Raw genomic sequence first — 72,089 nt, 5'->3', positions numbered from 1 at the left:
TCAGTTCTACTCTTTTTCCCTTTTCTTTTCCCAATGTCTGTCATTGTGTACATTTTCCCTTTCTGCTTTTTAAAAATTTGTTTTGTATTACTTTTCCTAGCTTCTTGAATAAATGCATCAGTCATTCATTTTAGGATTGCTCATTTATTAATAATCCATTGAAAGTTGGGCATTGTTCATCCAATACCAGCTTGGCAGCATTCTCCATGGTTGTTGAGGGCTTCATGGCCAAAGTCCCCTTAGGTAGAAAATCATCAGTTCCATACACATAAATTCTGGGGCCAACTAGGGCCTTGCAGGCCTCGTCATGCACCTGAAGTCCCTGGGCACTGGACTGCCCTCCTCCAGGGAGGTGTGTGGAGGGGTCATGAAACAGCTTTTCTGAGGCTTCTTTTTCTAATCCACACCCTTCTGATGAGTGTCACATGGAACAGAGATCAAATGATATGTTCCCTGTCCTTCCCAAAGCCTATCTATGTGTCTGCACTGTACCCAACAAATGCAGGAAAGTGACCAGGTCCTCTGGTAGTGTCAGGTTCCGTGGCGCTCAGAAGTGGGGTATATAGATTGTACCTGGCATTCCTTTCAACTTGGTTCAAACTGTCCAATATTTTTCAGAGTCTTGTGCTATGATGTTGAGGCCTTTTTCAAGTTCAACATAGATTGTAGGGGTTTTTTTCTATAAGGGAAACTTCTTTTGTTGCATATTCAGAAGGGTTTTCTGTTTGCTCATATTTCAGTTTTGAAACATATATTCTGTATTTGTGGGGTCTTTCAATATGGTACAAACCTGACTCAAACTGGCTTAAGCCAGAAAAGGTGAATTTACTGAAATTAATCAATATTCATGTTCATAGAGAATATTCACACTCATTTGCCAATGCCCTTGAAAACCATCTTCTGTCTCCATCTCCTGAATCTTTCCTGTGCATCAGCCTCTGGCCTTTGCTCCATGCTCTTTGCAGCTCTGGACCTGACTTGTTCATCTGCTTGGCCATTAGTCTACCCTGACTAATCTCTGTGACAGAAAAACCAGAACACTGGGTGGGGCAATGGGCTGGCTTGATAGGACACCTGGTGTCCAGTATATGGTTTTTATGGCTGCCCTCTTCCTAAACCACCTCTTGAATCATGGCTGGACTCATCTTGAAATTTTCACTGTCTCCTTAGCAAGGACAGAAAAGCTCTTCTCCACCTCATTAGCTCTTTACAACCTCAGCTCACAGCTTGTTTCCTTTCTCCCACGCCCTGTGTTCCAGCCACAGCAAACTACTCCCCATTTCCAAACAAATGTGTAATTTTGTTTTGCTTCCTCTGTACATGCTGTTCCATTTGCTAGGATACCCTCTCCCCACTTACTCATTCTTTAAGTTCCTAAGTCATGTCCAGGATCACTGGGCAGTCTGTAATCTCCTCCCTGCTCCCACCTGCCGCTCTGCTTGTGTTTCTCATCCTGTGCAGGACTGTGTCACATGTGATTTCAAGACATCAGGACCCCTGAGAGCTAAAGCATGCCTCCACAAGTTTCAGGCAGTGTCTATAATGTAATAGATGTTAAGTAAGTATCTGTTGAAAGAATGTGTAAATGTTCTTCCACACCCTTTTGATCATTTTACCATGTTTGTGCACTGTAGGCTCCTAGAAATTTTCAGTCCCCACAGTCGGTACTTTCATCTCTTTGGTGAAGGGTTGTTCTCAGGCTGCAAGGACCTGCTTTTCCTGCATGCTCAAGGGAACCAGAAATGCCTAAAAGTTTCCCTGCTTCAGGCATCCTTTAATCAATGACTAACAGGTGGATGTTGGGGGCTCCATTTCCTTTGTCCTAATGGGATACCTCTAAGTATGACCCACACTGTCCTCAAAGCTAACTAGAGGGTTGAGCCACCATTACCCTGTGTATGACTTGACTTGGTTACACACCCTTACTTGGCCTCCTTCCCCTTCCCACATCACATCCCCACTTCTCTGTCCGTTCTTTGTGGAAACACCTCCTAATAAATCACTTTCGTATGATTCCTAGTCTAGTACCCCAGACCTGCTTCTGAGAGACCCAGCCTAAAACAGATTTGACAACTTACTGAATAGAAGAAGAATAATGAATTCAGCAATCAAAACTACTCACTGATTACTAAATGCATGTAAGAAACAAGAACAGGAAAAGATTCCCTTCTGGGATGTATATTCTTAAGGAAACAAGATTTATACATATAGAAAAAGAGTTAATGTATGAAGTGAAATGTGATAAAGAGTAAGCAGGTATAAGTTTCAAGGAAGAAGGGATCAATATGGACCCTGGAGATGTCAAGAAACTGGTCAGATTTCACAGGCAAGAGTGAGACATGGTCTGCACCTTGTAGGAAGGCTGAGAGGTCATGGACAAAGGCCCAGTGAATGCAGCAGGGTGAGAAGGATAAAATACTGAGAATTTAGACTAGGATATGAATACTTGGAATCCATTCAAATGAGTTTGCACTTTATCTGATAAGGTGATGGGGTAATTAACATTAACTTATTCATTCAACAAACATTTATTGAGTACTTGTAACATGTGACACACCCAGACAGTAACAAAGTGTACTCGAGGAAGGGTGTTCCTTAATTGAATTGCCTGTTCTGGCCACCAGAATCATGACTGTAGTTATTAGCTGGATCCACCTCTAATTCTTGGGTAGTTCTTTTCCTCCTCACATAGTTTTATCCTGTATGTATATACAGGATATACAGCAAAATGTTATCTGATTATAAAGCAAAATATTATCATCATAAAAATTCAAATACTTGGAGAACCGTGCACTGTAGGAAAAGAGATATCTTCTATTCAAGGGAGAGAACTGGAAATTTTGAATGGGGTTGTGTTGAGCCTGAGTGATTAGAAGGGCTCAAGGTGGACTACCAAGTCTTTTCTTTTTTTTAATTTTCACCCGAGGACACTTTCATTGATTTTTAAATAGAGAGGAGAACAGAGGAGAGAAAAGAAGAAGAGCGGAGAGCAGAAGAGAAGAGAGAGAGAGGAGAGGAACACTGATTGGTTGCCTCCTGCATGTGCCCCAACTGGGAATCAAATCCGCAACCTGGGTATGTGCCCTGCCTCGGAATTGAACTCACAATCTTTTGCTTACAGGATGGTGCTCCAACCAACTGAGCCACACCAGCCAGAGTTATACAGCCAAGACTTGAGCAGTCATAATTCAGAGCAAGGCAAGCTGGTGGATGTGGCAAGTGACACAAGAACGAAACTTCTAAGCATTCCTTGGAGAGCCAAGAATTGTGGTAGAAACTACAGTTTCTGCTACCCAGGAGAGTTGGGGATTGTATTGTGCTACCCAGGAGAGTTAGTGTATTATGAACATTTAAAAATGGCAACTTCATTTGAGAGGAATTTTATGTAGACTATACAGAGATCTATAAATCAATAAGAAGAAGACAGACAGCCCTGGTTAGTGTGGCTCAGTTGGCTGGAGCATCATTCAGCAAATCAAAAGGTCACAAGTTTGATTCCCACTCAGAGCATATGCCTAGGTTTGTGGGTTGGGTCCCTAGTTAAGGCACAAACAAGAGGCAACTGATTGATGTTTCTCTTTCACATTGATCTCTCTCTCTCTCCCCCTGCCTCCCCAAGGGGGAAAAAAAAAGACAGCCCAAAAGGGGGACAAAGCTATCTCTCCATCCTGTCTATCTGTAATCCTTTCACAAAAGAGTATCCAGATGGCTTATAAACATTGAAAATGTACCCACCATCTTTAGTTATTAGAGAAATATCCATTAAAACCACCAATAACCATTAACCATTAGTAATATACATATCAGTGTGGCTTCAATAAAAAATGAAAATTACAAAGTGTTGATGAGAATGTGGACCTACTGGAACACTCAGACCCTGCTGGTTGGAATGGAAATTGTGTGATCACTTATATAATCACTTTAGTCTCCTGAAGCTAGACTTTCATGTACTCTGATCCAGCAATTTGGTTTTTCACACAATACCTAGCAAAGGAAAGAATATACATATAAATGCACATGTGTGTTTATTTCTTTATTGACATCACAGTGATTCAGCAATGACTATCCTTTTTATCACTGGGTCCCACAGTCAAATGCCAAGAGAGCCAGGTGTGTTATACGAATGAGTGAGACGGCTGATTCTCAAAGAAGTGGTAGGGATTTGGTAGGCTGGCTTCGAAAGGGGGCCATTACTTCAACTGATGTAGTTGTAGCTTCAACTGATGAATGCCATGCTGGAATACAAACCAAGGAAGTCAGATTTTCCAGTTTTTAAAAAAGAAGCCAGAAATCCAGGGTTTTCTAGGAAGGGTTTTCAGTTTTTACCTTTTGGCAATTCTTTCTAATGAAACGGGCCAATCAAAACATGTATGTGGGTCAGATTTAGCCTATAGGCCTCCTGTTTGCAATCTCTGGTTTACTGGTTGATTGAATTAAAGTGCTGTGTATGGACCTGCAAAAATTAAAAAAAAACAATAATTGCTCTTTTAAAAAATATTTTGTTTTTTGAAATTTCTGGCTAAAATGGAGTGAAAGCCAGCCAAGAGCTGAGCAATCGGCATTGTTTTCTCTTAGACTCTCCCCCGCACATACAGTGCCACAACACAGTGATGTGGGTTGCCCTGCCCTGGTGAATACCTAAGGCTCTACTTCTTGCAATGTAACAAGCACACCAAGACAAAAACATATGGCTCAAATAAAAGAACAGATAAAATCTCCAAAAATAGAACTAAGCAATGAAAAGACAAGAGATAGCCAACCTATCAGATGCAGAATTCAAAATACAATAATCAGGATGCTCGCAGAAATGGTTGAGTATGGTCACAAAGTAGAGAAAGGGGTGAAGGTTCAAAGTGAAATAAAGGAAAAATGTACAGGGAACCAGCAGTGATGAGAAGGAAACCAGGACTCAAAGCAATGATTTGGAGCAGAAGAAAGAAATAAACATTCAACCAGAACAGAACGAAGAAACGAGAATTCAAAAAAAAAAAAAAAAAAAAAAAAAAAAAAAAGAGGAAAAGCTTAGGAACCTCCGGGACAACTTTAAACATTCCAACATCCAAATCGTAGGGGTGCTAGAAGGAGAAGAAAAAGTGCAAGACATTGAAAACTTATCTGAAGAAAATAATGAAGGAGAACTTGCCAATCTGGGAAAGAAAATAGACTTCTAGGAAGTTTGGGAAGCTCGGAGAGTTCCAAAGAAGTTGGACTTAAGGAAGCACACACCAAGGCATATCATAATTACTTTCACCAAGATTAAAGATAAGGAGAGAATCTTAAAAGCATCAAGAGACAAGGAGACAGTTACCTACAAAGGAATGCCCTTCAGACTATCAGCTGATTTCTCAAAAGAAACCTTGCAGGCAAGAAGGGACTGGAAAGAAGTATTCAAAGTCATGCAAGGACCTACAACCTAGATTACTCTATCCAGCAAAGCTATCATTTAGAATGGAAGGGCTGATAAAGTGCTTCCCAGATAATGTCAAGTTAAAGGAGTTCATCATCACATAGTCCTTATTATATGAAATGTTAAAGGGACTTGTCTAAGAAAAAGAAGATCAAAATATGAATAGTAAAATGACAACAAACTCACAACTACCAACAACTGAACCTAAAAAAAAAACAACAAAAATGAACTAAACAAACAACTAGACCAGGAACAGAATCACAGGAATGGAAATCACATGGAGGGTTATGAGATGGGGGAGGGCAGGGGGAGAAGTGGGGGAATAGGTACAGGGAATAAGAAGCATAATAGGTAGGCACAGAATAGACAGGAGGACATTAAGAATACTATATAAAATAGAGAAGCTAAAGAACTTACATGTACAATTCATGGACATGAATTAAGCCAAGGCAGCAGGAAAATGCTGGAAGGAGGGGTGGTTCAGGGCAGAGTGGGGTAAAGGAGAGGAAAAAATGGTACAATTATAGTAGCATAATCAATAAGATATACATAAAATGTAAAACAAACAGAAACAAAACAAAGATATGTCTGAGAAATGAAGTAAATATAGGACACTTTTTAATTTAATTTTTATAAAATCATTATGTGGTAGGGTATGGTTGTTAGGTCCATACTATGGTGTGAGGCTCAGTAAAGTTAATTAATTGTTCCAGGTTTATACATTTAATAAGTGAAAGGACTGGAACTTAAACCCAGACTGTCCTACATCCAATGCCATACTATTACTCAGTGTGATACCTTGCTTCCCTTTGTGGAATGAACATCACTGAGAGCAAATGTAGGTTTTGGTTAGTGTTACAATAGGCTAAGCAGCTGTAACAAATAGACCAAGTTGTGTAATGGCACACAAAAATAAAAATGCATTTCTTGCTCATTTAATAGTCTTTGGTGGCTGTCAAGGGTGGGGGCAACTCTGACATGCAGTTCTTCTGAGGGATGAGTATGTCACCTTCAACATGTGGCTTCAAAGATGTCACCAGAAAGGTGACCTATAAAGAGAAACAGCTGAGAGAGGCATCTGCAGTCTTAGAAGTCTTCGAAGAGTGGCTTCCACTCACATTTTACTCAGAAGAACCCATATCGCACTAAACTACCAGCAGGGCTCAGACAGCCACTACCCCTCTTACTATGGAAGGTAAAAATGAATTTGGATCACCTTTTATTTTGATGGTATTCTACAGTTGCCTTCTCTTTTTGGCAACTGATGCCAAGTAGCAATATAAATTAATGTGTTTAAATCGGAAACTGCCAGTAGATATTTTAAAATGTTAACTAATTGTGTAGTGGCATGTGGATATAACAAAAATTGTGAAGGTACTTTGCATATGACTGAACCCTGATAAATATCATACAGAGGACATCAGGCCGTGTCCCTGAAGCTGGAAGGGACTCAGCATGGTGGGATGGCCAGTTGGTAGTTAATGCTATGTGATTTGGGCTGACAGCATAGCAGCCCTGTTGGATCCCTGGGCTGGTCCTGGGGCCCTGTGAGAGGAGCAAGTTCTGAGGGAAATCTGAGGCCAGTTTCTCTGTTCCCACTGGCCAAGTCCTCAGGGTGTAAGCAGGGGCTTGTGGGCCCAGCCGGGTGCGATGCTCATTCTGGGAATCTTGTCGATTCCTCCTGCTTCCCCCTTCCCCTTTGCCCCATTGGGCCACCCTCCAGAGGGCTGAATTCTTGGGCACTATTGATGGAAGACTCTGTGATCTGGCTCAGCACCTGGCTGGCCACTGCCCCTTGCTGGAGGTAGCCACACTTCCTGAGGGGAAGGAATGGGGTGGAGCAGGCCCCCAGTACTGGAATTGAGTGAGTCGAGACCACAGTCTGAAGCCCACATCCTTCCTGGAAATGGCTGGCCAGTGAGGAGTTTCTAGGTATTTCATCAGGCCAGTTACAAAGAGCTGAATTTGCCCACAGAACAGGAGATCATGGGAAATTCCTTGGGAGATGAAAGTCCCTGGGAGTCATCTGAGGAGGTTTATACCCAGTATTGTTGAGGACTTTGGCCTGAGTATGCTTCCTGATCCTGCAAAGGCATGTCCAGATAGTGTGAGGTTCTGAGTGGACCTGCTCACTGGTTAGAGAAAGTGAGATGTGAGTGAGAAACATCAATTTGTTGCCTCTTGTCTGTGCCCTGACAGTGGACCAAACCTGCAACCTAGGTATGTGCCCTGACCAGGAATTGAACCCACAGCACTTTGGTTCCTGTGACGATAGTCCAGCCAACTGAACGACCCCAACTAGGACTAAATATTTCTTCTCTGTCCTGTTCTTTTGGGGGCCCAATTGTATGCACATCTACCCTTTATCTCCAATTTGCTCATTAAAAAAAATTTCTCTTTGAGCTTTAGCACCTTTGAATCTGTTCTTCAGATTCACTGACTTGGCTTTAGGTGACATCTAATCTGTTAACTGCCTTTGTGCCCTATTCAATCTCAGTAAATATATCTTTAATTTCATGACTAGTTTTATGTTGTAGTGGCGTGTTCAACACATGGCCAACAGGCTGCATTCAGCTCAGGATGGCTATGAATGTGGCCCAACACAAAATTGTAAATTTACTTCAAACCTTTTTTTTGCTCATCAGTGTTTGTTAGTGTTTGTGTATTTAATATGTGGCCCAAGGCAATTCTTCTCCCAGGGCGATCCAGAGACACCAAAAGTTTGGACACCTCTGTTAGGGATATTTTCTTATTAAGAATTGTTTGACAGAGTCAACAGCCTCTAAATCCGAAGACTACAAATCAGCAACTCTTTTCCCTTAAATGTTGTCCTCTACACTTAAGTGTGACTTCTGCTGGGACATTTGCCCTTATTCCTCATGTCATTATGCTTTGACCTCTGTGATCTCTGTCTGTGTTGTCATTGTTCTCCATTTGCTCATTTCTATAGAAGGAGGCCTATGTTTGCTCAACCCTGGGTGTTAAGATGGGTTAAACAGTCTGTTTAAACATTTTCAGCCCAGACAAAGAGAGGAGGGGAGAGTGGATATTTACTGTACTTTTACTTTGCTCTATTAAAGAGTCAGCAACCTGTGGTGACAGGGAGGGGCTTCAGCCCCAGGAAGATGCCCACAGGGATTTTGCCTTTGTGCCAATAGTCTCATTTTATGTCAGGTGTGTGGTAGTAGTCAGATTTAACTGGGGAGATGACACCTTCTCTAACAGGCCCAGTTGGTCTCATTGGGAGCCATGCTTGGGAGAGATCTTTTTAACCTAATACATCTCTTGGATTGGACAGACATTGGTGGATGCTTTAGCAGAATCAAGTTTTTTTCTAATTATACTTTATTGATTATGCTATTAGAGTTGTTCTCATTTTTCTCCCTTTGCTCCCCTCCAGCTAGCACCCTCTACCCACTCAGGCAAACCCCCTACCCTTGATCATGTCCACGGGTCATGCATTTTTTGGCTACTCCATTTCCTATGCTGTACATCTCCTGGATATTCTGTAACTACATATTTGCACTTCTGAATCCTCTCATCTTCCACCCATTCTCCCACACCCCTCTCCCATCTCTTTATCTTTAACCTTTGGCATTTTGACTAGGATGTGTTTTAAAGTGGGCCTTTTTGTGTCCATCTTGTCTGGGACTCTCTGTGCATCCTGGACTTGCATGTCTATTTCTTTCACCAAATTAGGAAAGTTTGCTTTCATTATTTTTTCAAAAGCTTTCCAATGTTTTGCTCTTTCTCCTCCTCTTCTGGCACCCTTATGAGGCAAACATTGGAATACTTGGGCCAGTTCTCCCACTGGCTTCTTGGGCTATATTCATTTTTTTTTAGATTCTCTTTTCTTCTTCTTCTTCTGACTGGTTGTGTTTTGCTTCCTTATGTTCCAAATTGTTGATTTATTCTTGGCTTCATCCACTCTACTGTTGTTTCCCTGTAAATTGTTCTTTATTTCAATTAGTGCATCCTTCATTTCTGACTGGATCTTTTTTATGCTGTTCAGGTACTCATTAAGTTCCTTCAGCATCCTTATAACCAGTGTTTTGGACTCTGCACCTGATAGATTGCTTATCTCCATTTCCTTTAGCTCTTTTTCTGGAGTTTTGGTCTGTTTTTTCAGTTGGGCCATGTTTCTTCGTCTCCTCATGGTTTGGCAGCCTCCTTGTGTTTGTTTCTATGTGCTAGGTTGAGCTTCCTTGACTTTGTGTCTTGGTAGTGTTGCCTAATGTAGTAGGTGTCCTGTAGAGTCCAGTGTCACAGCCTTCCCTATCAGTCCAGCTGGGTACTTGAGGTGTACCCTTTGTGTGGGCTGGTTACACCCTCCTTTTGTAGTTGAGCCTTGGTTGCCATTGGCAGACCAATGGGAGGGATTTACCCAGGCCAGTCAGCTGCAATGACTGGCTGTGACTACTAAACACCAACCTCTGCCCTCCATGGAGGATCAGCTGTGCAGAGGCAAGGTGGTGGTGCTCCAATGTGGTCTATAGCTGCCCATTAGGTTCACTGGCCCTGGGTTTTCTGGATGGTGCAGGCCAAGGTCAGCCCCCACCTGTGTTTTGCCCGGGAACACCTGCCAGAGCTATAAAGCAATCTGCAATGGCTGTGATGGCTGCTCCAAGAGGCCTTGGAGATTTTCAGGCAAAGCTGTGAATCTAGGTGGTTAGTTCTGAGTTTGGGCTCACTGAGGCCAGCTGTTGCCTGTTTGATAGGGTTTAGGAATTTGTGAAGCATGCGCCAAGACCAGCCATTCCTATGGAAAAGCAGCTTGGGTGGGCCTATAAATTGGGTGGGGTGGAGTCTCTGGAGATCTCCAAGTTTGGTCAAACAGTTAGCCAGGTTGATGGAATCTTAGATAAGGCACCAGTCTGCTGGCTCTGTGGTAGGATAGCCCAGAAAAGGGACAATGGCCTCTGCTGGTCTTGATGCCAGACATCTCAGCCTCTCCCTATATGCCACTGGTGCCCCTTAAGTCAACTCTCCAGTGCTGAAGCTTAGAGGGAGTGAGTCCAAGTAGGCAAGTCTGAGTGTAGGTTCTTTAAGACGAACTGCTTGGGGCTCTGAAAGTTTCTTTCACAGACTCAATCTCCACTGATTTTTGTACCCAGAAGTTCTGGGTACTTATTTTTTTGGCACTGGAACCCTGGGCTGGGGTCCTGGTGTGGGGCTGGGACTCCTCACTCTTGAAATATCCCTCCTGAATTTTTATCCATTATTTTTAATGGATGTGGGACCAGCTCATTCCATGTTTGTGCTTCTCCTACCAGTCTAGATTGATGTGGTTTCTTTAATTCCATAGTGGTCAGACTTCCATTCAACTCGATTTCTGTCAGTTTTTTTAAAATTTTTTTTATTGATTATGCTGTTACAGTTGTTCTATTCCCCCCCTTCACTCCCCTCCACCCTACCCTCTCGTCCCCACCATTACCCCCCCTTTAGTTTATGACCATGTGTCTCAAGTCCTTTAGATTCTATATTTCCCATGCTATTCTTGCCCCCCCTTCTATTTTCTATCTACTGTCTATGCTACTTATTTTCTGTACCTTCTCACCCCTTCTCCTCCTCCACTCCCCTGTTGCTAACCCTCCTTGAGATCTTCATTTCTGTGTTTCCACTCCTGATCTAGCTGTCCTTTTAGTTTGCTTGTGTTTTAGGTGTGGTTGTTAATAACTGTGAGTTTGTTGTCCTTTCACTGTTCATGTTTCTTTAACTTCTTTTTCTTAGATAAGTTCCTTTAGCATTTTATATAATAAGGGCTTGGTGATGATGAACTCCTTAAATTTGATCTTATCTGAGCACTTTATCTGTCCTTCCATTCTAAATGAAAGTTTTGCTGGATAGAGCAATCTTGGTTGTAGGTCTTTGGATTTCATGACTTGGAATACCTCTTTCCAGCCCCTTCTTGCCTGTAAGGTCTCTTTTGAGAAATCAGCTGACAGTCTGATGGGGACTCCTTTGTAGGTGACTGTCCCCTTAGCTCTTGCTGCTTCTAGGATTCTCTCCTTCATTTTAATTTTGGCTAATATAATGATGATGTGCCTTGGTGTGTTCCTTCTTGGGTCCAACTTCTTTGGGATTCTCTGAGCTTCCTGGATTTCCTGGAAGTCTATTTCCTTTGCCAGATTGGGGAAATTCTCCTTTATTATTTGTTCAAATAAGTTTTCCACTGGTGGCTGTGCCTTTCCCCCTTCTGGCACCCCTATAATTCGGATGTTGGAGCGTTTAAAGATGTCCTGGAGGTTCCTAAGACTCTCCTCATTTCTTTGAATTCTTGCTTCTTGACTCTTTTCTGTTTGGCCATTATTTGCTTTCTTCTGGTCCACTCCATTGATTTGAGTCCCAGTTTCCTTTTCATTGCTATTGGTGTCCTGTGCAATTCCATTCATTTCAATTAGTTTCGCCTTCATATGTTTGTCTAATTTGTGGCTATAATCAACCAGTTCTGTGAGGATCCTGATCACCAGTGTTTTAAACTGTGCGTCTGAGAGTTTTGCTATTTCTTCATCGCTTAGATTTATAGGCTCTGGGGCTTTGAGATCTTCTTGAGCCATTTTTGATCTGTTCGTGCCCTTTAAGTGTGAGGAGCGGTGCCTTGGACTCCCAGGTCGCTGGGTTGTGATGCTGTATGTGGGGGCGTGGTCAGAGCGGGGAAATGGTGGCCCCCTCTGCTGTTTCTTGCCGCTGGGTGAGGAGCAGAGGCGTTGGTGGTCCTCCTGGGCTGGGCCACTCAGAGTCGCTGGGTTATGACGCTGTATGTGGAGGTGGGGTCAGAGCAGGGAAATGGTGGCGCCCTCCCTGTCACTGGCCGCAGGGACCAGCTGGGTCCCGGTCCAATTGCCCACTCCCTCGCCCGTCTATCCGTGCACAAATGCGTGACCCCAGTCAACCCGCAGCCCTGCTCCCTCACTGTCCCCCCCCCCACCCGTGGTCGCTCGCTTGGTCGCTCGCTCGGTAGCTCACTAGGTCCAACCCTGTGCCTGGATTCCGAGTGCCTGAGTCCGTTCCACCGAGTTTTCCTGTGCAACCCTGCTCCACCAGCTGCTGGTTTCGCCCCTTACAAGTCAGGCTGAAGCATTTGTTGTTAACAGACTTCCGAAAAGTTCAATTTTCTGTGTTCTGACTATGTTTTCTGTTGCTAATATTTAGTTGTCTCTAAACTTGGTTGTGTGAGAAGGCACAGCATATCCACCTATGCCTCCATCTTGGCGGAAGTCTCGATTTCTGTCAGTTTTGAATGATTGTTGTTCTATATTTTAGTTGTAATTTTGATGTGGTTGTGTGAAGAGATGAGTTATGTCTGCCTATGCTGCCATCTTGACTTGTTAGACTCAGAATCAAATTTTGTTCCCCTTTATACTCATAGACTGAACCACTGTTGTCCCAGCAGGTGTCCATGGAAATGGCAGGAGTCATGGGAATCTTTTAGTCTCTTCTATCTGCTCCTTGAATGGGCCTCTTTTTTCAACCTGGAATGAATCATGGCTTGGCAATACCTCCCCTCAATATGGTTTAAGCTCAGCATATTTTGCAGAAATTCTTTAATGTTTTTGGCCTGCCGCAGCAGCGCATTCCCCTGTTTTCCACTAGTGGGGTGAGGCTTTTCCTTTTATATAAACTGAATTCATTCTCCCTCTGCCTTGTGCTCTTTCACTTGTCTAACTAAACCGTGGTTCAGGCTTCAGCTTAAACCCCATTTCCTCCAGGAAGTGTTCTGGGAAGTTTCCCTAAGTAGGCAGCTTATGTTGTGCTCTTAGAAACTCTTGTATTCTGTCTATCATAGAACTTACTACCTGGACTTCTAACTCTGGTTACTAATCTGTCTTTCTCTGTAGTCTATAGAGCATGGGCAGTGCCTATTCACTCATTCAAAAATATTGGTGGAAATTATATTGATGGAGATTATATTATATGTGTGTATATATATATGTATGTATATGTGTGTATATATATATATATATGAAGCACAGAGTTAGGCACTGGTTTGTCTCCTGCCCACTGTCTATCAGAGATTATTTAATAAATATTTACCAAAAGAATTAATGCCAACTTCAAGTAAGCAGGCCTGAGATGGAGGCTGGTGAACAGAAAAAAAATGTTGGAACACTAATGGAACAACACAGGTATAGGGAACCAATCCATGTGGCAGGGGCAAATGTAGCCCAGTCCCTGATTCAGGAAACTGGTGGGAGCGAGTTAGCATACAGGAACTGGGCCCATGGATCTGTTTTCCTGTGGGGAACCAGGTCTGCATTGTACCTAAGCTGCTTTGAGGCTGCTTTTTGCTAAAACTCCCTCACCCTGAATTGAGGTAGAAAATGTTTACTGGATATCTTTAAAGTAACTTCCTAAAGCCTTTGCTAAACCTGCCAAGGATGGAGTGTAACCAGTTCAACCACTTTTCCCCTTGCATTTGCAAGTATCCTTTTCTTTGTAGTAATTAGCAACATCCTCTCCTTTGTTATCTTTAAAAGCTAATCACTTAAAGTGATTGAGTATAGTAAATGAGGATCATCTCCCATGTAATGTGCATAGAAAAGCAGTAAAAGCCTGGTCAGGCAGGGGTCAGGGCCCTCTCTCACTTAGAGAGTGGCTATGTCATCCCTTTTCTCCACAGGACTTCTGTAGTCCATGTGAATTTATTCGTCACAGCCACAACATTGGGACCCACTGGCTGGCGTCCACATCACACAGGTCCTAGAGTAGAGGAACCTAGAGCATGAGTATGAGGATGTCCCGAAAGTAGTGCCAGGAGGACTACTTTTGGTCCTGGCATCTATGCTGCAGAATTTGCTGTTGGAAATATCAAAGGAATTTAGAGCAACTGGAGCGGCAGTCACCTGGCCTCTCCTACAGGCAGTGCCATACACTATGGAGGAAGGGCTAACCACTCAGGCAGCTCTAGTCAAAGTCCAAGAAGAGGTCAAGCTGGAGAAGGACATTATGTTAAACTCTCTTTCTCTCCCAAGTCTAGAAGAGTGTATTCCACAGGTGGGAGTGCACCTAGAAGCACAAGGATGGGCAACAAACCCCAACAAAATACAAGGGCCTGGACTATCTATCAAGTTCTTGGGTGTTATCTGGTCTGGTAAGATGAAAGTATTACTTAATGCTGTTATAGATAAAATACAGATTTGTCCCTTACCCACTATGAGGAAAATGTTGCAAGAATTTGTTGGGTTACTAGGTTATTGGAGAGCCTTTAACCCTCATTTAGCCTGGATGCTGAAATCTTTGTATGCTCTTTATAAGGAAAGGGCAACATTGGGATTGGTAGGAGAAGCATCAGTGGGCTTTGGAGGAAGCCAGACAAGGAATTAAACAGGAACAGGTGCTTGGTATCTATGATCTAACCCTACCTGAAGAATTGGATGTACACATAACTCAGGAGGGCATGTCATGGGTTCTCTGGCAATGACATAGGATTTTGGCCCCATGTATGGAAAGGGACTGAAGAAACATATAGTCTAATTTCTATTTCTAATAGAAAAAACAGCTCTTTGCCACCTACCAAGCCCTGCAAGCAACTGAACCTATAATGGGAAGCTCTGCTGTAATGTCACAGACCACCTGTCCCATCAAGAGGTGGCTGCACGACATGTCTCACACTTTGAAGTCTGGCATAGCACAAACACAAGCTGTCACAAAATGGAGTGTTTACCTACAACAGAGACATGTCCATGCAACATCACCTCTTAGCTGGGAAGTACAGACATCTTTGGGACCAGTCACCTTTGTGTGAGAAGGAGATGCTGAAAAGATACCCAAGGAAGAGCGTATTGGCCCTTCGCTGGTGAAAGCAGGTACAGTTCTAGTACTACCTGAAGCATAGTATACTGATGGCTCATGCAAAGGGCAGCTCCCTAAATAGCAAGCTATTGCATACCAACTCCTCGGGAGAGCCATTTGAATTCAGTAATCAGTGGGCTGAATAAGGTCTGTATGGCTGGGAGTTATAAATGAACCAGATTCAATATTCATCTGTACAGATAGCTGGGCAGTTTTCCAAGGCCTTACCTTATGGTTAGAGCAATGGCATGCTCAGGACTGGACTAACATCACAGACCCCCATGGGGACAAATCATGTAGGCTGACAAATGGATGTTGTACAGACTAAGGAGGTGACTCTATATAATTTCTCAGGGCACCAACCATTACAAAGTCCAGGGAATGCTGAAGCAATATGCTTGCTCATATTCGGTGGTTAGAAGAGACCCCAGCAGAAGACCTGGCTACATGGCTACACAGGAAAATGAAACATGCAGGGCAGGAAAACCTATGGGCAACAGCTAAAGCCTGGGTCCTCCCTCTGAAAATGACTGACATTGTTATAGCTTGTCAACAATGTTCTGTATGTATGGACTGGCATCCATGTTCCTTGCTGGCAACAACAGAGCAGATAAAGCAAGTAGACTATATAAGCCCTCTATCACTGCTGGAGGAAACTCAGTGTGCACTAACCTGTGTAGATACGACAATGGGCTTGATGCAAGCATTTCCTAGTAAGAGAGTGGATCAACAGCACCAATACAGGGCTTACAGAAACTACTGCCTATGTATGGTACTTTGCATGGTATTGGAAGTGATCAAGGGACCCATTTTACAGGACATTATGTGCAACACATGGCTGGCAGCCATGACATTGGATGGCAACTGCACCTCCCTTATATCCAACCGGAGCTGGACTGATAGAACATTATAATGGACTGTTGAAAAACTCCCTGAAAACTGAAGGAGGGTCATTATGAGGATGGTCTACAGTGGTCCAGATGGTCTCTGATGTACTACTAACTATGAATGAAAATCCTCAACCAGGTTGACCTGCAGCATTCCAGATGCTGCAGCAGATGTGGGCATTCCCACTAAGAGTGCAAGTTCCAACAACGGGTACTAAGATAAGACCTTCTTGGAGAGCAGAGAATAACCTTTCATTGCCAGCACCCCAGGATATACACTCTGAAGCTAGTGTATGAACCTGACCCTCGGAAATTCAAACTGGTACCTGCTGGTGTGCTCTCCTGGCCCCTTGGGGGGAGGTTATTGCCCAGGGCTTGCTTATACAACCTACCATACCTGGTAAATGGCCATCTACTATTCAAGTAAATAACCCTTGGAAACTTATCAGGGCAGGTACTTAATTATTTCTCTCGGGCAGATTCATACTCCTCTCAGAGCTAGCATTCTAGCCTAGGGGGATGTCACATATCAAAAAGTATGGTATGGGAGGCCAGGGAGATCACCTGAACAAGCCACTGTTCTTACACAGGGTACAGCAACAGTCTGTGTACTACCCAGCCATGCTGATTTGCCTTCGTTGGTGCTTACTAAACATTTGTCTCATTCTCCTTAGTTCAGTGCAGGCTAACTAACAACTGAAAATTGGGCTATGAAGTAGCTCTTCAGGCCAATGTTCCAGACTGTTGGGTATGTTTGGAGATGCCCCCTCTCTGTTACCACTTGGATGCCTTGGAAAACAAATCCAGTCAACCTTACAGAATGATCCTATCTCAACATGGTTTGGAAAGTGGTCTCGAGGCTGGCCATCAACTTTATATACTCTGATACTGATATGTGTAAGTCTGTCATTCCTTTGCCCTATGTTATATTGTTGCTGTGGAATATGGATATAATGTCTCACTCATCTTTCCCCCTACCTAGGATGCATGCAGTAGATATAAGAAGCAGACTGTATGGGAGTGGAGAAGGAAGGTACACATGTTGGGGTGGAGTGTGATATATGAGAACATGAGCCCCTTTCCAAGCTCCAACTCCTTATCCCACCCTGTGCAAATATAATAAAGCCCATCTGTAAAAGTACTGTGGAATCTTGGGAATCCAACCAGCTCCTTGGTCAAGAACGGACAAAAAGAAACTTTTCAAATGTGATCACAGATGTAAATAGCTGTCATTTTAATCTCAAACAGCTTGAATGCAAGCACATCCACTCTGCATAACCCCTTTTTTTAAACTGTGGTTTTATTAGAGTCCCAATTTCTCCTCATTGCTCTCTACTGTCCCTCCAACCCCACCCCTATCACTAATAGTTAATCCCCACCCTATTGTCCATGTCCTGGGTCATTTGTACAAGTTCCTTGACTAGACCCTTTCCCTTCTTCCTTCTCTTATCCCCCTCTCCCCTCTCTTCTGACCACTGTTAATCTGTTCCTTATTTCCATGCCTCTGGTTGCTATTTTGCTTGCTTGATTGTTTTGTTCTTTAGGCTTATGTTGTAGGTGAGATCACATGGTATTTGTCTTTGCCACCTGGCTTATTTCACATGGTATAACACGCTCCAGTTCTATCCATGCTGTCATGAAGGGTAGGAGTTCCTTCTTTCTGCTGCATAGTATTCCATTGTGTAAATGTAGCATAGTTTTCGATCCACTAATCTACTGAAGCTATTAGGCTGTTTCCAGCACTTGGATATTGTAAATAAATCTGCTATGAACATGGTGGTGCAAAGGGTCTTTAGAAATAGTGTTTCAGGATTCTTAGGTTATACTTCTAGCAGTGGAATGGCTGCATCAAAAGGCAGTTCCATTTTTAGTTTTGTGAGGAAATTCCATACTGCTTTCACAGTGGCTACACCAGTCTGCATTCCCACCAACAGTGCACCAGGGTTCCCTTTTCTCCACAACCTTAGCAGCACTTGTTTGTTGATTTGTTAATGATGGTCATTCTGACCAGTGTAAAGTGATATCTCATTGTGTTTTTTCAAGTATTTTTTTTACTGATTATGCTATTATAGTTTATCCAATTTTCCCCTTTTATCCTCCCTCCACCCTGTCTCCCCAATCTTCCTGCATCCCCACCACACTGCTTAGTTCATGTCCATGGATTGTTCTCATAAGTTCCTTGAGTCCTCAGTTTTCCATACCATTTTTATCTCTTCCTGTCTATTTTATGCCTACTAATTATGCTTCTTCTTCCCTGTACCTTTCCCCCACTATTCTTCCCTTTCCTCTCCCCACTGAACTCCCTCTATGTCATGTCCATTTCTCTGATTCTATTCTTGTTCTTATTGTTTGTTTACTTTTTGTTTTCATATGCACCTCTCTGATGGCTAGTGATACCGAGCATCCTTTCTCATGTCTATGGGCCCTCTGTATGTCCTCCATGGAGAAGTGTCTCTTCAGGTTCTTTGCCCATTTTTTAACTGGATTGTTTGTCTTCTTGGTGTGGAGTCATGTGAGTTCTTTATCTATTTTGGATATCAAACCCTTGTCTGAAGTATTATTGGCAAATATGGTATCCAATATGGTTGGTTCCCTTTTCATTTTGATGGCGTTTTCTTTAGCTGAGCAGAAGATATTTAGTTTGATATAGTCCCACTTGTTTATTCTTTCCTTTATGTCCCTTGCCCTAAGAGATATACTGGAAAAAATATTTCTCTGTGGGATATCTGAAATTTTAGGTGCCTATGTTTTCCGCTAGAACTTCTCCAGTGTCCTGCCTTACATTTAAGTCTTTCACCCATTTTGAGTTTATTATGGTATATGGTGTAAGTAGGTAGTCTAGTTTCGTTTTTTTTTTTTTTTTTTGCATGTAGCTTTCCAGATTTCACAACACTATTTATTGAAGAGGCTATTTCATTCCCATTTTATGTTCCTGTCCCCTTTGCCAAATATTAATTGCTATAGAGACATGGGTTTTTTTCTGGGTTCTCTATTATTTCATTGATTTATATGTCTGTTCTTATGCCAGTACCAGACTGTTTTTGAATACAGTGGCTTTGTAATATAGTTTGTTAACAGTTATTGTGATTACTTCTACTTTGTTCTTTTTTTCTTAAGATTGCTGAAGCTATTTGGAGTCATTTTTGGTTCCATGTAAATTTTTGAAATGTTTTTTCTTAATCTGTGAAATAAGTCATTGGTATTTTAATAGATATTGCATTGAATCAGTAGATTGCTTTGGGTGGTATGGACATTTTGATGATGTTAATTCTTCCAATCAATGAACACAGTATATGATTTTATTTATTTGTGTCTTCCTCAATTTCTTTTTCAGCATTCTGTACTTTTCTGAATACAGGTCTTTTACCTCCTTGGTTAGGTTTATTCCTAGGTACTTTACTTTTCTTGTTGCTATAGTAAATACGACTTTTCCTAGTTTCTGTTTCTGATAGTTCATTGTTGGTGTACAAAAATGCCTTTGATTTCTGAGTATTGACTTTGTATCCCGCTGTTTTGACAAATTCACTTATTAGGCTGGGGAATTTTTTGGTGGGGCCTATAGAGTTTTCTACATACACTATTGTGTCATCTGTAAATAATGACAGTTTTACTTTCTCCTTTCCAATTTGGATGCCTTTTATTTCTATTTCTTTTTCTTGATCATTGTGGCTAGAACTTCCAATACTATGTTGAATAAAAGTGGTGAAAGCAGTTACCCTTGTCTTGTTTCTGATCTTAGGGGGGAAAGCTTTTAGTTTTTGCCTGTTGAGTATGATGTAGGTTTCTCATAAACGGCCTTTATTATGTTGAGGTTATGCTCTTCCTACTCCCATTTTGCTGAGTCTTTTAATCATAAATGGGTGCTGTACTTTATTAGTGCTTTTCCAGCATCTATTGATATGATCACATGATTTTTGTCTTGCATTTTGTTTATGTGGTATATTATGTTCACTGATTTTTGGATATTATACCATCCTTGCATTGCTGGATCCCACTTGATCATGCTGTGTTTCTCTAGATCTTTTTAATGTATTGCTGGATGTGGTTTGCCAATATTTTGTTGAAGAGTTTAGCATGTATATCCATTAACAATATTGGCCTGTGGGTTTCTTTCTTTGATGTGTCTTTACCTGGTTTTGGAGTTAGGATAATAGTGGGCTCATAAAAAGAGTTTGGGAGTCTTCCCTGTTTTTGAATTTTCTGGAATACTTTGAGAAGGATAGGAGGAAGCTCCTCTCTAAATGTTTGGTAAATTTGCCTGTGAAGTTGTCTGGTCCAGAGCTTTTGTGTGCCAGGAGTTTTTTGATTACTGCTTCAATTTCACTCATTGCTATCGGTCTACTTAGGCTTTCTGCTTCTTCATTCAGTTTTGGAAGATTGTGTTTCCAAGAATTTGTCCATTTCTACCAGGTTGTCAAATTTCTTGGCATATAATTGTTTATAGTGACTTCCGCCAAAATGGAGGCATAGGTGGATAAACCGTGCCTTCTCACACAACCAAGTTTAGAGACAACTAAATATTAGCAACAGAAAACACAGTCAGAACACAGAAAATTGAACTTTTCGGAAGTCTGTTAACAACAAATGCTTCAGCCTGACTGGTAAGGGGTGAAACCAGCAGCTGCTGGAGCAGGGTTGCACAGGAAAACTCGGTGGAACGGACTCAGGCACTCGGAATCCAGGCGCAGGGTTGGACCTAGTGAGCTACCGAGCAAGCGACCAAGCGAGCGACCACGCGGGGGGGGGACAGTGAGGGAGCAGGGCTGCGGGTTGACTGGGGTCACGCATTTGTGCACGGATAGACGGGCGAGGGAGTGGGCAATTGGACCGGGACCCAGCTGGTCCCTGCGGCCAGTGACAGGGAGGGCGCCACCATTTCCCTGCTCTGACCCCACCTCCACATACAGCGTCACAACTCAGCAACCTGGGAGTTCAAGGCTCCGTTCCTCACACTTAAAGGGCGCGAACAGACCAAAAATGACTCAAGAAGATCTCAAAGCCCCAGAGCCTATAAATCTAAGTGATGAAGAAATACCAAAACTCTCAGACGCACAGTTTAAAACACTGGTGATCAGGATCCTCACAGAACTGGTTGATTATAGCCACAAATTAGACAAATATATGAAGGCGAAACTAATTGAAATGAATGGAATTGCACAGGACACCAATAGCAATGAAAAGGAAACTGGGACTCAAATCAATGGAGTGGACCAGAAGAAAGCAAATAATGGCCAACCAGAAAAGAGTCAAGAAGCAAGAATTCAAAGAAATGAGGAGAGTCTTAGGAACCTCCAGGACATCTTTAAACATTCCAACATCTGAATTATAGGGGTGCCAGAAGGGGGAAAGGCACAGCCACCAGTGGAAAACTTATCTGAACAAATAATAAAGGAGAATTTCCCCAATCTGGCAAAGGAAATAGACTTCCAGGAAATCCAGGAAGCTCAGAGAGTCCCAAAGAAGGTGGACCCAAGAAGGAACACACCAAGGCACATCATCATTATATTAGCCAAAATTAAAATGAAGGAGAGAATCCTAGAAGCAGCAAGAGCTAAGGGGACAGTCACCTACAAAGGAGTCCCCATCAGACTGTCAGCAGATTTCTCAAAAGAGACCTTACAGGCAAGAAGGGGCTGGAAAGAGGTATTCCAAGTCATGAAATCCAAAGACCTACAACCAAGATTGCTCTATCCAGCAAAACTTTCATTTAGAATGGAAGGACAGATAAAGTGCTTCTCAGATAAGATCAAATTCAAGGAGTTCATCATCACCAAGCCCTTATTATATGAAATGCTAAAGGGACTTATCTAAGAAAAAGAAGTTAAAGAAACATGAACAGTGAAAGGACAACAAACTCACAGTTATTGACAACCACACCTAAAACAAAAGCAAACTAAAAGGACAGCTAGATCAGGAGTGGAAACATAGAAATGAAGATCTCAAGGAGGGTTAGCAACAGGGGAGTGGGAGGAGGAGAAGGGGTGAGAAGGTACAGAAAATAAGTAGCATAGACAGTAGATAGAAAATAGATGGGGGGGCAAGAATAGCATGGGAAATATAGAATCTAAAGGACTTGAGACACATGGACATAAACTAAAGGGGGGTAATGGTGGGGACGGGTGTGCAGGGTGGAGGGGAATGAAGGAGGGGAATAGAACAACTGTAACAGCATAATCAATAAAAAAAATTAAAAAAATTGTTTCTAGTAATTTCTTATAGTATTTCTGTGATATCAGTTGTAATTTCTCTTTCATTTCTGATTTTATTTATTTGAATCCTCTTCCTTTTTTCCTTAATGAATCTGGTTAATGGCTTATCAATTTTGTTTATCTTCACAAACAACTAGCTTCTAGATTTATCGATTCTTTGAATTGTTGTTTTAGTCTTTTTGATATTTAATTCTGCTCTGATATTGATTATTTCCTTCTTTCTCCTCACTCTGGGCTTTGCTTGTTGTTGTTCCTCTAGCTCTTGTAGATGTAGGGTTAAATTGTTTATTTGAGATTTTTCTATCTTTTCTTAGGTAGGCCTATATTGCTATGAATTTCCCTCTCAGGACTGCATTTGCTATACCCCATAAGATTTGGACTGTGTGTGTATTCATTTTCATTTCCTTCCAGAAACTTTTTGATTTGTTCCTTGATCTCACTGTTATCCCATTTATTATTTAATAGCAAGTTGTTTAGCCTCCATGAATTTTAGTGTTTTTGAGTTTTTTCTTTGAGGTTGGTTTCTAGTTTCAAACTATTTTTATCTGAAAAGATGCTTGATGTGATTTCAATTTTGTTGAGTTTGTTGAGGCTTGTTTTGTGTCCTACCATGTGGTCTATCTTTGAGAATGATCCATGAGCATTTGAGAAGAATGTGTATTTTGCTTCTTTGGGGTGAAAGTTCTACATATATCAATTACATATTTGATCTAGAGTGTTGTTAAATGCCATAATATCCTTGCTGCTTCTTTTTCTGGAAGATCTATCCATTGTTGATAATGGGGTGTTAAAATTCCCTGTAGTGAGTGTTTTGCTTTCAGTACATTTCTTGAAGTTTTCCGAGATTTGGGTGCTCCTATGTTGGGCACATAAATGTTTACAAGGGTTATATCTTCTTGATGGATTATTCCCTTTAGTATTATGAAGTGTCTTTCTTTGTTTCTTTTTATGGATTTTTTTAAAATTTATTTTGTCTCATGTAAGTATTGCTACCCAAGCTAATTTTCATGTCCATTTGCTTGAAATTTTTTTTTCATCCCTTCACTTTAAGTCTGTCTAGATTTTTATTCTGAGGTGGGTCTCTTGTAGACAGCATATACATAGGTCCTGTTTTCTTATCTGTTCAGCTACTGTATTTATTTTGACTGGAGCATTTAATCTATTTACATTTAAGGTTATTATTGGGAGCGCTGGCCAAGAGGCATAGGTAGAAATGTTTTGCCTCCTTGCACAACCAAAAGAAGGATAACAACCAATTTAGAAATAAACAAACAAACAAAAAAAACAACCAGAAAATCAAACTTCACAGAACTCTGACAACCAAGCCAGTTAAGAAACATTCATCCAGACTGGTAGGAGGGGCAGAGATTGGCAGTTGGGGCAGAAACGTTGTCACACAGGCAACTTATGTGGATAAGTTGGGAGGAACAACTGAGAAGCAAGACAGACAGTGAAACCCAGTGTTTTGCTGAGGGAAACTAAAGACTCAAAACATCTGGCTATAAAAAACTCTGGGGGTTACTGTGGTGAGAGAAACTGCCAATCTCACAGAATAGTTTGTTGGAGAGGCCCACGGGGTCCTAGAATGTACAGAAACCTATCCACCTGGGAATCAGCACCTGAAAGTGTATAATCCACTTGTGGAAAGCAAGGGGAAGTGATGGAAAGTGGGACAAGAGCCAAGCAAGCTAGCAATTGGCATTGTTCCCTCTCTGATCCCTTCCTCACATACAGCACCACAATGCAGTGAAGTGGGTTAGCCCACCCTAGTAAACACCTAAGCCTCCACCCCTTACAATGTAACAGGTGTGTGGAGACAAAGAGATATGGCCCAAATGAAAGAAGAAATCAAAACTCCAGAAAAAGAACTAAGTGATGAGGATATAGACAACCTATCAGATGCAGAGTTCAAAACACTGGTAATCAGGATGCTCACAGAAATGGTTGATTTTGGTCACAAAATGAAGGAAGAAATGAAGGCTATACAAAGTGAAATAAAAGAAAATATACAGGGAACCAACAGTGAAGTGGGGGGGGGGAGGAACTGGGACTCAAATCAACAATTTGGAACAAAGGGAAAAATAAACATCTAACTGCAACACAATGAAGAAACAAAAATTCAGAAAAAAAATGAGAAGCTGAGGAACCTCTGGGACAACTTTAAATGTTCCAACATATGAATTGTAGGGGTGCCAGGAGGAGAAGAGGAAGAGCAAGAAATTGAAAACTTATTTTAATAAATAATGAAAGAAAACTTCCCAATCTGGTGAAGGAAATAGATTTCCAGGAAGTCCAGGGAGCTCAGAGAGTCCTAAAGAAATTGAATCCAAGGAGAAACACACCAAGACACATCATAATTAAGTTACTCAAGATTAAAGATAAGGAAAGAATCTTAAAAGCAGCAAGAGGAAAGCAGAGAGTAACATACAAAGGAGTTCCCATAAGACTATCGGCTGATTTCTCAAAAGAAACCTTGCAGGCAAGAAGGGGCTGGAAAGAAGTATTCCACGTCATGAAAGGTAAGAACCTACATCCAAGATTACTCTATCCAGCAAAGCTATCATTTAGAATGGAAGGGCTGATAAAGTGTTTCCAAGATAAGATCAAGTTAAAGGAGTTCATCATCACCAAGCCCTTATTATATGAAATGTTAAAGGGACTTATCTAAGAAAAAGAATATTAAAACTGTGAACAGTAGAATGACAAGACATACAACTATCAATCACTAAACCCAAAAAACAAAAACTAAGCAAACAACTAGAACAGGTAGAGAATCACAGAAATGGAGATCACATGGAGGCTTATCAGCAGGGAGAGGGAGAGGGGAGAATTGGGGAAAGAGGTACAAGGAATAAGAAGCATAAATGGTAGGTAGAAATTAGACAGGGGGAAGTTAAGAATAGTATAGGAAATGGAGAAGCCAAAGAACTTATATGTATAACCCATGGACATGAACTAAGGAGGCAAGGAATGCAGGATGGTGGGGGTGGTGCAGGGCAGAGTGAGATAAGGGAAGGAGAAAGTGGTACAACTGTAACAGCATAACCAATAAAATATGCTTTACAAAAATAATTTTCCAAAAAAAGGTTATTATTGATAGGTACTTATTTATTGCCATTTTCCCCCCTTGTGCCTGTGTTCCCCACCCATATCTTCTTAAACAAGTCCTTTATCATTTCTTGCAGTTCTGCTTTAGTGGAGGTATAATCTTTTAGACTTTTTTTTGTCTGGCAAACTCCTTACTCACCTTCCGTTTTAGATGAGAGCCTTGCTGGGTAGAGTAGTCTTTGTTGCAGTCCTTTGCTTTTCATTACTTGGAATATTTCTTGCCATTCCCTCCTGGCTTGTAGTGTTTCTGTTGAGAAGTCAGTGGATATCCTTATTGGAGCTCTCTTGTGTATTACTTCTCGTTTCTTCCTTGGTGCCTTTAAGATTTTCTCTTTCTTGGACTTCCAGCCAAAATGGAGGCATAGGTAGACACACTGTGCCTCCTCACAGAAGGAGAAGCACACTGGGTCAGTGGGAACACTGGGTCACCCCTATGGGGCACTGTTTAGTCTTCTGGGAAGATGGTGGGAGTGTTTCCATGCTTCCTTAACATATGTCCTAGTCTATCCCAGATTCTCTCCAATAATGTATGGCTTTTTGTGAATTTGCTGCCCATTTCCTCTCAGTACTTAATCTGTGTAAAAGGGGCAGCTCTTTCCTGCTTGGCACAGGCAGCATCTCTGTATGAACACTGAGGCTGGGTGAGGCCCTAAACCCCCCTTGCTGCTCCTGTCTCTGTGCTGTCTCCTCTACTGGGTTTAGTGGATAAGGGCCCTAGGATCAGTGTAGCATGTAGTGTCTGGTTAAGGGCCCTTTCAGAGCTTTTTCTTCTTTCCCCTGTAGAAATGTGCTCAGCAGGATGATCCTGAGCCTGGCTTCACTGATGTACAGAGCTTATAATCCCCACTGTGCATGTCCTGTTTGCTTTGTTTTCTGTATCTTTATAACCCTGTACTGGGAAATCATATGTTGTGGGGACTTCACCAGCAGACTGCTTCTAGTGCATATATTAAGTTCTAATAAACTCATGTGTTGTACAGCCAGTGTTTAGGGTCATTTCTGTAGAATTGACAAGCAATACTCAGCTGTTTGTATAACACGCGCTACTCAGAACAACACACAATTTAAAACTTACAAATTGTTTATTTCTGGAATTTCCCATTTAATATTTTCAGACTGTGGTTGACCATGGGTAACTGAAACCACAGAAAATGCAGTAGAAGTTGAGGGGACCACTTTACTCATTTCAAAGGCCACTGTGAGGATTAAATGAGATCATTTGTGTAGCACATCAGCATAGTATCTGGCATATAGAAAAAGTTTAATCAAGGTGATTATGATTATTATTTGCTGTACACCTGACAGATATAGAAGCAGACATTTGCTCCACTTTAGAGGTTTATCTTCAGCTATTTCTTATAGCCAACAGCAGCTATAGGCCCTTTCCTGGGCCTGTACTATTCCAAACTTACTGTGGCTGCATCTTCAGATCAGGCCCTAAGGCTGCCATTTTCCATGTAAAACATCACAACATTCGATAACCTTTCAAACCACAGTCCTAAAAACATCCTAAGGTTAAAGGAGTTAGCTGAATATCATGGAAAAAGCTATATAAAAGAGCTACTATGGGGTTACACAGGAAGGAATGCAGGCCAAAATTTTGAAGAAGCCACCAATAAAGACCTCTGTGCCCAAATTATATGTCTAGGTCATGGCTCTGGTTCAAGGCATTGGAGCAACTGTCTTTCTAAGACTGCTTAACATTTAAGAGCTTGGTGACTGATTGTGTTAGTGGCAGAAAAATGGCAACAGGTATTAATCTTGGTTCAGAAATCTCAGTTCTTGAGTTCTGGCTAAGAGGAGAAATCAGAGCCAAGATTCAAATTATGAAAGAAAGTTCATTTGGAAAGTCACAGAGGTAAAAAGAAGTGAGCCATAGAAGAAATGGACTGAGGAAACAAGTTATAGCTAAAGAAAGGCTCTTGGAGCTTAGGGGAGAGAGACCTTGAGAAACAAAAGAGGGAGAAGAGGTAAGTGTGCTGGGGGAAGGAGGCGGATGAGAGAGAGAGAGAGAGAAAGAGAGAGAATGCCCTGAGGAAAGAAGGGAATGGAGAAAGGATCCTGAGGCAGCCATGGCATGGCTGGGCCTGGTTTTGCTGCTTTTCTGGGCTTGGAGCTGAAACACAGCTGACGCTACATATCATCTCCGGAGGTTAATGGTTAATGGAGTGGTCATACAAAAGTTTGTAGTTTTGACCATTGCTAGGCACCTGGGGCTCTCTGCCCGGGAAACCATCTGCACCTGGCCCATTCTTCCTATCTTGCTCTTGCCCATCTAACTTCCTACTACAACTGGATTTGGGATGAGGGCAAAATGACCTCCAGGTTTTTGCTTGATTGCCTACATCCATAAGTGCCACCAGCTGACATTTTGAGAAGAGCAGATTTGAAGGGAGGAGAGACTTAAGTGTTTGGAGGGTGTTGAGGTAGAAATATCTAGAAGGCAATTGACAATGAAGGGAATGACAATGGCAGCTGAGGGCAAGAATAAGAAAGCCCAGAAGTATGAAGTAGAGTGAGCAGAGGGCTTTGGAGAAAACCATGAAGAATGGCCATTTGAAGAAAGGAACTGGAGGAAGGGGAGCCAGCAAAGAAGAGCGAGAAGGAAGATAAATCAGAGAAATAAAGGCAAAACCAGGGGCCAGCCATGATGCCATCACTATCTCAAGGAGGATTTTGCATGACTGGAAATGCAATTCACTGTAATTTTTATTTGTAAAATTGAATTACAGTTCACATATTATATTAAGTTTATTTTATGTATACAACATAGTGATTTGATATTTTTATGCATCATGAAATAATCACCATGATGAGTCTAATTACCACCATCTGTCACCATACAAATATTACAATTATTTGAATTTTATTTTTTAATTATGGTTTACATTCAGTATCATTTTTTGTTAGTTTCAGGTGTACAGCATAACACTTAGAGAAAGTGATCTCCCCAATATTTCAAGTACCCACCTGGCACTATGTTATTAGAATATTATTGACTATATTCCCTATGCTATAATTTACATCCTCTGTATTTTGTAACTGTCAATGTGTACTTCTTAATTCCTTTAAGTATTTTATTTTATTATTTTTTAATATTTATTTATTTATTTATCTTTAGAGGGGAAGGAGAGAGGGAGAGAAACATCAATGTATGGTTGCCTCTAGTGCGTCCCCTGCTGGGAACTGGCCTGCAGGGAACTCCCTTGCAACCCAGGAATGTGCCCTGACTGGGAATTGAACCACGATCCTCTAGTTCGCAGGCCTGTGCTCAATCCACTGAGCTATACCAGCCAGGGCTAATTCCTTTAAATATTTTAATATTATTGACTGTATTTCCTGTGCTGTATATCATTTTATAACTGGAAATTTATATCTCTCTGACTGAATTTTAAAGACATGAAAACATACTCAGCCTCACTCTGGGAGAAATTCACAATAAAACAATGAAGAGTTGCCATTAAAAATTTACCAGATTGGCAAGAATGGAAAAGTTTAACACTGTGTTGCAGAGGATGTGGGGAAATAGGCATTCAAAAATATTAAAGATACACATGCTTCGCCCAATGATTCCATTCCTAGGGATCTATTGGATGGTTATGCTTACACATGTGTTCAGAGAGGTTCAAACCAGGATATGTACTGCAGCATTATTTATTGTAGCAAAGTGTTAGAAACGACCTAAATATCCATCAGCAGGGGACTTGCCAAATAAATAATGGCACATTTTTTTGGTGGAATATATCAATTGTTAAAACAAATAGGGAGAGCAATAAGGGCTGATGACCAAAGACATTTGCAGTGAGAAATATCAGAAGCATAATAGAAGAGGAGGTGCTCTCATTTATGTAAAAATGGATACAGGTGGCTTTGGAGCCAGACTGCATTGGCTTAAATCCCAGCTCTCCAGCTTTCTGGCTATGTAACTGGGAGGAAAGTGACCCATGCCTCAGTTTCCTCAGCAGTCACCTTCACAGAGTTACTAAGGGTGTGAAGGAGATTCACTTTCCCCTTTCACTTTATGAATTACTATAAAGCCATGAGCATGTGTTACCATAACTTTTTAAATTAAAAATTCAACCAAAGAAGATATATGAGTAACCAATGAGCACACAGAAAAGATGCTCCAATTCATCATCATTAGGGAAATGCACTCTAAAAATCTCAATGAGATACCATCTCTGATCTATTAATAGGACTAAAATTATAAAGACTAACACTAGAAAGTACACCAAGCCTATATTATTTTGACAGTTCATTCATGTGAAAGAAAATGAGACCTTTCTTCTCCAAGCTTTCATAGATCAAACTCACCAGGGGATTCTGAATGGCCCTGTGTGGGTCACATGTCCAGCTTTGAACTGATCACTGTGATGCTGGTGGAGATGTGGGGCAACTGAAACTCTCATTCATCCTGGTGGGAATGTAAAATGGTAGAGCCACTTTGAAAAACAAGTCAGCGGTTTCTTATAAAGTGAAACATACATCCCCACAGTGTCCCAGCAATTCTATTCCCAAGAATTTACTCGAGAAATAAAAAAAATTACGTTCACAGAAAGACTTGTACTTGAGTGTTTTTAACAGCTATTTTCAAAATAGCTCAAAACTGAAAACAACTAAAAAGTTCATCAACCTGGGAATGGATAAACAAACTGTGGTATAGCCACGTAATGGTGTATAAACAATTGAAGAATACTCACCGCAACAGTGATGAAGCTTAAAAAACATTGCATGAAGTGAAAGAATCCAGAAACAAAAACCCAAGTACTATTTGATTCCATTTACATAAAATTTGAAGAAAGGCAAAACTATAGTGATAAAAAGCCTGTTATTGGTTGCCAGGGAGTGGGGATGGGAAGGGGTTGACTGAAAAGAGGCACAAGGGAACTTTTTGGAGTGATGGAAATACTCTAGATTATGGTCATGGTGATGATGGTTACATGACTGATTATGTTTGTTAAAACTCAAATTAGATACATAAAATTGTGAATTCTACTTAAAAAGCTGGATTAAAAAAACAGGTGCCCTGAGTGGTGTGGCTCAGTTGGCTGGTCATCCTGCCTCAAAACAAAAGGTTGCCAGTTTGATTCCTGGTCAGGGCACACGCCTGGATTGTGGGTTTGGTCCATAGTTGGGGCATTTACAAGAGGCTGCAAATTGATGTTTCTCTCTTGCATTGATATTTCCTTCCCTCTTTTTTCCCTCACTTCCCCTCTCTATAAAAATAAATAACTAAATAAATCTTGAAAAAACAGGCTTAGTTCAACAACCACAATTAAAAAAAATTCTTACCCAAGTATATGTTTTATTGATTTTAGAGAGGAAAGTGGGAAAAAGAGAGAGAGAGAGAAACATTGATCAGTTGCCTCCCTGTATGCACTCCGGCCAGGGATTGAACACATAACCTAGGTATGTGTCCTAATCAGGAATTAAACCTGCAACCTTATGGTATATAGGACAACACTCCAACCAACTGAGCAACCCGACCAGGGCCAACCACAAAAATTTTTAAGAGGATAGCCTGATCTTTAATGTTCAGTGACAAAGTAAAATTGAACAGGATGAGGATGGGAAGAGACTGTTTCTTTGGTCGATTGCGTGGCAGACTTTGCTAGAGCATCTTGTTGGGGGAGGGATGGAGCTGGGTCAAAGATTGTAAGGAGTTGAAGAGACAATAGGGAGTCAAGAAGTAGACTCAGTGTCATCTTCTAAGAATTCATTTGTACATAGATTATGAATAAACTTGACCCAATGTTTCTAATTACAAAAGAAATGAAGATTAAAACAGTACCACTGTGGTCCATTGATAGGTTTAGTTTATTAGCCTGGGTGGGGCTGGGTATAGAAAAGTTGTGTTTAATCTTTGTAGAAAGAAATTTGAAATCAAAAGATTCCTCCTCCATAAAGTGTCAACTCTTTGACCTGGCCACTCTGTGGGGGTGACTCCTTCGCGAGTCCCCCCCCCCCCAGTGCCATGGACACATGTGAATGAGTAAATATGGCGGAGACAAGATGAGATCTGTTTGGGGAGGAGGAGTGGGCTGTGGCCAGTTTCTCAGGGGAGATAAAGGCCAGCAGCGGCCAGTTTCTCCAAGGAGAAAAAGGCCCTGAGTGCTCTCTTCCATAGCCTTTTATTGGGTTTTAATACACAGGAATACAGGGCAGCAAGGATCAAACAGTAGATAACACTACAAAGAAATCTGAGGACTTCAAAGTCTGAGTCAGTGTCTGTCAGGAAGAGAGTTGCAGAAACTTTGGGAGACATACTCATTTCCTCTTGGACCTTTATCAAATGAATGAAAGCACTCTTAGCAGAGCAGATTTCACAGGTTTATCAGCAAGTCTTTGTGATGCCAGATTTTTCCCCAGGGCACGCTCTAGCAAGGCAAAGAGCTGCACTTCTCCTCATCAGGTATTCAGGCTTAAGGGGATTAGAGCCAGGAAGTACTTCTCCCAGAGAACATGGGGACTTGGGCTTTGTTGGGGGGAGGGCGAGAGTCCATTGCTCTTTGTTGCAGACCACCCCCACATCCTTCCATGAAAGCCTCCCAAGTGATCAAGTCTGGCTTAGGTTGCCCCTTGCTGTGAGGGGTCTTACCCGTCATTGACTTCCGACCAAGCTCTGGGGGCAGGGAGAGGAACTGAGGCAGCATTTGCTACCAGAGACAGGCTTTGTCTCCTGCAGCTGGCATTCCAAAGGTTGTCTCTCACCCTTAGCCACAAGGGGTAGAGATACAATGCCTAAAATCAGGCAGAGTGGTCTACAACACCACTCCACTAAATATTTTCCTAAGGAAATAGTTGAATAACTGGGTAAAGGCAAAGGCATAAAGATGTTAAATCAAGGTGTCATTTATAATATAAACCAGTGGGGGGAAAAGCCCTAAGTATCCAGTAATAAAGGATTGAGGGAAATAATAATTTATTCATCCCAGAATATGCTTGTAGCCTTTGTTAAAAAGAATTTATTTATTTTTACAGAGGGGGAAGGAAGGGAGAAAGAAAGGGAGAGGAACATTGATGCAAAAGAGAAACACCTACCTGGCTGCCTCCTGCAGGCCCCCAAATGGGGACCTGGCCCAAAACCCAGGCATGTGCCCTGACCTGGGAATTGAACTGGCAATCTCTTGGTTTGTGGGACAGTGCCCAGCCCATATAGCCACACCAGCCAGGGCCATGCTTATAGCTTCTAACATGTTTTGATCTACTCATGTACAATAATTTGGAAGAAGGGATGGGGTGAGTGGGAAATGAAGATGGGTGATTTGGGTTAAATATTCTTTCCTGTCTTTTGAATTTTAAGCCATGTGAACTATGACCTATCAAAAATTAAAATAAAAATTTTTGTAAAATAAAAATTATGATCTAGAGTTATAATTACTAAAAATGAAGGTTATTTATAACAAAGTAGTGAGGACAGCAGATTTCTCAGCAGGGTGAGCATATTTCTGTAAAATTTAGACTTATATGGGTAAAGCATTGCAGGAGAAACAACACAATGTTAGCTGTGATTGTATCAGGATCGTGGTTTTGCTGACCAAGGCTTTTTCTCTTTTTATATTTGTACTTTCTAATTTTTAAAGAAATAATTGATGAATGTAGGCCTTGTATAATTAAAAAATACATTTTGGGGACATTAGTGGAAAAACTGGTGACGTTGAAGTTAGTCTGTAGTTTAGTTCATAGTATTGTAGCAATGTCAGTTTCTTAGTTCTGACCAATGTGCCTCGTCCCATAAAATATCAACCTCAGGGAAAGCTGCATGAAGGGGATACAAGAACTCCGCACCATTTTTGTGACTCAGCTGTAAGTCTAAAATGATTTCAAAATAAAAAAGTTTTTAAAATAAGCTGGCTTATTTTTAAAATACCACTTTTTAAATGATGGCATTGTAGACTATAGATAGAGGTGACCAAAAAATAAATAAAAAACATGGTGGTGAATGAAGGAGGAAGTTAGAGTATGAATTGAGAGGGATTTGGAGGCAGGAGAGTCTTGACAATCAGAAAAGGGGTCAGGACAGTGGCAGAGGCTGAAGGCAGTCATGAAAGGAGCTACCATTGAACAGGTGGCTGAGGGAGGTGGTGGGATGGCCAAGGTGAAAGGGTGCCTCTTTCTCCAAGACTGGATGGGAAAAAGCAAAGACAAGAGGAGATACAATTAAAGTTTGACAGGAGAGTTTACACCAACCCACCTGGGATTCCTCTGGTAGGCCAGCATACCTGCTTAAGGTGAAAGGGATGTGGAGCTTGTGGATGACAGAGAAGACCTGGAATCCAAATATGAATCATACAACCTAATCGCCATGGGACAGAAGTATTTCCCAATTACTCCAGGAGTTAAATCACTCAGAATATATTAAAATAATGGAGTGTCTGGGCCTCTGACCCATACCTGCTCAGTGAGAAATTCCAGAAAGAGACTTGATAATCCTTATATTTAACAAGTATCATGGATAGTTCTTCCCTGGAGGGAGGCTGGAGCAACACTGAAGTGGAGGATTGCTAAAACTTTGCTGTTCAGCAGCTTTGGCCTTATCTGGGAGTTTGTTAGAACCACACACCTCACTTCAGACCTAAGAAATCAGCATCTGCGTTTTGAATTTGATTCCCAAGTGAGTCACATGCACATTAAAGTCTGAGTAGTGTTACATGATATGACTGCCATTACCATAAATGTGTACAATGGCACAAAATGATGACTTCCCCACTAGTGAGCCCACTAGCAGGAAGAGAGAAACTCCCATATGGACTGACCAGGGTTTGAAGATGAAAGATGATGACGGTGGTGAGAGAGTGGTTGAAATGTTTGAACATGAGGTCTAGGATGGAAAGAAAATAAGGGAAAGGGCTGATGAGTTGAGACTTTAGGGAAGACTGAGAGTGTCCTGAAATTTGGGTTGGGTCAAGAAGCAGGGATGGAGGGAGGACAGAGTAGAAAAGGTGGAGGCATGGAAATGTGTCCATATCCAAAAGGTAGACTTGGGAGTGGGTGGCTACAGGGGAATGGAGACAAACCTACTAGAATGGAAGAACTCAAGGAATTGTCTCCTGACTGAGTAGGTCATTTGTAATACAAGTTCAATTTGCTCAAGGTTAGAATCTCTACTTGTTTGTTCAGCCACCATTCTCTAGGGATTCGTGTGATTTGGGCAGGACTCACCCTTATTAGGGATAAGTATGTCAGACATAAACGTGGTTAGCCAGAGTACTCCATCTTCTAGCCACAGCGATTGGTTCAGAGTTGCACATGTGACCCAAGCAGGACCAATCAGAATCTTCAGGTGAGTTTGGTCTATGAAAGCTGAGGGAAGGATCTCTGGGGGAAGACCATCTTCCCACTGAATAGGAAAAGTGGTATAAACATAAAGCCAAGGAAATTAGGGAAATAGGGAGAAGGATGGATGGAGCCCCAATGACTGACTGTACACCTGGGTCCACCCATGCCTAAAGCTAAATGCATCTGAACGTTTCATTTAAGAGAGTCAAAATATTCTTTCTCATTCCTTTGCCAAAGCCAAATTGAGTTGGGGTATCTGCTACAATGGAAAAAAAGCACAAATACAAGAAGAAAACAGGGCACTGACTCTGAGGTCTTCAGGGGATGTGAATGAGGGTCTTGGGTGATAGTGGGTGAGGCGGGCAAGCATGAATGGGGATGGTATATCAGGTGCCAGGAGCTTCAAAGAAAGAGGGCTATAAGAAATGACGTGGAGCCCTGCCAGGTGGCTTGGTTGATTACAGCAATGTGCCAATACGCCAAGGTTGTAGGTTCGATTGCTAGTCAAGGCACATGCAAAAAGAAACCAGTGAGTGCATAAATAAGTGGAACAACAAATAATTGTTTCTCTTACTCTCTCTTTCTCTCAATAAATAAATAAATGACATGGAAATGACAGAAAATGTCAAGTGGCAGAAGAATGTTAAGCCCAACCTGAGAAACATCTGCAGGCAAGGAAGCAGCCTCCACCAATAGCGAGCAGGGTTATCAGGACCAGGGCCTACTCATGGACTGGACCTGGCCCTAAACTGGGTTGAACCCAGTTTGGCTGCAGGTGAACCCCAATTCTTACCACAGATTGACCCCTGACCCTGACTATGGGCTGGGCCCTCCTCTGGCCATGTAGATTGACCCTTGATTCAAGCCAAGCCCTGATTCTGTTCTTTTTCTCTTTTCAGACTCAGTGCAAAGCCTCTGAAGTAAGCTGGCCTGCTCAGGGTAACCTCAGAGTCAACATAAAAATGTCCAAATCTGTAGAAATTTTTAATAGAAATTTATTTGAGCCAAAGGATATGCTGGGAAGCATGATCTCAAGAGACTAAGAAAAATGCTTCCAAGAAATGACACTTTGCAGTTTCTTTTACACATTTGGAATTAAGGAGGGGACAATAAGGATGACCACAGGAAGGTGGGAGAAAGTAAGGAACAGGACACCTAGCAAGATTACGTGCTCCGTTGAGGGAGGTTATAGCCTCTGAGGAGTCTGAAAAGGAGGATGATGCTGGCCTTTCACAGGTGCACCTGGTGCACAAGAACAATGGGCAGGGCTTGCTTAAGGCAAAGACAAACCTTTCACTGAAGAAGTTATAGGCCTGGGGTGTGACTACCCACCATGACCTGCCCAGCTAGAAATTTATGGCCAGATCACCCTAGGAGGTGGCTTTCTGTAGAACCCCTTTTTGATCCACAATAATCCCCCTTATTTCATGAGCTGCATCCAACACTCATGAGGGCCTGGAACATTATTCCAAGATCTCAAGCCTTTTTCAGAAATCCAGACCCACTGACAAAGTGGCCCTTTGTCAATCACTCCCTACTGCCCTCTCTTTCAATGTAGATTTTTGCAGGCAAGACTGCAGAAATATCACAGGATGCAGGCCTGGCCAACCATACTGTTTCATCCCCTTCATTACTATGATAAGTTCGAGAAAAGACCCATGGCCCAATTATGTCTCATGCAAGCCTGTTGGATCATTTTGGTTTTTAGCATAGTTGTGAGAGAGAATCTTGCTTCCTTTTGAGGTGAGAAGAAATGGGACATATGTCTGGGGCTTGCAATGTGAGTTAGGTTTTTGGCATTTTCAGACAAGATTCCTAACAGAATCTATTACTTTTGTATAAAAATAAATGTGTATTTTTAATAATGTTATTTAAAAAAGACAAAAGCAACTGTCAGATTCCTGAGTCCATGCAGTTAGTTACATCATAGAATTTGTCAGACACCTGCAGGTCTTGCCAGAGATATGTACAGACATGGCTGGGAAGTTTCCTCCAGGAGGGTTCCTGAGGGAGGGTGAAAGAGGGGTTTAACAATCAGCTGTTCCACCTCCTCCTGCTCCTTCCAGCTTCCAAGTGGGCACAATGAGACGCCTTCATTGTGCAGCCTGCAATTAAAGCTTGAGTCTCAGGAATCCGGCTGATCTAGGTCCTTCTCCACCCTGGGCTAGTCCTGCCTCAGGAGAGAAGCAGTTGGAACTGTTCCTCGGCTGGCTGGTTGAGCAGTGATGGCTGTGTGAGCTAGAGCTGGGCCTTGCCAGGGACCTTTCCAGGGCACCCATCCTGGGGGATGTCTTGCTGGCCATCTCTGGGGTGGCCTCAGTAAATGGAAGAGGGGACAGAGCCATTAAGGTATTTGCCTCTTAGGGGCATTCCCTGGTCCTCCTCATTGCTTTTAGGATGCTATTAACATCTACTCCACCCTTATCTTACAGACTCCTCATCACTTTCTTTTCTGAGTTTTAAATTGTGTAAAACCACACTCTTTAGAGGAGTGCATAAACACATATGTGTGGTTTAAAAAGACAGAAAAGCAAACCCCCATGTTTGTGCCCCCACTTAATATGAGAACTAAACCATTGCTAGCTAGTTCTTCACCAGCCCAGCCATGTGCCTCTGAGCACCCGCCCTCCCATCAAGTGTTTCCTGGCCTCCACCATCAGTGCAGCTTCCTTGTGTTTTTAGTTTTATTTGTCATTTTTCTTTAGATCAACTCACTCTTTTTATTTGAACAAATTTATTTATTTATTGAGTTTTTTTATTGTGGTAGAATTCATATAACATAAAGTTAGCCATTTTAAAGTGTCCAGTTCAGTGGCATTTAGTATGTTCACCTCTATCTAGTGCCAACACATCTTCATTATTCCAACAGGACACCTCTTACCTATTAAGCAGCTACTTCCCCTTCTTCCTGACCCATAGCAACTACTAATCTACTTTTTGTGTTTATGGATTTACTTATTGGGAGTTTTCATAACAATGAAATCATTCAGTATGTGGCTTCTGTCACGTAGCATAATGGTTTTAAGTAGTGATGAAAGCGTCAGAGCTGGGGGGACAGGGAGACCCATGAGAAGGTGTGGAGCCCTGTGGGTGCTGCTTCATCTTTTGTCCAGGCTCCTTCTTGTGCTCCAGCTGCTACTTAAAGCACAGAGGTCCCAGGGTTTCCATCCTCTCTCTTCCTCTTTGACCTGCTTGTCCTCCACAGTGACCTCATTTACTTCCCTGATGGCTTCTTAATGGCTCTGTCCAGCCTAGAGCTCCATCCTGAATTTCAACCCAGGAGAGGTTAGCACATTTATCAGCTATCTCCCTTTGGGGTGTGGGCTCACAGGGGACATGTTGAGTTTGAGGTGTCTCTATTATCAGGGACATGTTGTGTGGGCTGTGGGAACACTTGGCTCTGGGACTCAGGGGCCTGGGAAGGGGGTCAGAGAACCAGCGAGGATGGAGGCTCAGAGAGTTTGAGACGAACAAGGGTATGTCAAGAACAAACATAACTATGACCTAGAAAGGGAGCCATTTTCCCTCAGAGTCAGTAACTCCTGGCCATGGTGGTTGCTTATCCAAGGTATTTGGGAATGAAGAGGTTGTCCCCGCCTCCACCTCTGTCCTGACACAATAGGGCCCTTTGTCTAGGCAAAATGGACCTGAAGCAAAAGAGGACAGAAGGGGACTTCTTTGGAGGCAGGTGGACTTGGCCTCTCAGGAAAACTTCCATCCGTTCTGCACAGTGGTCAAGCACACAAGTGTTGGGGCCAAGAGGAGAATTCTCTGGGCCTCAGTTTCTTTATTTGCAAGAATACCTGCACTGTGACAATTGCACAAGCAGATGTGTGTGACATACTTACCAGAATTCCTGGCAACAGTAAATGCTCAGTAAATATTAGCCATTATTATGATTGTTATTATTTTTATTAGCTCCATAAACTTTTCCTGAATGCCATCACTATACTCAGTCCTGTCTAGTCTGGAGACAAAGAGATAAGACTTAATTCCTGCTCTCAAAGAGTTCACCATTTAGTGTGAGACAGAAAATGGATGAAAAATTGTATCAGGGCATGAAAGTTCCATAATGGAGGGAGCACCACATTCTTGGGGCCCATGAAGGTATGAGTAGACTTTACAAAGGTAGTGACATTTGTACCTGGCCTGGAAGCATGAGTGAAGGAGGAGAGAGGGCAGCATTTAGCCTTATGCCCTTATGCAGGGGCATAAGCCCCGAGGTCAGGTGCTATGCAGAAAGGAGATGGCTGGAGCCATGGGATCTGCATGCACATGTTTTGGGGGACAAATGGGTAGCTGTTGGCTCCAAATGCTCCTGGCTTCACCTTGGACAAAGTCAGCAGCAACCCATCCTTGCTGGGAATATTCCTGCTTGTGACATGCTGATGCCAGGGATATGTTGTGGGGCAGGAGGAGGAAGCTCCCTTTGGGCAGCGTCCAGGCAGGCATCTACTGCAAGTTCCCTGTCTGCACTGGCTGCAGCCACCCTGGCCTGGCATGGATGGCAGCCAGGATGGTGCCATATGTAACCTGAAGCTTGCTTGCATCAGGCCTGGCTTCTGAGCCCACTCCTCAGGGAGCTCCAGACAGGCTGGGGTTATGGTGACCTCTTCCCTGTTGGCTGCCATGCCTCCTTGCAGCATCCCATCCCTTGAGGTTCTGTGAAACCAGCACACTGGACAGAGATGACTGTTGCTGCCAAATGCCTGGGGCCAGGTTGGACCAGGTGCCCCTGGACCAGGTAGGGTCCTACTGCTCCTGCTCTTTCACCAACATTCTTGCCTCCATTAGCAGCCAACCCTGTTTGGGAAGCAGTCCTGAAATGCAGGCCATGGGTGGAGGAGTTCCTTTTGCCCTATAACCAGGTGTCTGGTATTCCCCTCCTCTAACTGGAACTGACTCAAGCCTCACCCTTAAAAGGTACAGACACTGATTGGATGCAAAATGATGGAGTGATAACATGCCCAGGTTCTGGAGTCAGACTGCCTGGCGTCAGTCCCAGCTCTGCAACTTCCTACCTGTGTCGCCTTGAGTAAATTAACCTTTTTGTGCCTCAGATTCTTCATCCATAAAGTGGAATTGTCATACTTAATGTGCTAATTCAGGGCTGGTAGATTTTATTTATTTATTTTTTGTAAAGGGCCAGAGAGTAAATATTTTAAGCTTCGAGGGCCATCAGCTCTCTATTACAGCTACTTACCTATGCTTTATAGCACAGATGCAGCTGCAGACACTAGGTAAATGAAGAAGAATTGCTGTGTTCCAATAACATTTTATTCATAGATACTGAAATTTGAATCTTGTAGAATTTACATGAGTCACAAATGTTCTTCTAATATTTTTTAATCATTGAGAGTGGAGGGAAAAAAAAACCCATTCTTGATCACAAGCCAAAACAGGATTTGGCCTGAGGGTCATAGTTTGTTATCCCTAACGCTAAACTCTGTGAGAGCTTAGGACAGCACCCAGTACACTGTTCTTGTGATGACACTGAACACCTACTCTGTGCTTAATACATTAGCTATTGTCATGTTGGAGGGCGTGACTATGGGACTGAGTGGGCTGTCTTGCGTGGTTGGCTTGTCAGTGGAGGAGTCTGCATTAGAGGAAAAGCAGTTTGTCAGAATATATCCTTTATGTCTTGGACTACCACTGGAGAGGAGTGTCCTGCAAAGCCCTTTAACTAGCTCCTTTCTGCTTGGGAAAGGGGCTTAGCTGCCCAGAACATGGCCCCACCACCCCTCCCAGAATGAGAGCCTCCTGTCACATCCCCAGGCCTCCCCTGCAGCACATTTTCTTTCCTACACACTGTGAGGACCTCAGGCCAGGTCCCAGCCTGAGGGCACAGAGGAGACATTGCCCCTGTGTCAGTGACTAAAAACAGTTCATTCACAAACTGTTCTAGTGGGGTTGGAGCTTCCTCCTATCCTAGCACCAGCCAGTACTGTCAGGCCTTCAACCCAAGGTCCTGTCCTTAGGCCCCAACCTGACTGGAGTCTTTGGAGCCTTTCCAAAGTTCTGGTCAAGAACTGTATCAGGCACCACTTCCTGGACTCCATCTCTTTCTGAGCACATGAGCTAAGGGTTTGCGCTGCAGGATCTGTCTCATCGAGATGGCTTTGAGTGTTGGTGGGAAGGGCCCAGCAGGTCTCCTGCATATGCTCAGGCACCATCTTATTGTTCAAAGCAGACTTATAGGCAATGTCTCTGAAAAGGCAGAGTGGGTGCAGAAGGTCACCTCTGTGTGCAGGAGATAGCGTCCAAATTCTCAGCCCATGGTTGGTGGTCCTGGCTAGATCTTTCTTCTTCATCCTGCCTCAGGACTCAGCTGGCACCTGGGTGTCTGTAAGCTGGTTGGAGAAGGCCCTCTCCAAGCGCAAGGTATTATATCTGGGGGGTGGTGTGCCAGGCACCTGAGTCCCTGGGGCTGGAGGTAAGCGCAAAGCAGAGGTGAAAGTGGGCAGGTCATCGTCTGTGTCCAGAACTGGGTTATCCTGGCCCTGAAGGCTCATGGGAGCCCCAGGGCAGGTGGGTGCCTGTCTGTGGGCCCACCACCTCTTGGCTTTCTGCCACTGGTGGCGGGCAATGATAGAGAGAGAGTCAATGAAGAAGACCTCGATAATCTCAATGACGCAGACTACAGAGCAGCTCATCCACAGGCCCAGCTGGCCACCAAAATTGGACAGAAGCATCTCAACCTGTAAGAAAGACCAAGCCACACCATCAAGACAGACCCACCCAAGTTGGCCTCATGCAGGGACCCCAAGTCCCAAGAGAAAACTGGCTAGCCCTGGCCCTGAACAAGTTTGAAGGAAAGAGTGGTCAGTCTTTCTGTCCCTCTTCCTCTGCCTACACTGATCCAAGGCCTGGCTGGCCTATGGTGTCCCTACTAGCTCAGCTGGATCCCTGTGATCTGACTCAGCTCCCTGAGGCCTGGCAGATGGGCACCCTCACAGACCCGGGACAAGTCGCAGGAGGGAGCTACTCACGCTGTTGGCAGGGCTTTCCATGATGGATCTCTGGTTCAGGTCTTTGTAGAATATCAAGAGCTTAGCCAAGTCTGTCCTGCAGAAATTCCAACAGGCAGGGCCAAGGTGAGTTGGGCACCTTTGCATTTTACCAGGTGACCAACTCTTCAGCACAGCTATCTCCTTCCTGCCTAGCCTGCAGCATGAACCAGGCTTTGAGCTTCATAGGAATCTCAGACCCTGGCCCACGGGGCTCCTTCTGCACCCAGAGCACATCTCCAGCCTGGGCCTGGTTATTTAGATCATTCATTACTCAAAAACCATTTCCCAACCTCCTGACTAAGTCAGTCCACCCAAGTAGACTCTCATAGCACCCTGTTCTTTGTGAAGCTTTGACATTTGTGATTATTTGATTGCAATCTCAGGAGATAGGCAGGTAATGTAAATGAGTGAGGTAGGCTGGGTATAGGTAATAATGATAATAACTATTATGGCAGCTAATATTTATTGGGCACTTCCTGTGTTGCTAAGCACTATTCCAAGAACCTTGTGTGAATTAACTCATTTAATTCTTACAACCTTATGAAGTAGGCAGTTTTAATCATCCCCATTTTGTAGATGTGGAAACTAAGACATGCATTGGTAGGCAATTTGGTCAAGATGACACAGCTTTCCCTGACTGCTGTAGCTCAGTTGGTTGGGCATCATCCCATAGAGAGAAATGTTGCCAGTTGGATTCCCAGTCAGGGTACAAGCCTGCATTGTGGGTTCAGTATCTGGTCACGGCCTGTGTGGGAGGAAACTGACTAATGTTTCTTTCTCATGCTGATTTTCTCTCCCTCTTTTCTCCCTCCCTTCCTTCGAAACAAACAAACAAATAAACAAATAAATAAAAGCAACACAGCTCATAACTGGCACAGCTGGTATTCAAACCTACAGAGATCTGACTTCAAAGTCTGTGCTCTTAACTGCTGTACTGAATTGCCTCCTGATAGGACTGTGGCAAGCTGGAAAGTTCAAATGTATTCCAGAAGAGCAGCTATTACTAAGCCCTTTGGTGCTATGCAAGAATGGAGGTTTGCTGTTGCCAGAACTTTTGACTTTTCAAGAAAAGCTGGAAGTAATGAGTTACTTTTACGGAGCTAGATCTAGCTGTAGGAGTCATCAATTTGCAAAGCTTGGCCTAAGTGTATCTTTATAACTGGATTGTAAGCATCTTGGGGGCAGGGGTTGTGTCTGTTCATCATCATTGTACACAGCACTCACGAAGTGCCTGGCACAAAATATTTAGTACATGTTGGAGGCCAGAGTGGCTTCTGCTGGGCTAGGCCTGGTGCTGGGCACTATTGAGATGGAATAGCCCATGCAGATGTGAGTTCATATGCAAATCCCACCACCTAACCTTTGTTTCCATCTGCTGAGGTCCCCGAAAAGTGGCCTGGCTGATTTTTGCTAAAGTCTCCTTGTAAGTGAATTTCAATGTGGAAAATTCAAGTGAAATTAGAAGTGGAGTATTTTTCCAACTAGGTCAAAATGTATCAGGAAGTCATGAAATAAATTTACTGGGCCATGACCCATGCCTTTCACCAAGTGAAATGGAATAGAAAGTATCAGATTGCAACCAAAGAGATATTCAAATTTTTTAGGAACTGATGTGAGCACTAATCAGTTCTGAACTGTGCTCTAAGCAATTGGAATGAGCAAAAGTAATTGGTTTGGCTTTACTAGTAGGCACCATCCAAAAACCTGCCCCAATGCTGTTTCCTGAGGCTTAGATCTCAGTTACATATTCGATGGGCCACAATGGAAAAGTATTTTCATACTGTGCATTGTGATGAAAGCATTTGAGAGCTCCAAGCCTAGAGCAGGGCCTGGCTCATGATAAAAGCTCAATATATATCTGTTGGGTAAAGAAATGAGTAAATGAAAAGGAGAAGGTCTGGCAATGACGAAGCAAGTGAGGAGGCTGAGGCAGAGGAAACAGGGTGGAGGTCAACTTACTTATTGAGTTTTTTCTTTATTTGCTGGCCTTGGTCCCAGGTGAGGATGCGCAGCAGCCACTTCTGTGACAGAGAAAGAAAGTGGGATCTGGGGAATACCCTTACACTAGCCGGATGTGCCCCCAACCTGGGCCTCCCCTCCCTTTTGCCCCCTCCCACAATTACCCACAATGCCAGATGATACAACCAGGCATCAGGCTCTAGGCTGAGGAGCTTGAGGAGGAAGGTAGGGGAGAAGAACTGACCTCAGAAACCACAGATGGCCACTGCGCCAGGCTGGTGGTCAGTGTCCACTCCTTGAAGCTAAGGGAGGAGGGCACAGAGTGAGTGTGGCTGGCCTAGGCCAGCCTAGCCCTGCTTGTTTCATTCCCCCAGAACACTCACCTACAGGCTTCCCGGCACTCGGACTGGCAGCCCAGCTGTTCCTGGACAAAAGCCTGGTGCAGTTCATAGTAGCAGTACACTGAGCAACAAGGCAGAAGGCAGCACAAGCATTAGGGCCATAGAGCCCTTCCTAGGGGTCCCCAGTGGTGTCCCCATGGTTTCCTGGTCATTTTTCCTGCTACTCTCTACAAACCCTGCTTCCCGGAAACAAATGCTGCTTTGTGATGTTGCAGTGCTTAGGGACATGAGATGAGGGGGTTGGCAGCCCTTGATTTGGGCTCCGTTACTCCCTTAGCTGTGTGACTTTGGGCATATTGCTTAACCTTTCTGAGCCTCTATGAAAGAATACTATCTATCAATAGCTCTTGCCTCCTGGAGTTCACAGAGGTGCTCAAGCTGTTAGCACAGGCTGGGCTATAGCACTTGGTCCCTAATTTGAAAGTATCATTCTAGCCAAGCTGGATGACAGTAGTAAAAATCTGGGTAACATCTCTCTACCAATACTTCTCTCAGAAAGCATTGGTATTTTTCTGGATATTCTCATCCAGAAAAAAGGCCACCAAGGCAGGGGCCTGGGAGCACCTGAGCACAGGCTGGTGCAGGGGCTGGGCTGACCCAGCTGATGGGCTGTGTAAGGTTAGGGTGGGTCTCACTCACTCCAGTTGGGGTGCTGCTGGTAGTTACAGTAATTGGCTGCTGGAGGCAGAGGCTGGCTGTACTGAGCACATCCACAGATTTCCACCATCTTAGTCTGGAAGCACGAGTGCAGGCAGATCTGAAAGAGGAGACCAGTGATTCCCTTAACTCTCTCACAGATGGAGACCAGGGAGCCCCTGCCCACATGGGCCTCATCCAGAGGGCCAACCTCCCTCTGGCTTTGGAAGACCACATAAATGTGACCCTCAGGTCATAGTCAATTGGGCCAGGAATGTTCCCTGACTCTAAAGGGACCAAACTAGAAAATGTATTGAGAATTTAGACTAATAGAGAAGTAGAGATCAGGCTCAGTTGAAGCTGGAGCTGGGATGGCCATTTCCCATCATGTGAGCACCAAGCCAAGAGGTAAGTGGAAAATAGGAGCAGATGCCAGAAAGCAGAGGGGAACACAATCCCAGCTTTCCCATCCTCAGGTCCAAGCCCTGTATGCTGGGTCCTTGGAAGTCAAAAGCTACCACAACATTCATGAATCTTAGAGCATAAAAGTTAGTGGCAGGGGCTCTGAAGGAAGGCTACTCAAGTTCAAATGCCACCTCCTAGCTGTGTGACCTCAGGCAAGTTACTTAACCTCTCTGGTGCTTTGGCGTCTTCATCTTTGAGCATGGAATGAATTGAAATGTGTAAAGTATTTGTACATGGTAGCCTCTCATTAGATAATATCCAGGAGTGTCTTTCAAATGAGCTGAACTTTTTTACTTTTATTTTTGGTTGTTTGTTTGGTTTTTTGGTCTTGAAATCAGTTTGATTGTATTTCTATTTCTCCAAGCAGACATTCTCTAACAGTTTCCTTTCACTTAGTGTCTCTACCACTTCTTAGCTCAGCTCTGATGTAAGCAAGAGGATTCAGGGCAGAGAGCTGTCTGGTTCTTATATACTGCTGGGATAATTTTTGTCAACTCTATGAGTACCCCCATGGGCCGTAAACTGCAGACTCTGAGAATGTGAGACAAAGCATAGGAGATGATCACACTCAAGGGTTGAAAACTCAAACCCTGATAGGGGCTTATAATGTAGATCATGTACTAGGGGCTAGTGCAGACTGTGGCAAACCACAGAACACATGCCTAATCCACACCCACTATTTATCCTGCAGGAATAGAGCCTCAATCTTGTTTTTCAGGAGAAGCTGGAAATTTTGATTTTCTTATGAAATTCCCTGACTTTTAAATAGCATCCAGGCCAGAAAAACTAGGTGTGCAGCCTGGAACTAGTCTTGGAGCTGCCAATTAGCAGCCTCCAATCCAATCCAACCTCTCCTGTGGTTGTTGCAGAAGGTGCAACTTGCCCAAGGCCACCAGTGAATGAGGGGCACAAATGGGCCTGGAAACCAAGCTCAAGATCCCTCGGCCGTTGCCTCTCTCAGACTGTCGTCCCTCACTGGCCAAGACCCTTTACAGGAAGTGGGCTTGACTCAGCTATGCATTGTGTTCTATGCAAACTTCAGTGAATCAATTAAGCTCTGTTTACAGACAGATTGAAGGGAACTGGAACCAGCCAGCATCATTTGTTCTTGAGGTGTTTGGATGAACCCCAAGGATTCTCACACAGTTCCTGGTCCCAGACACACCCCAGCTTATATATAACCTTGTCTTCTGGGTCCAGCCCACAACCCAGGGCTGGATGTCCCTACCAGCTCATACCTGGAGGGAGTAGACAGCATTGTAGATGTTCTTGATGGGCACATCATTGCCGTCCTCTGTGCACTGGCTGTAAGGCTCACCCAGCTTGAAGGACTCGGTCTGTAATCATAGTAGCACACATTCAGCCCTGCCTCCCGCAGGACCCAGATCGGGGCAGGGGTGGGCATTGCTAACAGCCCCTGGGAACTGAAAAGGCATTCACTTAACAACCGTTTATTGAGCACCTGCTGGGCACTGTGGAATCAACAATGATCTAAGCAGATAAGTTCCCTGTTCTTATGGAACTTACATTCTAGTGGGGTAGGCAGATGATCAAAAAATCAAGTAAGCCCTGGCTGGTGTAGCTCAGTGGATTGAGCGCGAGCCTGCGAACCAGACAATCGCGGTTCGATTCCCAGTCAGGGCACATGCCAGGGTTGCAGGCAGGTTCCCTGCAGGCCAGTTCCCAGCAGGGGATGCACGAAAGGCAACCATACATTGATGTTTCTCTTCCTCTCTCCTTCCCTTCCCCTCTAAAGATAAATAAATAAAATCTTAAAAAAAATCAAGTAAGTAAGATAATTTTGGATAGTGATCAATGAGTCTGGGTAGAGAGATAGAAGGGTCGGAGTGATTAGGGAAGATGTCTCCAAGAAAAACACACTGGGCCTGACCAGTGTGGCTCAGTTGGTTGGGCATCTTTCACAAAGCAAAAGGTCACTGGTTCAATTCCTGGGTTGTGGGCTTGATCTCTGTTTGGGGGTGTGCAAGAGGTGATCCATCAACGTTTCTCTTGCACATCAATGTTTCTCTCCCTCTCTTTCTCCCTCTCTTCTCCCCTTTCTAAAAATAAATAAGTAAGTAAGTAAATAAATATCTTAAAAAAGTGGGAACACATTGGCTCCATATGGAATGGAAGAAAGAGCTGGATGTGCCAAGAAATGGAGGAAGAGGATTAGGCAGAGGAAATAGCAAGGGATAGAGACTTTCAGGGTGGCTGGAACATTGATAAAACAGAGAGAAGTTGCTAGAGATGAAGGCAGAGAGGGAGGCTAAGGCCAAATCACGCTGTCTCCTGTGCCATGCTGAGAAACATGAATTGGTTTCAGAATGGTAGTGATCCACTGGGGAATCTTTTGGGAGGAGCAGGAGGGGTTAGAAAAATGAGCAGCGACTGCGTGCTGCTTGGGACTTCATCCCAGTAAAGGAACCATTTCCTACCCCTTGTCTTCTGGCCCCAGAAACTAACTTGGGAAACTTAACTTTCTCAGACAGAGCCAAGGAATGCCCAACAGAGTGGAATGATACCCTGATCAGAGGAGGTTAGAACATCATTAGCATTCCCAAGCCCTATTAAATTATATTTTATTGTGGCTTACTAAATTTGGCTGTAGCTTAATATTTGTCACTGCAAATAAACAATCTAGATAGTCCAACTAAGGGGGAAAATAGAATAATGTCTCCCAAGGGGGAACAATAATGTACTACAAATTGTGACCTGCTTATAGCTAGGTTCCAGGGTGTGTGTGTGTGTGCATACAGTTTTTTTTTTTCTAAGAGTGGGGATAAAGAGAAAATGGGTAACAGATTTGTGGGAAGGAAGAAAATTCTTTTTTGTTTAAAGAGTGCCTGTATACAGAGAAAGATAATTGGATGGGAAAAGGAACCAAGAATTTTGAGGCAAGAATCTCTTTCTGTTTGTATTGTAATTCATCTGCTAGTCCAACCCGGTAGTCTCCCTCAAGTAATAGCAGGTACCTCAGGAGCAACCTACAGTGTTCATTTTAAAACATTTTGACAGCAGAAGCAAATGAAGGGGAAAGTAGCCATCTGACCTCCTCTCTTCCCCAGGGGACCTACTCCAACAGATCAGATCCTGATCTCAGATAGACAGACAGGCAGACATTCCCTTTGCCCTGCAGTCTCTCCTTCTCATTAACAATAAAGGGTGAGCGTCTTTCCGGGTCAGTACAGAACAAACACACTTACTTCATTCCTCTAATAGCTGGGGAGCAAATAGGTTCAGGGCCTCTAGTACATGCCAGGACTGGGCTGGGCACTGGGAACAGAGATGCCTAGCAGTGAGGGCATCTCAATTCAGTGCCACCTTCCAAGCTTCTCCAAGCACCAGCCTCCTTGGGAAGATGTCCTTGGAGTCTCCAAGGCCTATGGAGCTGTGCCAGCTGTCCTGAGAGTCTAGAGTGACAGTTATGAGCTCTACCCACATAGGGGGCATGGAGGTGATAGGGTCTGTCCACTCAGGTAAGCCATATGCAGCCAGCAAAGGTGGCTGGGGCTCCTTCTACTTGGAGAATCAATCCAGAGGCCACCTCTAGGAAACCAACTGTGGTGAGATACTATCTTTTAATCTTTATGCTTTTTTGGTGTTCAATGTTCTTTTACTCTGTAATGATGTTTATTAAATTCAGAGTGCCTGGGTTATTCAGGTTGCTTCTGAAGCAATAGGGCAAATGAACTTTTCAGAGTGGCATAGGGGTTTTTAGCTTCTCAAAGCCTCAGGTGGATGAACTTGGACTGAGAACACTTTCCCTCTCGTCTTCCCTCCCTTTCACTTTTCCCCTTCCCCACACCCACTGTCAGCTTTCTAGAAGTGCTGCCCTGTGGTTGGGGGGTAGGGGTACATTGTGGCTTGTGTGCTAGGGATAGACACAGAAATGAGACTCTGTGTGTGTGTGTGTGAATGTGTGCAAGTTACGTGTACATATAGGTGAGTATGCATGAATATCTGCATACTTATGTATGTGTGGAAGCATGTGTGTATGTGCACACACAAGTATGTGTAGGTGTTGCTGAATGTGTGTGCACACACTCACGTGTGTATATGGGTGTATGTGTGGGAAACAGGACCCATCTTTATCATATTAGGTCCTATTACTCCCTCCTGGGAGTGCTGGGGAAGGAGGCAACTACACAGGGGTCCTGAGCTCAGGTCTTTAAAGCTATGAGCTGTGCCAGGGAAAAGCCAGGTGACAACAGGATGCCCAAGATGGCATTATGGGTGGTTTGACCCTTTTTTCTTTTGTTCTGTTTTTATATTGCAATAAATTATAAAAGTTATTTGTGTATGATAAAGCTTACACTTTTAATCAATGGAGAAGAAAAGAAATAACATATGAAGGAAGGACTATTAACTATTTGAAGGAAGTAAATTCTATCACCATTTCACTTTCTGAAGAAAAAAATTCTAGTGGGTCCAAGTAGTAAATGAAATAATAAAATAACTGGAAGGGAATTCAGCTCAGTATCTGATCTCAAGGAGGGAAAATCTTTCATAACCATGAATATTAATGTAAATGTCTGAGTATGTAAATATTTTGATGTTTCTGTATGTGAAAAAGTAGCCTAGAGAAAACTAAAAGGAAAGGACAAACTCGGAGAGATATTTGCACCACAAATGGAAAATAATTAGTGCTCTTTCTACACATGAAAAAGATCATGTCTCACTCATAAAGGAGGGAAGATCCCAAAGGACAAGGAAAAATTTCCCCAGCCCCTCTTTTTTCTCCACATCCTTTTTCTTTTAAAAAAATGTAAATAATAGTCAATATTTAAGGAGCACATGCTAAGCAATATTCTAAATACTTCACGCAAATCAACTCACTGAATTCTCACCAGCCTATGAAGTAACATTTCTTTCCCATTTTACAGATAAAGTAACTGAGACACAGAGATTAAACAACCAAAGTGCAAAGCTGATGTTTGAACCTCAGCTCTCTGGGTGTGGACTATGAGCTCTTAATCCATATTGCACATGCGCTTGTGAAAAGAAGTGTACACTGGGGTTTACAATGACAGCGAAATTTCCCCCCTCCAGGGCTGGCCCCACACCCTCAGGAGAGTTGTCCACCTTTGCCTGCTTCCTCCTCTCCTATGTATGATTCAACCCATTGTACTTGGGTTTCTATTCCACTCCTTCCACTGAAAATTTCTCTGGCAAAGAACACTGGTGACCTCTTGGTTGCCAAACCTAGAAAACAACACGTTTTGCCTTTTATCTTGCTTGACCTCTCAATTGCACTTGACCCTTTGGTTCACACCTTCTTTGAAACTTTGTTCCTATATTTATCTGATGCCAACTCTCAGTTTCTGCTCCTACTTCTCTGCCTTTATTTCACCATTTTATTTCTGTTCACACCTTAAACAGCTGCATTCTCTCTTGGGTCCTGAGTTCAAGTATAGAATGACACTACCTTACCCACCTTCCTTGGCCCCCACTGATTTTCTCCTGAGCTCTAGGTTCATAGCATATACTTACTGGACATTTAGGAAGTGGTCATCTTCTCCCCCAAAACTTACCCCTCCTCCTGTATTCCCTAATTCTGAGCCTGGCACCACCATCCACCCCACTGTCCAAGCCAGAACTTGAGTATCAATCTAACTTTTCCTGACCCTTCCTTGTTGACCTGGGTTGTCAAACTCTGTTGTTTCCATGGTGTAATCTCTCTCAAATCCATTTACTTTGGCTCATTCCCACAGCCATTCCCTGAACTATGTATCATTTCTTTCTAGAATTACTTCAAATGTTCTGCCTCCAATATCCTGATTACAGTCAGCCAAGGTGATTTTTCAAAAGGTTTCACCACACAGCTTAAAATCCCTTCTGTGACCACTTTGCAACGGCCATGCTCTTTGTCTGGACTATCCCTCTTTGACAGTGTTTGTCTGACACTTGTCCTTCAAGAATCCATCATCTAGAAAGCCTTCACCATCAGCTTCTGTCTGGGCTTCCAGCCATCTATCCAGCTAACAGTACTTACTGAGGATCTTCTAAGAACTGTGCCTGGGAACAAAGAAGACAAAGAAGTTTTTTGTTGCTACAGAGCAAAGAACTGCATTGTGAGGGTGTGTTGTATATCTTTGAAGGTAGATGTTCTTCTGATGTCTTCATCTCTGAATATCCAATGCTCTGGACAAGCAGGCCCTCAGTGAATGAAGGACATTTTGTTAACCCACTGCTTAACTAGCTACTGAGTTTACCAGCTTAACATGCCCATCAGACAAACAAATAAATGAAATATCAATAAGAAAGGAAGGAAGTCTAGTTTGTTTGGACTTAGTCTTAGTGACTCCCTACTGACCTCCTAGTAATCTTTGTTTTTTTGTTATTGTAAATGCTCATAAATCAGAACTAGAGCTGACTAACCCTGCTCTGTGGCTTTGATTTTGTATATCTCAAATTAGGCATAGCAGAAAACCCACCCATGTCTTTGTTTACCCACGACTGGTAAAGAGGATATTTGCTTAACAATATGTTGGGTATTTCTAAGCTTGGAGCAGAAAACCAGAGAGAAGAATTCCTTGGTTCTTGGATTTTTCCAAGCTATTGTAACTGCCCCCATCCCCCAAAGTCTGCAGATTCCGTGAGAGGCAGAAGGCAAGGAGAGGGTGAAAGGATAAACTAAGGAAATGCTGCAAATCCAAGGCCTTTTTTCAACATGCAAATAAAACTGCATGGGAAGGGTTGACTTGAGATGTTCAGTGTTTTGATCTAGGAGTTTGGTGGTTTGCTGGTGAACAGAAGAATCAATGAGTAGTGCAACACAAAGTCTTTTCGAGCCACAGTTTGAGCAGGTCGGGGCAATTAGCATTCAAGCAACTAAGATGGTATACAATACTTCTCATGTTAGAATAAACTTCCCACACTGGAACACAGCCCCTAAACAATATGCCTCCTTAGCGCAGCTGGGTTCCCAGAATACCATCCTGATGGCATCTCTTGTACAGGGTTGCCCTTTAATGGGACACCATGAGGCACTGATGCCACAAATTTGCTCTGGAATACCACCATTTCAGTTCATCATCTCTGCTGTCTCAACTTCAATGTCACTTCCTCAGGAAAGCATTTCTGGGACTCCCCAAACCCCCCCATTAAAACCAGCCCATGGTCAGGTATCCCCATGGTGTGTTCCCATGCATCCTGCCTTTTTCCTTCTTAGTGCTTTTGATGATTATGATTAACCATCTGTGTAATTGTGTGTTGATTATTGGCTCTCTCTGATGAACCCTAAGTTTCAACGGGACAGGGAAATTGTCTTTGCAGTGATGTGGTTCCAATGTCTAGCACATAGGAGGGCTTAGAAAATGTTGGTTGAGTGGATAAATAATGGATGGATATATTAGCCCCAGTGTCCACCATATCACTTTCTAACCTACTATGAAGCCATCAGATACCTCTGTGCAAAGCCTTTGTGTCATTCTAGCTTTACTTTTGTTTTGGGAAATACACTTTCCTTCTCCTCTCATGCGGAACCACTCAAGTTTCTAAAGCTGAGGTTCCTGGGTTGGCTATCTCTTGGAATAACCACTGGAGTTTGGTAAAAACATGAGTCCTTAGGCTCATCTCTCAGAGATTCTGACTTAGTAGATCTGAGGCTGATGATCAACCAGATTTGGAAATCACTGCTCTGGAGGACAGATTTGTCAGGGGTAAAAGCTAAGAAGTTTAATTGGGATGTTTGGTTGGTATAAACAAAGATATAAACAAACAGTCCACAAGGAGAATTTTCCTCCCACAAAAAGGTAAAAACTAATGCCGCTGTGGACTGTCAATTAAAATTACAATACATACCATTTTTTCTTCACAGATTAGCAAAGATTAAAAGGTGGTTAATACCCATGTTGGTGAGAGTGTGGGAAAACAACTACTTTGATACATTACTGGGGAGGGTGTAGATTGCTTCATAGGCACATACTCTTTGACAAACTTCTAGGAAGCAGTCAGACAAAAACACATCATATCACATCACACTATTACTTTCAGTTGTGCCTGAAAAGGACCTAATATCTATCAAGAGGGAATTGCTTAATAATTTATCCACACAATGGAATATTTGGGTCTTTAAGAAGAATGAAGCAGCCCTAACTGGTCTGGCTCAGTGGGTTGGGCACTGTCCCACAAAGCAAAAGCTCACCAGTTTGATTCCCAGTCAGAGCACATGCCTGGGTTGTGGGTTCAGTCCCTGTTTGAGGCAAGTACAAGAGGCAACCAATCAATGTTTCTCTCTCACACCAATGTTTCTTTCCCCCTCTTTCTCCCTTCTTCTCCTCTCTCTAAAAAATAAATAATAAAATCTTTTTAAAAATGAGGCAAGTCTATGTGTATTGATAAGGAGCAATTGCCAAGCTATAGTCAAGTGAAAAATGGGGTATAGCAGTATTATTATTTACATAAAAGGAGAAATGCTTATACCTACACATACATACTATTACATCTTTGCCAAGACACAGAAGCAACAGTAAGAAGAAGGAGGGGACTGGAGGATAGGGGTGGAAGGAAGATACATCTGCATGGTGCATTCCTTGCTATGATTTGGGTTTTATACTTTGTGTATATACTCCCCTTAAATAAATTCTTAAGAGTCATTCTGGATTATCTGACCAGTGAGCTATATATCTAAAACTAATATAAAATAATATTAAATGTAAACAGTAATAAAAAAGTAAAAAAAAGAGTCATTCTACTAGAAAGACCAAGAAAGAGAGAATCAGAGTGAGTGAGAGAGTGGGGTACACTAGCATAAAAGACCCAGGCCTTCAAACAAGAAGGACACTTCCTATCTTGCTGTTCTGCTCCCATTGGGCACAGCTGACTCAGGGATTGGCATCTGCAGCCTAGATGTGCTTCTGTTGACAAGTATGAGTGTTCTGAGCACCTGCTGAGGTCAGAGAAGGTCAAAGACTTCAGGGAGAAGAGGTTTCTTGGTAAATGAGGTGAAATTGATGTAAATGTGATGGGCTAAATAGACTTTGATTGCCCAGTGACTTTCCACTAGCTTTTAAATAGTGGCTTACATGCCTCATACACCTCTACATAGCCCAGAAAGAAGGGTGCTAACCTGCTCTGTTTATATTATTGACAGTTGTATAGTTAGTGTCTGATGCCTCACATCCAGCACAGGTTCTATAAATGCTGGTGTCTGTCTTTGGAACAGGGAGATTCCTTCAATTCTTTCCCTAGACAGCATCCTGTTCTTGTTCACCCATACACAAGATACAAAGCCAGCCTTTAGTGTAACTACTGGAACAACCAGTGGGGTAACCATTGAAAAATATAAGACCACACTGCCTTTTGAAACCAATACTCTTTTCCATAAGCAGCACCTCATTGGTTGTCCTTGAAAAAAAAACGGTACTTCTCACCAAGTCTACAAAAATCAGAATATTGTCTTACCAGGTGCATCCCTATGGAGGTGGCCATCGCTGTCTCAATCTCTGTGCCCACATCCTCAATGAAGGGGTATTCATCCTGTCGATGGACAATCACCTTAGCTCCGGTGGAGGACACCAAGAAAGGGTTATATTCCTCTTCATTTATGTACAAGATGACTTGCAGCCCTGGGAGGATAAGGTGGCTCATTGTGGTCAAAGGCTGGGAGAACATACCCTGGGACAGCCTACATCTCTCACTGCTCTGGGAGCCTCATAATCAAGGCCCAGGCATTCCCAGAGGTGAAAGGTAGACCAGACTGGACTGGAAGCTCCACAAAGGGAGGAGTTGTGCCTGACTTACGCAAAATAGGGGCTCAAAAACAGTGTAAGTCCCATAGTTCTTCTGAGAATAAGGGAACTGCTCCTATGAGGTGGGGAGCTCTGCTGAGCACCCTCCAGTGCTGTGGCTGCTAGAACTCTCAGTGAAGAGGTGAAACACTGATGGTGTATCTGATCACTGGACTAACGTCTTGCCCCTCCTTTGAAAACAGAAGCCCAATCAGGCCACTTCCTTGCCCCAAATCCTCAGTGGCATCCCAGTAGGTGAAATGCCATGGAATAAAATCCATTAACCCCTATTAGCCCAACTGGCTGTCAAGGCTTTGTTGTCACCGCTCCCCTACCTCTCCCTATTTGGTCCACTCTCCCCTGCCCTCCAGAAGCTCCAAGCACACTGTTCTTTCTGTTTTAAGAACACATCAGGGTCTTATACTTGTTAGTGCCTAGAATACTCTTCTGTGGACCTTGACACGGATCTTCTCATCTTTAAACAATCCACGATTCTGCACTTCCTTATCTGAAACCAAACTCTCATCCTGACCCCAGTGCCTCTCTCTTCAGTATTGCTGCTTTGTTTCCATTATAGAACTCATCAGGATTTACAACTGAAAAATGTCTATGTGCTTGTTCACTCATTTGTTATATGTCTCTCTTCACTAAAATGCAACTTTTCTGAAAGCAGACACGATATCTGTCTGGTTCACTGCTGCCTTCCTGGCATCTGGAAGAGGGCCTGGCATACAGTGACACTCAATCAATGTTTGGTAAATGAATGAGTGAATGAACAGGGCCTCCAGAATGAAAGAAGAAAACTTTGAGAGTTATTCTTACTTCTCCAATTTGTAGATAAAGGAACTGAAACCCAGAGTGGGAAAGTGATTTGTTTAATGTCACACAGCCTACATAGAGCAGACCAGGGCTGAGCAAGTCTTCGCTCCCAGTTCTCAGGCTACTTCCCACTGAGGTATGTGCCCTGAATTATGGTTTCCTGCAGACTTGGTATGAACCCAGACTGCACAGTAACAAGGGCTAGGGATCTTGTATATCAGTCATATTCAGTTTGCTTAGGACCTGTCAAGAATTCCTTTTTGTTGATAAGTCTGGACAGTCTGCTGAGTTCCTGCCTTCTCTATAGACCTAGGTGTGGAGCAGTAGACATAGGAGTACCCATACTCCTATGGGCAGTAACATTACTATTGGTGGTGGTGACAGCATCAGCAGTGGTAGAGAGCTGCCAAGCAGTAATGACAGCAACAACTAGCATTTACTGCATCCCTTATGTGTGCTACAAACTGAATTGAGTCTCCTTCTCCCAAAATTTATATGCTGAAACCCTAATCCCCAATATGACTATATGTGGAGCTAGAGCCTTTAGGAAGGTAATTAAGGTTAAATGAAATCATGAGGGTGGGCCCTAATCCCATAGCACTGTGTCCTTATAAGAAGAAGAAGAGACACCAGAGCAAGCTCTCTCTCTGCATCCTACATAGAAAAGGCCATGTGAGGATACAGTGAGAAGGTGGCTGACTTGCTAGCCAGGAAGAGAGGTGTAATATTTTGTCATGGCAGCCCTAGCAGACTAACCCAGTGTGTATCAGGTCTTATTCTAAGTGCCTGACACATTTTCAGTCTTCTCAATGGCCTCCTATCAGAGCTATTACTATTGTCCCCACTCTGTAGATGAGTGCAGTAACATGTACAGGGTCACACAGTGAGTGGCATAGCTGGGTTTTGGCTCCAGAATCTGTCATCGTAGCCAAGCTCAAGGTACAGTGTTTGCCTCTCTAACCTCTTATTCAGCATATCTGGGTTTAAGTCCATCTGGAAGCTGCCAGCCCAGCATTAGTCACTCCAGCTATAAGCTTAAACTAGAGTGGATTCCCAGGAGAAGAAATCCCAGTCATGTCACTACTGCTCTCTCAAAGGTAGAGAGGAGACGTTAAAAAGGGGGAAAGATACCAATAAAGAAGGAACCAACATAGATGCTTATGGAAACACTGCAAAAGGGCACATTCTGTCCCTGGTTTCTGGCCAAGTGCAGAGATCCTGCATTTCTGTAGGACTCAAGCACCCCAATTGTCTTGCTGCCCAGGACCTCCTCAGGGCAGATTTCCTTACCATATTCACTGCCTCCCATGGAGGTGCTGTGGATAGTCTCATTTTCTTTATTGTTGAATGTGTAGCAATTCCCATACATTGGATGGTGGAAAAGTGTGAAGTTCCTGTGGAGGAAGAATACGGGTCAGAAGGGGCTGTACTGGGAATTGCTTGAGCTTTGGAGCAGAAGTCAGAATGGGCAGTGCTAACCGCACCAACTATCTTTTGTGAACAATGGATGCTCAAGAGGACTCACTTTCCCCAACTTTCCTCGCATGAACGACAAACAAGACCTCTCATCCAGGCTGACACATTGATTTAGAACTACTCTATGCTGTCTCTTCTCCCTCTTAATCCTCTCACCTCCTTCTCCATCCTGACTTGGTATTTCTTGCACCATATGTCTGCCCTAAATTCCTCTACTCTTGAGGTTCTCAGCCAACACTTGATATTTTTCAATTCCAATCCCCAGTCCCAGGACATGATCCTCAGAGAAGGAATCACATCATAGACCTTTCTCCCTCCCTTCCCCCCTCCATGCTAGATCAGTGGTTCTCAATCATATGTATGCATGATGGCAATATACAAGGTTTTATGTACACCATCTACTACACTGTGAGTAATTTAATGGGATTAAGGATATTTTGACTCTATACCACCTCTCCCCCCCTCACTGATGCTAGAGCTTAGTTCCTCTGTAAACTGTTTTCCAAAGGGCAGGGCCCCTGGGAAGAGCACCATTTCTCTGCAAGATCTACAGCTGAGCTGCAGGTACATGCAAGGGCCCTGGTGCTCAAAGCCACTGGTCCTTGGAGCTAAGAGAGCAGCCTTCCTCTCCTGACCTGGCATCACAGGACACCCCATCAAAGAAGCAGGTAACCAGAAGCTCCTCAGCAGAGTAGCTCATGTTGATTTTCTTCTCCAGAGGCACCTGTGCCATGATGTTCATGTAGTGCAGCTTATACCACTCTTGGATGGCATTGACTCCTGAGCTGAAGGTATAGACAGCACAGCTGGACGTGTCATTTGAACACTGTGAATAAGAGGAGACATAAGGCTGAAGCCATTAGCCCTATCACTGGCCTTCAAAAGGACTGTAAGGATGAAAAACTGAGACTCTAGACCAAATACTCAGGGGAACAGGAGGGGTCCCTAGGCAAGGATGGGCTTCTTCTGATGTCTGGGGGCTGAGGGACATTATCCTTAAGCCTTAAGGACAAAGAAGGTCAGTAGAGAAGAAGTGACTCCCTATCAGGCAAAAAGCAAAATCACCTTCTTCAGGGTTCCCACACAACTGGGCTTCAGCTAATTATTGCTACTGAGTTCTTATAGGACCCTCACCATTTCCTATTGGATCCATAGTCAAATACTCTGACTTGTAGCCCAGACTCTGACACTGCTTCTCTGTGGGATCTTGGGTGAGGCACTGTATGTTCATTACTTCACCAACAAAATGTTGATGGAAATTTCACCCTTTCCCACCTCATACAGTAGTTGGCAAGAGCAGCATTTAAATTATATCATAATGAAGGAGTTCCGGCCAAGATGGAAGCATAGGTAGAAACCCTTTGCTTCCTCACACAGTCAAAAGAAGAATAACAACTCATCTAAAATGAATAAACAACCAGAAGTGCCAGAAAATCAAACTGCATGGAACTCCAACTACCAAGAAATTAAAGAAACAGTCAACCAGAACAACCAAACCAATAAGAACCCATGGTGGACTTGCAGCAAGGGCAGGGCCAGCTGAGAGAAACCATGCAAGGCAGTGGACCTTGAGGGCAGCGGCAAGGCAGCGGACCTTGTGGGTGGGGCTGGCTAAATGGGAAACTGAGACTCAGAGTTGACTGTGGACTATGGCTGTTGCCACAGTGTGAGAAACTCCCAGTCTTACATGAGAGTCTGTAGGAAAGTTGGCTAGAACTAAGCAGGCAAGCTGCATTATTCCCTCTCTAGTCCCTCCCCCACAGACAGTTCCACAGCACAGCAAGGAGGGTTGCCCTGCCCTGGTGAACACCTAAGGCCTCCCCCCTACAACTTAACAGATGTGACAAGACAAAGAAATATATCCCAAATGAAGGAACAGAGCAAAGCTTCAGAAAGAGAGCTAAGTGTTGAGGAGATACTCAACCTATCTGAGATACAGAATTTAAAGCCCTGGTAATCAAAATGCTCATAGAACTGATTGAGATTGGTCAAAAAATGAAAAAACAAATGAAAGATACCCAAAATGAAATAAAGCAAAATATTCAGGGAACTAAGTGACAGGAAGGAAACCAGGGCTCAAAACAATGATTTGGAACAAAAGGAAGAAATAAACATCCAGCCAGAAGAGAATGAAGAAACAAGAATTAAAAAAAAAAATGAAGAGGCTTAGGAACATCTGGAACAACCTCAAACATTACAATATCCGAATTATAGGGGTACCAAAAGGAGAGGAACAGCAATAAGAAATTGAAAACTTCTTTGAACAAATAATGAAGAAAAGCTTCCCCAATCTGGCAAAGGAAATAAGACTTCCAGGAAGTCCAGGAAGCCCAGAGAGTCCCAAAGAAGTTGGACCTAAGGAGGAACACACCAAGGCGCATCATCATTAAGTTACCCAAGATTAAAGATAGAGAATCTTAAAAGCAGCAAGAGGAAAGGAGAAAGTCACCTCTAAAGGAGAGCCCATAAGGCTATCAGCTGATTTCTCAAAAGAAACCTTGCAGGCAAGAAGGGGCTGGAAAGAAGTATTCAAAATCATGAAAGACAAGGAACTACATCCAAGAATACTCTATCTAGAAAAGCTATTATTTAGAATGGAAGGGCAGATAAAGTGCTTTCCAGATAAGGTCAAGTCAAAGGAGTTCATCATCACCAAGCCCTTATTATATGAAATGTTAAAGGGACTTATTTAAGCAAAAGAAGATTAAAAAATGAACAGTAAAATTACAACAAACACAGCTGTCAACAAATGAATCTAAAAGAAAAGAAAAACAACAAAAACTAAAACTAAGCAAACAACTAGAACAGGAACAGAATCAGCGAAATGGATATCACATGGAGGATTTTCAGTGGGCAGGGGAAGGGGAAGAATTGGGGGGTACAGGGGATAAGAAGCATAACTGGCAGGCATAAAATAGACGGGGGGAGATCAAAAATGCTATAGGAAACAGAGAACCCAAAGAACTTATATGTGCAACCCATGGACATGAACTAAGGCTGGGGGAATGCTAGAGGGTTGGGAGGTGCAGGGCAGAGGGGGTATAAAGGGGAAAAATTGGGAAAACTGTAATATCATAATCATTTTTAAGTATATCAGTAAAATATACTTAAAAATCAATTATATTATGAGAGCTTTATGGGGAACTTGTGGTACATCCCAGATGCTCTCATCATGCAGGGCTTAAAAACTCCTATATGACAGACATCAAAGGGTTGATTTTGGTATCAAGAACCTTGTGTGTATCTTATGAAAGGACCCAGGAAGAATTTGAAAAGTCTCAGTGATTAAGAGACAGGGCCATTCTTTTCAGGATCTGGGACTGGAGTCATGAGGTCTCAATCAGCATTCAAGGCTAGGCTGTAGAGATATAGTTCTTCTGCAGTGGTGGCTGGGGCATAGAGAAAAGGATGGTGATGGAGCTTGTCAAGGAAGGTAATGGAACTCATTTTTGGTGAATGGCTCCTTGTTCTGAACCCCTCAAATCAGACTAAGAAGGAGAGGTGAGAGGTTGGGTGAGAGCCCTTCATTAAGGCAAGCAACGCTGGGAACATTGGGTGTTTTTGCTGATTATTTATTTTCTTCTTTCTAGTGTCTGTTCCCCAATTTTGCTTTGATGAAATCTCATTTTGCTCTGTGGATACAGTCTTCTGAGGCTGTCTATCAAGGTCCTCACTCTCTGTGAGCCAACAGGTGACCCAGACTTGGCCAGTAAGCTGTCCCAAGATGAGATGTAAAATCATATTTATGGAAGAGTTAACAAGAAGACTAAAATTAATTGAAGCTTATTTAATCCAGCAGTAGTATCTGAAATGAAGTTCCGTAATTTTTTGTTACCAAGTTCCTGGATTTTCCCTAACCTCTGTCCTTTGAGAGAGCTACATGAACTGCCGATCACCTTCTAAGACATTTGCTTTCTGCTTATGATGGCCTGCATCTACTTCAGTTGCCTGTAGCCTATTCACCCTAATTGGGTGAGTTTTCTCCAGTGGGGCCAAGGGGCTAATGGCAAAGGAGAAACCTCCCTGGACCCACTATCTCCAGCCCATCCCATGCCCCAAGACACGAGCATGTATACTTACCAGCTGGAATCCCACCACCTCCTTGGACTCTTGGACATGCATGACATCTGATGCCTTATGAATGATGTTCCCACTGACTCTACGCTTTTGCCCTGTGAGGAAGTCTGTGGCCTTGCTGGTCTCACCCTCACTGAAGGCCATCAGTGGGATCAGGTTGAGGAATTTGGGTTGGGTGCCCTCCCATGCTGAACTCCAGGTCTCTGCCTCTCGGCGTTTCCTACGAGACTCAATCTCTGAGAAGCCATACAGGGTCTTCAAGGCTGCTCTGGTCTCCTGTTCCAAGTCAGCTAGAAGGGGCCTCACAGTGCTGTACCTGCCAAGGTGGGGAAGAGGAGTCAGGGAGAGAGGAAGCCCCTCTGGCACAACGCTGGTACTTCTCCATGCTGTTTTCCATCCACATGTGTCAGCCTTGTGCCCACGGCTCCTGTCCCCTTGGCCAGGGACAACAAGCCTGTTACAATTTGCCCCATCCCATGTGACTGCAAACCTGAGTAAACAGGGGCAGCTCCTGTGTAGTCTTGGGTGACTTCCTGTGGCTTTACCTCTGCCACCACTGTCTGCTTGTTCTCAGGATGTGTTGATGAGTTTGCCCTGACTAGCATTTCTGGAGTGGTGACTGCAGGTCCCTCCCATAATACAGCCTCTGCTAAATGGGAGTCTACCCACAGAGAAGACTCCAACTCCACCCAGCACAGTTGCCTCTGCCCTTGCCCTCTGATTCTCCTCGAGTCAGTGCTGGGAGGGAATAGGTGTGACTTACCTTGACAACCCTAAGAACAGAAGAGTGATATAGGAGTTGACTGACTGAAGCATAATGACACCATCTTTCACAGTACCAAACGATCCTTGCCTTCCTTTTAACTCTCCTTTCTCTCTCTCTTCCTTGCTCTGTGCACAGTGATAGAGCTAGTCTACTTGGGTTCTAGTTCCCCATTCTGATTGTATCATCTTGGACAAGGCATTTAGCTTTTTTGTGTTTCATTTCCCCATCTGTAAAGTGGAATTACTGGGAAGAGTCAATGACTTTATATCTACCTATTTAATTAAATGGTAACTATTATTAATTTTATTAGTGTTCATTGTATTAGTATTTCACTCTTCTAGCACAACATCAGTTCCATTATGACAAAGACTGTGTTTGGATTCTTCAGTTTTATGCCACAGATCCTAGAACAGTGTGTGACAATTTGTAGATTATTAGAGAACAAATAATGGACAAAAGGGAGGGAGGGAGGTAGAAAAAAGGAAGAAAGGGGAGGAGTAAGAAAAAAGAAAGACTTTGAGGTGGGGGAATGAGTCTTAGACCTCATTTGGATTTTGAGTTTTGCTGTTAACTCATTGATAACTCTGGCCCAGCTAGTTCCCTTTGATAGTCTTCCTCCCTTGTTCTTCCCTTCTCCTCACCCTATACCTGCTATGACAAACTCTGCTGGATTCTGATCTGCCTCACAGACAAGTTTTCAATAATTCTGAGGATACCAGTAACCCATTTAAAACAAGTCCTGTGGCAGATGATGGGGCAGTATCAAGGGCTGATTCTGCCCAGAGCCCAATGATTTCAATTAGTGCGATTGGGTTCACCCAGGTGAGGATTTGGGGCAGTTGAGATGTTTCTGGAAGTCACCTGGGTGCCACTTTTGAGTTATTCTTGAGCTTACATCTCAGAAACATGAAAGTTTGAGCTTGAAGAATTCAGGAGAAATAGCTAAGCTAGTCTATGTGCATGCATGTACACAGGTGTGTATATGTGTGTGTGTCCAGAGTAGGGGCTGGGGGTGATAGCTCATCCGAGGTCTAACCTCCAAGCAAAACTGATCCTTGCAGTCTCCCCTCTGCCTTCCCTGAGCCAGTCCATCCTCAGAAGACACCAATAGACTGAAAACTTGATACAGATTTAGAAGCTGGGAGGGGGAAATTTACTAACATTGGCAATGAATTCAAATCTCTAAAAAGCATGTCTGCATGCTATATTATGTCACCTTCAAGGAGGGCCTTGGGCATCCAAAGAGGGCATGGCCCCACACAAGGCCCCTGCTCCTGCCTCTTACTTGTAAGGGTTGATGTTGCAGATGGTTACTGCAGGAAAATCGAGCTTCTGGAAGTGGATTTTGATGGAGACAGAGACGGTGTAGAAGGAGAGAACAAGGAGAGCACATTGCCAGAAAATCAGGGCCACAGCAGTCAATGTGAACAGGATCCAGAGCAGGCGCCGGAGGCGGCCACGGGATACCACAATGCGACGACAGCCATGGGTGTTGGTGTTAAGACAGTACCACCTCATCAGCTCCTTAATGGTAGGCGCCTGAGGCCCTGTCACAGGCAGATTCTTCTTGATTTTGGCTTTGATCTTCTCTCCAGGAGCCATGTTAAGGATGGCACTTGGAAGGGCAGGCAGGCTGGAGGGGCAGAGAAGAACAGTATGTGAGCTCACATACCCCAGGCCTGCTGGCATGTCTATGCAGGCCCAGCACCCATGTGCCCTCAGAGGCTGCCTTGCTTTTTTCCTTTGTGGGCTGGATAGTCTGCATTCTAAGGCCTTGGCCCCTTCTCCAGAATATTTGTTTTTTGGCCACCACAGCTGCCAAGGAGCTGCCTCCTCCACTTGTGGCCCCCAAGGCCCAGCGTGTGGAGGCTGGAGGTTTAACCTGTGAATGATGGGACACGTTTGAAAAACCTTTCATCAGGTGCTTCAGGCAGGGGCCCTCTGGTCGACCGGACCAGCCCCTGAACCTTATAGCATGTTTTACAGTAATTCTAGTATTAGCCCCTGTGTCTTGTCATTTCCAGGAGGGCAGCAGTCCTAGCTTGTCCTGTCCCCTGGTGCCCAGCTTAGGGTCTGGCACAGTGCAAGCATCTTGCAATTGATACTGACAGATAAATCGGCCAAGAGAATTTCCCGACAGCCACCTCAGATCATGTTCAGTACCTTCCCACCCTATTTTCCCAGCCCTTCAGCTGTTTTACTGAAAGTAGAGAGTTTCTGTTTCATTTCTGCCTAATTTCTTCTCTTTACAGTCAAGCTCTTAGTATTTCTAGGGCATGTAATATAACAACAGCCTACACCTATTGGTCACTTAATATTTGCCAGGGGCTGTGCCATAGTTCCTCGATTCTAAGATAGAATACATTTTGATTTAATAAGAGCTTTGTTTGGGAGAAAGTGTTGGAAAGCAAATTACCACATTCATCAATGTGCATGATGCATCTCAATTATGGAAAATTTACAACATGAAGTGACATTCTTTTTAGAAATGAATTTATATATGGGTATGTATCTAGGGTCATCTCATGATTATAATACATATGGTCTCATAAATATACACAGTCTTTCTATATATATAAATACATAATCTCTGTATATTTCATTTCAAGTTTTAACAACCCAACAAGGTAGATTCAGGGATAGTATTATTATCTCTATGTTACATACAAGGAAAACGAGCTCAGAGAAGTGGAGTAACTTGCATAAGATCACACAACTTGTTAAGTGAAGGACCTGGATTAGAACAATGATATATGCCTGTGAGGGCCGAGATTGTGCTGGGTGTTGGGCCCACCCAAGGCAGTGAATTACCAGTTCCTGGGACTAAAGTGGGAAGAAAAGAGAAGAGATTTTGAGCTATTTGATTTCCAAAAGCTGGACAGATAATGTGATCACTTCCTACTGGTATGGAAGAGGAGGATATATGGAAATTCTGTCCCCTATGCCTACATTGATGACAGAAGCAAATGAAGACATACTCTAGGATATACAGGGGAGTCCCCATGCTACCCACAGGCCTGCATCTTGGACAAGGACCTTAGTTTTCTCCATTAAGTTCTTCAGGCAGGATTCTTGACTTTAGTTATTTTTTCTTCCCCATAAACCCAAGGAATACTGTCTGAAAATGGGAGCCAGGACAAAGTTGGGAGGCTTTCACATTTATGATGCTTGTGGGTTTCAGGTTTATGATATAAAGGAATTAGAGTGCTAGGGTGAAGGCGAGAGGTCCAGAGCAGCCGGACCACTCTGAAACCTCCACAGATATACATGATCCTGCTGACAGGAAAAAACAATCTCTGATCCTCAGAATTATGCTATTAGCCTCTTGGCAAGAGGAATATAATTTATTTTCTCATTTAAAATATTGCTTATTTCCACCTCCTCTCTCATTATAATCCAAAGGCAAAAAGTTAGTAAGAGTTCATTTTAAAGACCTAGTTACAGGCTCAGTGTCCTGCTACGTAAAAGGTTTCTCCTCTATGAATGTTCAGCAGAAACTGTGATTCTGAAAGCTGTCTCCAGCACTCCTTCTCATTGAAGACAACTCCTGGGATCCCTTCATTGGCCCCCTCTCCAGAACTGACCTTGGGTCCAATGGATCTCCTGTCAATATCAGTGAAACCCACCTTGCCCATCAAAAAACCAGATAGATGTTTGCATAAATAATATCTCAACTTCAAAGCAAAGCAAGTTTGTAGTTACTATTAAGTTGTACTGCTTGATTAAATAGGATGCTTTTGTGGGAGGATTTGTACCTGACACAGCACTCGCTCTTCTGAACAAGATACAGATATTAACACATTTAATTTCCACAACAGTCTTCTGGAGCAGGTAACATGATTACCCCCATTATACAAATAAAACCGACACTGACAGGTTTAGTAGCTTGCCCAAGGTCACCCTAGAGAGTGGCTGAGCTGGGATTTGAACCCCAGAGTCCTCCAGTAATACTACTACCATGACGACGACAACCACTACTACTACTATCGGAAGCAATAATAGCATAGGTCATTTATTGATCCCTTACTCTTCCCCCAGGCATCCTACTCAGCTCTTTTTACACGTTACATTCGTGAATCTTCATTATAATTATATAAGATACTACTACTATCCCCATTTCACAGAAGAGGAAACTGAGGTGCAGAAAGGTTAGGTAACTTGTCCCAGGTCACACGGTTAGAAAGGATCCTTTAAAATTCCAGGGTCCTGGCTCAAGATGGAGACTCTCGCTCACCCCTTACCTCGACTATCCACTATACCAGTGAGGGAATTCGACCTTCAGGGGACCCCAGCTCCTCCGAGGGGACTGTGCAAGCTCGGCTGTCCAACTAGAGTAGAGCCCTCAGGCGTTGTTCTGAGACCAATGGACAACCCGGCTTGAAGCGGTCGGAGAGAATCTTAACAACCCGCGTCAAGTGTTTGCTTCTTTCTGCAGCTGCAGTCACCCCACAGAAAACACTCCAGAGGGTAAAAGGAGCAAACGCGGTCAAGTCTGCGCCTCTAACCTGGGCTGGGAAGGGGTTTGCGCAGGTGCTGGGCAGAGAGGCAGGTGCAATGCCAGATCCCGGTCCCAGTTTCTGAGGAGCTCGGAAACCCCTCTCGCCAGTTGTGTGTCTCTGGCCACGGCATGGGCAGACGCAAGGGAGCTGGAACCGAAATGTCTTGTGACGGTGCCCCAGCAACCCGGCTACCTGGAGGCATCCCCGAACTGAGGCAATCACAGCTACCCAGAGCGCGGGAGTCATCCGGGAAGCAGAGGGACCCCGTGGCCGCTCTGGCGCCTGAATACCCCGAGCTGGTGCGGCCTGACCCTTCTGGACTCACCTCACTCGTTTCCGGAGGCTCAGGAGCTAGAGGGTGAGCGATCGCGTCACGCTCCGTTCTGCTCAGGGCACAGCGCGAGCATCTCTGGGCCTCGGTGGCCACCGGCTCCTAAGTGGCTTGCCTGGCCCCGCCCCCAGGTTCACCCGTGGGCCTGCCCCTACCTGTCCTGCTCAGGTGTATTTCCTAGGCAGCCAAAGCAGTTCTGCTGCCAAGAGCCCGCCAAGATACCTCAGCGTTTCCCGCCACCCTCCGGCCACTCTGCTCCCTGGCACGGAGTCTTTCGGTGGCAAAGCGCAGTGCCTGCTGCCGCCCCGAGGCCACCCTGCGTCCTGCATTCCGCTGGGTCTGTGAGGCAGTCTTCAAATTTCTCGCAGTGCCTCCTGCCGCCCTGTTGCTTTCCAGAGCTGGTCACTCTGGTCCAGTTGACCGCCAGGCCGCCCTAGAACCAGGAGAAACCCCAAGCAGTCTTGATCAGGGCTTCCTCCTGACCTGTATAGCGAGGCTGCCCCACTGCTACCTGAATCCAGCTGCTGGCTGCAGGGGTTGTTCAGCCTGACGGCTTGGCTCGTATTTTGATCTCATCAGCTGCCTTTTTATAGGGACTCAGCAGATACCTAGGAGAAATGATCTTAGAAAATTACAACTGGAAGGGACCATAGCGACACTTCTGTTGCAGTCCCTTTGAGTAGACAGAAAACTGGCACGGAGAGAGGAAGGAGTCTGTTCTGTCTCAGAACTTCTCAGACTAACCTGTGCTTACCATCACCTGCTGATGATGTTAAAATGCAGATTCTAATTCATTGGGTATGGGGCTTGGAAATCTGCATTTCTTATTTCCAAGGTGACACATCTCTTGCTGGTCAGAGGACCACACTTTGAGTAACAAGAGCTACTTGCCCAAGTGAGTGGAAACCAGTTCAGATTTTTGGAGGGAAATTTAAAAAACCCATAAAAAACCTCAAATCTTTATTTTAACAATATACACACATGGTAAATAGCTCAGATTATAAAGAGAAAATGGTGTTTTTTTTTATTACCGCTTCAATTTTGCTAGTTGTTATTAGTCTATTCTGTTTTCTGCGTCTTTCTCATTCAGTTTTGGAAGATTGCATGTTTCTAGAAATTTATCCATTTCATCCAGGTGCCCAATTTCTTGGCTTATAGTTGTTTATAATAATTTCTTACAATCCTTTGTATTTCTGTGATATAAGTTGTTACCTCTGTTTCATTTCTGATTTTATTTATTCGGGTTCTCTCTCTCTCTTTCTCTTTTTGTTGAGTCTGATTAACATCTTTTCAAAGAACCAGTTCCTGGATTCATTCATCCTTTGAAATTTTTTTTGTGGGGGTGGTCTCTATGCCATTTCATTCTGCTCTAATCTTGATTTTTCTTTCTGCTTGCTCTGGCCTTTGTTTGTTGTTGTTCTTCTGGTTCTTGTAGATGGAGGGTTAGGTTGTTTATTTGAGATTTTTCTATCTTCTTTAGGTAGGCCTGTATCACTATTAACTTCCCTTTCAGGACTGCCTTTGCTGTGTCCCATAGGTTTTGGGTTGTTGTGTGGTCATTTTCATTTGTTTCCAGATAATTTGATTTTTTCCCTGATCTCGTAGTTAACCCATTGATTATTTAATAACATGTTTTTCAGACTCCATGTATTTGTGTGTTTTTCAGTTTTTTTCATGAGGTTGTTTTCTAGTTTTAAGCCATTGTGATCCAAGAAGATGCTTGATATGATTTCAATGTTCTTGAATTTGTTAAGGCTTGTTTTGTGTCCTACTGTGTAGTCTATCTTTGAGAATGATCCATGAGTGTTTGAGAAGAATGCATATTTTGCTTCTTTGGGGTGAAATGTTCTATAAATAGTAGTTAAGTCCATTTGAGAAAATGGAAGTCTTTCTATAATCTGGTTAACAGTTTGCTTATTATTTTATATATTTACAAATGCAATGGGATTATGAAATACACTCTGTTCTTCAAGTTTGTTTTAGTGACAGTACTCTACACAGTTATATTATTTTTATTGTTATTCAAGTATAACTGTCTCCATATTCACCCTATATTCTTATTGTAAGTGAAGCCAGTGTTTTTATTCCTTGATATATTGAGTAACTTTTTCCTAAGCATTCTATTCATACAATTTACTTAATCAGTCCATTGACATGTTTTAACATTGTCTCCAATTTTGCATTAATATGGAAGTATTTTTTCAATAATTCCTAATCCTATAATTCCTCCTATGTTGTCTTTCTATATATCAACTCCAGTCAAGGTAAGCAGAATGGCTTAAACCAACCTCCCAGTGGCACCAATCATGCAGCATTGCTGTAGCAATTGATAACTGATACAACTTCACTCAAACAGAAGCCTTGAAAGACCCAAGAATTTCAGGACTATTGGGATCAATGACAGACTCAACAGCAAGCCATGGACAGAAGAACTCAGAGTCTAGGAAATGCAACCAGCAAGAGCCACATTCTGAGAACACTAAAATCACTTACATTTAGCATCAACTTCTCCTTTCCAATGTTACTGGAATCCTGGGACTGGAATTAGTCTTGGTAAAATCATTTGGTTTCAAATAACAGAATCAGACTCAACTTAGTGTAAGTAAAACCAAGAAATGATTAAGCGGACACAAGCAGAAGTCTTTTACAGAATCCAGAGAAACACAAACAAGGCCTTTGGAGAATGGGAACCAGGAAAGTTCTGGATCCCTTAGGAGAGGATTTTTGGGCTTTCTTGAGTTTCCCAATGCCCCTCTTAGTCTCAGAGAGTCTTTAGATAGAATTTGATTTGCCAGTGGCCTGCCAGTGAGCTGGGTTCAATGGGTCAGTTGTCCTCATCCTTGTTCTAATTGGACAGCACCATGAAGATAGAAACACAGAATAAAGATGGCAGTAAGGCCCACCACTATGGATGAATGGGAGACTCTCAGAGAATGTGGTTATAAATGAAGAACCTTAAAAGGAAGTGAGCCGACAGCTCCCTTTGTTGTCAGTGCTATAGCTTCTAGTACACTTAGGAAAAGGCAATATTAGATGAGACTTATACTGTCCCCTAAATACACAGACTTCACAAATTTGCTTGCTAAAAGCAATGGTGTAGTGGTCATATGTTTTATTTTTTCTACCAACATCCATTTCCTTTTCTTCTGGAGATATCTATGAATTTCCTTTGGAGAACCATTCATCTCCCTTTCTCAGTCCTTGAACAGTGGTTCAAGTTGGGTTGATTGTACCTCTGGCTCTAGGTCTAGCCAATCAGAATATCTTATCATTCGAGTCATAGGGCTTTGTTCAGGAGTGGTCATGAGCTCCAATTCGATCCAATGAGAGTCATGCACATCCAGAACATTTTCTGGAAGATTACAAAGGAGAACTTTTCTTTCTGTTTAAACTGCTAGAAGAAAGGACTGTTTTATTCAAAATCTGGAAGGGAGAGGAGTTATCACATGGGCTTTGAGAGTAAAGTCAACAGAGATGGAGAGAGTTCCTGCTCTGATTATGAAATGCATGTCTTTACACTCAGTAGTACCTATAGCTGAGTCTACCTCCTGGATTTTTTAGTCACACAAGCCAATAAATTTACTATAGTGCTTAAGTTGTGTTGAATTCAGTTTCTTTTACTAACTAAAAACCAAACGAGTACCAACTAATAGAGAGAGAAAAAATAAAAACACTATCTTCTCACATGGATTGGTGGTGTCATCTTATGTTTCTTGAAGTGAGTGTATTCCATATCCAGTCCCAGATGAAGGATCTACACATTTTCTGGGGAACATTTTAATTTTTTTATGCCAGATTACATTAATAAGGACCCTGCACTACTAAAAGGGAGAAGGGGAATTTGAACTGTGACAAGAGAATAAACTGTTTGTAATCTGGGACCTCTTTAATGATCTCAGTAAGGCCCAAAATTTACCAAATTATCTTTACAGGACCTGTAGCTTGTTGTAAACCTTGGTGTGGGCTCAACGGGATACAAATTTCCAGACTTACATTGATATTATGAAACAAGATAGTAAGATTCCAAAAGTTATCAACAAGGCCTTTAATCAGACCCAATGACCCAGATACTATTTCTGTGCATAGTCTTGCCTGGGGGCAAATAGCATCAATTGTGGTAATATTACAGAAATGTAAATTTGGTTAAACCTATTTTCAAGGACACTTTCTTTATGCAATAAGACAAACATGATTCTGACAAAAGTAGCATAATTTTTCTAATGTAAGAAACATTTTTTAATTAATCAGATCCTTTGAGGATCAAGAGACATGCACAGATTACCTATGATGATGGGGGCTTATTGAAAGTACACACATTATGGCTATCACAAGAGGGTTCCTGATGAAATCTGTTCCTCTTGCCTGCATGAAATCCATTCTCCCTTCTACTGTCAACAGAGCCTACTTTTCCTTTGAGAGATTATCTTCCCCTACCTTTTGTCCATGTGATTCTGGTAGAAACCCCATTCTTAGCTCCAATCCTAACATTTCTTTCCATGGTCATAGTTAATTCCAGAAAGAGCATGCTTCTGAAGCCAGCCAATAAAAAAACCCTTCCCCTGGATTGAGTCTAACCAGCATTTTTTGCTAATAGATGCAAAGTTTTGCCAACTTTCCAGCAGTTTCAGAAGGGTTTCCATTGCCTTATATGCCACCTACTTGGCCCTTGCCATTCTACACCTTAGCTTGCATCATTTGAAACACTCCACTTCTAGTACTTATTTATAACTCAGGTAGGACTGTGTATACTTCAAGTATTATAAATAAACAACCTGGAACTAGCTTAGGTTTAAGAATGAGAGAAATTATTTCCTGTACTGGGGAGTTTGGCTTTAGGCCCAGCTTAAACCTGGATTCAAAAGATGTCATTGTCTTTAAGCCTTGGTTCTACTTCTGTCTTCATGCCATTCTCTGTCCAGTGTAGTCATAAGATGACTGCATTAGCTCCAGCCTTCACATGTACATAATTAAGTCCAGCAGGATGGTAGCTCAAGCATGGATTGTAGGATTAGCTATGAATTCTGATTGAACCTTATTACTTTGCCTGAGGTATGTTTCAACTCCTAATTGAACACTATTAGAATAATGGAATGCACTAGTTGGTTTTGGTTTGGATTGCATGCTCTGCCTATGAGTAGAATCAGCTTCACTCAAAACACATGGGTGGAGAGTAAGGCAGGGGTGGTTCCCCAAAGCAAAGTCAGGGTCAATTTTGGCTTGGAAAACATCTA

General features: G+C 43.1%; 1 protein-coding gene across 1 annotated transcript; it reads right to left on the bottom strand.

Moving 5' to 3' along the window:
- Nucleotides 1–40,010: 40,010 nt before the first annotated feature.
- Nucleotides 40,011–66,970, bottom strand: SCNN1G (sodium channel epithelial 1 subunit gamma). The gene is made up of 13 exons (XM_037140468.2): nucleotides 66,853–66,970; nucleotides 63,314–63,661; nucleotides 61,266–61,578; nucleotides 57,821–58,011; nucleotides 57,000–57,103; nucleotides 54,565–54,728; nucleotides 46,395–46,493; nucleotides 44,695–44,812; nucleotides 44,038–44,116; nucleotides 43,899–43,956; nucleotides 43,655–43,716; nucleotides 41,675–41,750; nucleotides 40,011–41,383 (listed from the first exon to the last, which is right to left on the bottom strand). Exons 2-13 carry the CDS (start codon nucleotides 63,628–63,630, stop codon nucleotides 41,003–41,005), a joined length of 1,962 nt encoding a protein of 653 aa, XP_036996363.2. The 5' UTR covers nucleotides 63,631–63,661; nucleotides 66,853–66,970; the 3' UTR covers nucleotides 40,011–41,002.
- Between the last annotated feature and the right edge of the window lie 5,119 nt (nucleotides 66,971–72,089).

Source organism: Artibeus jamaicensis, unplaced genomic scaffold (assembly GCF_021234435.1).
Source record: "Artibeus jamaicensis isolate MK-2021 breed Jamaican fruit bat unplaced genomic scaffold, CSHL_Jam_final contig_700, whole genome shotgun sequence".
Classification (NCBI taxonomy): Eukaryota; Metazoa; Chordata; class Mammalia; order Chiroptera; family Phyllostomidae; genus Artibeus; species Artibeus jamaicensis.
Note: the sequence above shows the minus strand (reverse complement) of the source record. Positions and strands in the feature narration are given on the sequence as shown.

Excerpts from the sequence above, each read along its gene's own strand:
- SCNN1G (XM_037140468.2), bottom strand. The coding sequence starts at position 63,630 with ATGGCTCCTGGAGAGAAGATCAAAGCCAAAATCAAGAAGAATCTGCCT. Across the intron at positions 57,104-57,820 it reads GGGGTGTCCTGTGATGCCAG|GAACTTCACACTTTTCCACC; the intron begins GTCAGGAGAGGA and ends CTTCCTCCACAG. Across the intron at positions 44,117-44,694 it reads CCAGCAGCACCCCAACTGGA|TGTACTGCTACTATGAACTG; the intron begins GTGAGTGAGACC and ends CTTGTTGCTCAG.